We start from the raw sequence: 72,089 nt of genomic DNA on the forward strand, positions 1-72,089 counted from the left end.
CAGCCTGCATGGAGCAGCCAGAGCTGTCAGTCTGCAAGGAGCTGTCAGTCTGCATAGAGCAGCTAGATCCGCCAGTCAGCCATGATCTTCTAAATCTGCCAGTCAACCAGATTCTTCCAGATCTGCCAGTCAACCAGTCTCTTCCAGATCTGCCAGTCAACCAGTCTCTTCCAGATCTTCCAGTCAACCAGTCTCTTCCAGATCTGCCAGTCAACCAGTCTCTTCCAGATCTGCCAGTCAACCAGAATCTTCCAGATCTGCGAGCCAGCCAGGATCTACCGGAGCCTACTACCTGCCTGAGCTTCATCTCAGTACTGGGCTTCCTCTCAGTACTGGGCTTCCTCTCAGTACTGGGCTTTCTCTCAGTACTGGGCTTCCCCTCAGTTCCGGGCTGCCCCTCAGTCCCGAGCTGCCTCAGTCCCGAGCTGCCCCTCAGTCCCGAGCTGCCCCTCAGTCCGAGCTGTCCCTCAGTCCTGAGCTGCCCCTCAGTCACGAGCTGCTCCTCAGTTCAGTGGGGTTCTGGGTGAGGACTATTAGGCCATGGTCGGCGGCGAGGGTGGTTTATCCCAGGACGCGAAGGGGAGGAACTATGACTTTAATGGAGTGGGGTCCACGTCCCGAGCCGGAACCGCCACCATGGACAGACGCCCACCCGGACCCTCCCTATGGTTTTGAGGTGCGTCCGGGAGTCCGCACCTTAGGGGGGGGGCGTTCTGTCACGCCTTGGTCATTGTATTTTGTGTTTTCGTTATATATTTGGTCAGGCCAGGCTGTGACATGGGTTTATATGTTGTAATTTCGTATTGGGGTTTGTAGTATTTGGGATTGCGGCTGTGTAGGGCTTGGCTGCCTGAGGCGGTTCTCAATCAGAGTCAGGTGATTCTCGTTGTCTCTGATTGGGAACCGTATTTAGGTAGCCTGGGTTTCACTGTGTATTTCGTGGGTGATTGTTCCTGTCTCTGTGTAGTTTCACCAGATAGGCTGTAATTAGGTTTCACATTCCGTTTGTTGTTTTCGTATTTGTATAGTTATTTCATGTGTCACTTTTTCATTAAAGTCATGAGTAACCACCACGCTGCATTTCGGTCCGACTCTCTTTTGACAAACGAAGAACGACGTTACAATATGTCCTAGTCTCATAGTCTATTAATGATATGCCTATTGTGATTATTACTGTTATATCAGGGCAATATGTTCTAGTCACATAGTCTATTAATGAAGTGCCTATTGTGATTATTACTATTATATCAGGGCAATATGTTCTAGTCTCATAGTCTATTAATGATATGCCTATTGTGATTATTACTGTTATATCAGGGCAATATGTTCTAGTCACATAGTCTATTAATGATATGCCTATTGTGATTATTACTGTTATATCAGGGCAATATGTTCTAGTCTCATAGTCTATTAATGATATGCCTATTGTGATTATTACTGTTATATCAGGGCAATATGTTCTAGTCTCATAGTCTATTAATGAAGTGCCTATTGTGATTATTACTATTATATCAGGGCAATATGTTCTAGTCTCATAGTCTATTAATGATATGCCTATTGTGATTATTACTGTTATATCAGGGCAATATGTTCTAGTCACATAGTCTATTAATGAAGTGCCTATTGTGATTATTACTGTTATATCAGGGCAATATGTTCTCGTCTCATAGTCTATTAATGATATGCCTATTGTGATTATTACTGTTATATCAGGGCAATATGTTCTAGTCTCATAGTCTATTAATGATATGCCTATTGTGATTATTACTGTTATATCAGGGCAATATGTTCTAGTCTCATAGTCTATTAATGAAATACCTATTGTGATTATTACTGTTATATCAGGGCAATATGTTCTAGTCTCATAGTCTATTAATGATATGCCTATTGTTTATTATGTGTAGGTCTATGTGAGTCACATGTTAAATGCAAGTGTCATGGAGTTACTGTACATAGACCTGCAAGACTATTTGGTCTGTAATGAGAAATGTTAGATGTTGTGTGTGATAGAAACACAGCTAATTAATTTAACTTAGCAAGTCAGTTAAAATTAAGAACTAATTCTTATTTACAATGACGGCCTATACCGGCCAAACCCGGACGACGCTGGGCCAATTGTGTGCCGCCCTATGGGACTCCCAATCACGGCCGAATGTGATACAGCCTGGATTCGAACCAGGGTGTCGGTGTGACGCCTCTAGCACTGAGATGCAGTGCCTTGGACTGCTGCACCACTTGGGAGGGTATATGGCTGGCTATGCTTTTATGATCATTTAAAGCTTATTTGAGTGCCCAAATTGGCCCTGCCTAAGCAACTGGTGGGTAATGTTTTTGTCTGATTGTATGGGTCATTGCTAAACCATTGAGTCAATCATCTAACTAACCACAGCCCAGTCAGGCCCAATAAACAGACTGATGCCAGGATGGGGTCATTCTAGAGGTACCCTCTCCTGCGGGTCGACTCGTGTTCAGCAGTTCAATCAAAAGTGGCAAATATTTCAACTGTAAAAGTGGAGTGGGCCGTATAATAAAATAGTAAATTACCTTTAACAGGTTATACATAATTCGGAGTGTTTAACGCCCCTCGCTCACCTGTTACCAAATGGGCCAAGGCCATTGGTAAATTACTGCTGAGGCCTGCAGGAGTATCCATCCACTCAGTCCTGACGTGCACACTGACTTGCCCATTTTTAATCTGCGGTCTAGGTGGGTAAAAGTGTCTGTCCACCTGACTGTCTGTCAGAGACTGATTAATCTGCTCGAATTTTCCCATTGTTACAGACAACCAACACAAGTTGTAAATCTATCAAGAGAGAGACAGAGGGAGAGAGAGGAGAGGGAGGAAGACAGAGAAAGAGAGAGAGAAAGAAGGAGGGAGAGAGAGAGAGACGTCATCCTACATCACTCCAATCCTTCAGACAGCTCCATCCACCCTCCTCTATCCCTATTACCAGGGATTTCTTCCTGCGACCCAGCTTCGTTTCTTCCTTGCTGGAAAGCCACATTCTCCAGAAATCCTTGAAGGGAAGCTTTCAGCTGCCTTTCAGGCTACTGCCTCACCAGCTAACATCACATCACAACATTACAGCTAAATGTCTTTCGGTGCTAGGTAGAGAACAAAACATGTCTGTGCACTTTGCATGTTGAGTAAGGGCTCTATTTAATCTATATCGCTGAAGCCCTGAAGCCCAAGAAAGAAAATAAGACAAAAAAATTGGAGTCTTGGAATTATCTTGTTTGAATGATTTAGTATCTTGTTTGAACAAATTAAACACGTTTTTTGTTTCCTTTAAAACATTCTTGATCACTATTATTCTAATTACTGTGACCCCACCCAGAGTAGCCTACACTATTTCTATACTGAACAAAAATATAAATATGTAACAATTTCAAAGATTTTACTGAGTTACTGTTCATATAATGAAATCAGTCAATTTAAATAAATAAATGAGGCCCTAATCTATGGATTCTTATACAGATATGCATCTGTTGGTCACAGATACCTTTAAAAAAAGTAGGGGCAGTATCTAGTGTGACCACCATTTTCCTCATGCAGTGCAACACATCTCCTTCACATAGAGTTGATCAGACCTGTGGCCTGTGTCAAGTGTCCCACTCCTCTTCCATGGCTGTGAGAAGTTGCTGGATATTGGCGGGAACTTGAACACGCTGTTGTACACGTTGATTCAGAGCATCCCAAACATGCTCAATGGGTGACATGGAATTTTCAGCTTCCAGGAATTGTGTACAGATCCTTGCGACATGGGGCCGTGCATGATCATGCTAAAACATGAGGTGATGGCGGCGGATGAATGGCACGACATTGGTCCTCAGGATCTCATCACAGTATCTCTGTGCATTCAAATTGCTATTGATAAAATGTATTTGTGTTCATTGTCCATTGCTTATGCCCACCCATACCATAACCACAATGCCACAATGGGGTAATCTGTTCACAACGTTGACATCAGGAAACCGCTCGCCCACACAACATACATGTGGTTTGCGGTTGGGAGGCGGGTTGGGCGTACTGCCAAATTGTCTAAAACAACGTTGGAGGCGGCTTATGGTAGATAAATTAAAATTACAGTCTCTGGCAACAGCTCTGGTGAACATTCCTGAAATCAGCATGCCAATGGCACACTCCTTCAAAACGTGACAAATCAGTGGCATTGTGTTGTGTGACAAAACTGCACATTTTATTGTCCTCAGCACAAGGTGTTCCTGTGTAATGATCATGCTGTTTAACCTGTTGAAGCTATGGGGGCGCTATTTCATTATTGGATGAAAAAACGTGCCCGTTTTAAGCACAATATTTTGTCACAAAAAGATGCTCGAATATGCATATAATTGACAGCTTTGGAAAGAAAAAACTCTGACGTTTCCAAAACTGCAAAGATATTATCTGTGAGTGTCCCAGAACTGATGCTACAGGCGAAACCAAGATGAAACTTCAAACAGGAAATGAGCAGGATTTTTGAGGCTCTGTTTTCCAATGTCTCCTTATATGGCTGTGAATGCGCCAGGAATGAGCCTGCCCTTTCTATAGTTTCACCAAGGTGTCTGCAGCATTGTGACGTATTTGTAGGCATATCATTGGAAGATTGGCCATAAGATACTACATATACCAGGTGTCCGCCCGGTGTCCTTTGTTGAAATTGCTGCGTAATATACAAGCTGCACGCAGTCATCCAGTGATTGAGAGGAGAGAGGAGACTTCCACGAACGATATATCATGAAGAGATATGTGAAAAACACCTTGAGGATTGATTCTAAACAACGTTTACCATGTTTCAGTCGATATTATGGAGTTAATTTGGAAAAAAGTTTGGCGTTTTGATGACTGAATTTTCGCTTTTTTTTTGGTAGCCAAACATGACGCAGAAAACGGAGCGATTTCTCCTGCACAAATAATCTTTCAGGAAAAACTGAACATTTGCTATCTGAGAGTCTCCTCATTGAAAACATCCGAAGTTCTTCAAAGGTAAATGATTTTATTTGAATGTTTTTCTGGTTTTTGTGAAAATGTTGTCTTCTGAGTGCTAACGCTAAATGCTACGCTAGCTATCAATAGCTATCAATACTGTTACACAAATGCTTGTTTTGCTATGGTTGAGAAGCATATTTTTTTCTGAGATGACAGTGTTGTTAACAAAAGGCTAAGCTTGAGAGCTAGCATATTGATTTCATTTCATTTGCGATTTTCATGAATAGTTCACGTTGTGTTATGCTAATGAGCTTGCGGATAGATTTACACTATCCTGGATACAGGTTTTTTCGTAGCTAAATGTGACGCACAAAATGGAGCGATTTCTCCTAAACAAATAATCTTTCAAGAAAAACTGAACATTTGCTATCTAACTGTGAGTCTCCTCATTGAAAACATCCGAAGTTCTTCAAAGATAAATGATTTTATTTGAATGCTTTTCTGGTTTTTGTGAAAATGTTGCCTGCTGAATGCTAACGCTAAATGCTATGCTAACTATCAATGCTGTTACACAAATGCTTGTTTTGCTATGGTTGAGAAGCATATTTTTGAAAATCTGAGATGACAGTGTTGTTAACAAAAGGCTAAGCTGGAGAGCTAGCATATTGATTTCATTTCATTTGCGATTTTCATGAATAGTTAACGTTGCGTTATGGTAATGGGCTTGAGGCTGTAGTCACGATCCCAGATCCGGGATGGCTCGACGCAAGAAGTTAATCAGTTTCTTGATATGCCACACCTGTCAGGTGGGTGGATTATCTTGTCAAATGAGATATTCTCAATAACAGGGATGTAAACAAATTTGTGCACAAAATTTGAGAGAAATAAGCTTTTGGTGTGTATGGAACATTTCTGAGATATTTTATTTCAGCTTCAGAAACATGGGACCAACACTTTAGAAGTTGCCTTTATATTTTTATTCAGTGTCGTTTCTATTCTACTTTAGGATATGTGGTTTCTTCACTGAACAAAAATATAAACGTAACATGCAACATTTTAAAAGATTTTACTGAGTTACAGTTCATATAAGAAAAGCTGTCAATTTAAATTCATTAGACCCTAATTTATGGATTTCCATGACTGGGAATACAGATATGCATTTGTTGGTCACAGATACCTTGTCTGCCATCTGCCCGGTACAGTTGAAACCAGGATTAATCTGTGATGAGCACATTTCTCCAGCAAGCCATTGGCTATCGAATGTGAGCATTTTCCTACTGAAGTCTGTTACAATGCCAAACATTGTGTCATTCATTTCGTTGTGTGACAAAACTGCACATTTTAGAGTGGCCTTTTATTATCCCCAGCAGAAGGTGCATTGGATTATCTTGACAAAGGAGAAATTCTCACTAACAGGGACATAAACAAATTTGTGCATAGAATTTGAGTGAAATAAGATTTTTGTGCATATGGAACATTTCTGGGATCTTTATGTTGTGTTAATATTTCTGTTCAGTATATTTTGAAGGACTTCAAATGTATTAACAGATGTTTTAGGTAGGCAATACATACAGTAGGCTACTGTAAAATGCATTTTCGTTTTTCGTTTTTTCTTGGAATATAAATGCCATAATGTAAAATAAATTTTACTGAGATTAAAAAAACAGAAGTAAATCGTAGATAATGAAGTCCAGTATCATCTTATTTTCATAGATGAAAGGGAATGAATTACGCAGTGAAAGCAGTCTCTGCTAACGCAGGAACGATGCCTTTAAATTCCAATCACGTTGTAGCCTCTGCCGAGTCCCCAACAACCGGATGTTCCGGAAATGGAGACCAGTATGTAGGATCTCGATTCGGGCGTTTATTTTACACCCGCTACGTTAGGTTAATCATGTTTGTAACGCTGAATTTCCGCAATGCGGATTGAATAGAGCCCTGAAGCTGTATCCCATCACACACAGACACGTGTTATGTGAAATATATGAAATTCTTTGTGGTAATCGTAAAGGGTCTAGTCGGGTATTGAGGGATGCCGCCACACACAAACCAAATACCTATGTACTTCTCTACCTGAAGGGGGGCTCCCTTTCATGTGTGTGTGTTGTGTATGTCTGTGCTTCGGTCGTTCCTGCGTGCATGTGTGCGTCCGAGCCTATGTGCAGACACAGACAGACAGACAGACAGACAGACAGACAGACAGACAGACAGACAGACAGACAGACAGACAGACAGACAGACAGACAGACAGACAGACAGACAGACAGACAGACAGACAGACAGACAGACAGACAGACAGACAGACAGACAGACAGACAGACAGACAGACAGACAGACAGACAGACAGACAGACAGACAGACAGACAGACAGACAGACAGACAGACAGACAAGCAGGCAGTGTGTCATTGTAAAAGTAAAAGAGAGTGCCATCCAATGAAAGATTGTTTAAAGTCAGAGCTGTCAAGGCTTTATGCCTGTCATTTATCTTGTTAGTGATACATCAAGTTCACTTCATGGCCCAGTCATAAAAATGTATGAGAATGTAAATGGCCGCCTGACCCATTCATCTTGTTTAAAGTGGCAAATGTAACATGGCTCCTCATGCAGAGTATTAAAGTTACACTTCAGTCTTTGATGAAGGATTCATTGTTGATGGTAAAGTGTGCGTCATACTATGATATATGCTAAACTAGATAGAGTGAAGTGGGGGACTGTATGTGCAAGGTGCTTATCCCTCACAAATCTCGTTGTTGCGGGACAGCTGGGATATTTGTGAGTAAAGAGTTAGCAAATCTCAGGTGTCAAATCATTACCTTTTGTCACACTATTTTGACATTCAAACCCATTTATTTGAGGATACAGTACAAAAGCACACATAGGCTATCGTCAATTACAGACAAACTGTCTTGAATGAAATGGAATCTTTGTTGTGACATTTATACTTTTCTTGTTTAATCTCGTCTATGTTTCCTTTTAAAAATATCAATCTTTTATTTTCCTTTTTGAAAGTCAAGGTCCATGTGAGTGAGTTATATTGTGCCTCTCCTTAGAGGGAAGTCTATTTTACAACCCCTTAGGCCCTCAGAGCAGAAAAATGCAATCTGTGTCACTATAACTCAATATTTCTACTGGACAGAGTGAGGGGTGAGTGAATCCTAGTCCAGGGTTTTCCCTACCTACTTTAGTAGCACACACACACACGGTAGTACAGGACAGTGAGGTTGTTTATGCAGCCTGTCGGTGGGCCTGAGTGATGAAGTCATGATTAATACAGGGGATGTTTGGTAATGTAAATCCATGCTGCCGCACAAATAAACCAGGGGGGGTTTTACCGATGATTAAATGGACATTTCACAGTTGATTGAGCATGCAAAAAGTCATCAATTTCCCTCTAACTCTGTAAACAGCGGGGGCACCCTTTCCACCGTGAAGTATATGCTGGTCGTTGTGGGTTTATATGCACACACAGGCCCTTGAAGACGAATGAGTGCTTCAATTCATATAACCGCTGGGATCTCCTGATTAGGTCATTTATATAGGGGACAGGTTTATAACGGCTAACTTACCATCATGTCCCGCAACAATTATTCCTGAAATCCGGCAGTAAAAGCAGACGGTAAATTCTAGATTTTTCTGTCGCTGTCAACCAGTGCCCATAACCTGAGATCTGATTTTCAATAAATCCTTTTAATCCCTTTTTTGAAACGGAGGGCAATTACATGAGGAGAGACTCCTCCAAATGGATCCACTCTGTGTTACAGCCACACGTTGTTTCCGCCTGCGGACAGCTTCACAGGGCTCCGTGGAGATAAAAGGTCTTCGAAGTAACGTGTTCATAACGTATGAATGAGTAAGTGGACACACAGGTAACTCAGGAAAGGGGTCAAGGACAGCTGTGGTATTGTACAGAAGGGTATCACAAACACACTCACACACAGGCACACTCACACACACATTCCCACAGACACATGCACACACACTCACCTGAGGAATTAATGATAACAGTGGCAATGCAATATTTGATTTGAGACAACATACAGTATGTGAATGAGCCTGAGTTTAAACAGAAAAAGTCAAATGTCAAACCTCTCTGTGATATCTTATTCTCTGACATACTCACATGGTGGAACGAACCTCTATTGCATTACCTTGGTTTGCATACTATTAACCCTGTATTACAGCCGCTGGCTACAGCCACTAATACGACGACACAGGGAAATGTAATCATGGGAGGCATAGTTTAGCTGTCAAAGTTAGTGTTTTTTCTGGTGACCTGTCGGTGACAGAGGAGAGATGGGATTGTCTTCAGATAACAGCAGAGAGGGTTTTACATATTACAAAGTAGAGAAAAAAGCAGCAGTGTTTTGTACCACTTAGATTTGCATTTGATTAAGGTCATACATCAACTGGCTCTGTCACTTTATACAAGCAGAACCATAACTATGCAGACTGTAGGTACATTCTTACCATGTAGGATGTTTAACATTAAGTAAACAATAAAGCAAGCTTTATTGGGATGGTTTCAAGCCAATGGCTTCAACTCCAAAGGTGTTGGTTGAAGTTTCAAGTTTGAGTTTAGTGGTATTTTTCATGTGTATAGGTAATAGATAGAAATGAACACAAAGACATGTAAAATTATATTGCTTGTATTTTAAGTGCTCGCCTCAGCCTCCTGAACATAAAATAAACAATTTCTCAACATACTGGTGAATAGACGGAGAAAGAACATGAATCTCAAATAGCACCCTATTACATTGATAGTCACTACTTTTGACAAGGGCCCATTGACTATATAGGGAATATGGTGCTAATTGGGATGCAGACAAGGTATCTGAAAAAGCAATAAAGGAGATGAGGGTTTGTATGTTTCTGTTAACAGGGTGTTGGGTGGAGCAGCTGAAATGGGATATGAGCGATAGGAGCTCTTTAAAATCATGGCTGAGGGCTGAACCAGTTTGGCTGGTTAGGTGAACCCTGTTTACTGTAGGTAGGCTACAGACTGAGTTTCATACAGGAGACATTATCAAATCCAATCAAATCAAATGCATTTATAAAGCCCTTCTTACATCAGCTGATGTCACAAAGGGCTGTACAGAAACCCAGCCTAATACACCAAACAGCAAGCAATGCAGGTGTAGAAGCACGTGGCTAGGAAAAACTCCCTAGAAATGCCAGAACCTAGGAAGAACCTTAGAGAGGAACCAGGCTATGAGGGGTGGTCAGTCCTCTTCTGGCTGTGCCTGGTGGAGATTATAACATAACATGGCCAAGATGTTCAAATGTTCATAGATGACCAGCAGGGTCAAATAATAATAATCACAGTGGTTGTAGAGGGTGTAACAGGTCAGCACCTCAGGAGTAAATGTCAGTTGGCTTTTCATAGCCGATCATTCAGAGTATCTCTACCGCTCCTGCTGTCTCTAGAGAGTTGTAAACAGGTCTGGGACAGGTAGCACGTCCGGTGAACAGGTCAGGGCTCCATAGCCGCAGGCAGAACTGTTGAAACTGGAGCAGCAGCACGACCAGGTGGACTGGGAACAACATGGAGTCATCAGGCCAGGTAGTCCTGAGGCATGGTCCTAGGGTATGAGGCATGGTCCTCAGATCCTCCGAGAGAGAGAAAGAAAGAAATAAAGAAAGAGAGAGAGAGAATTAGAGAGAGCATACTTAAATTCACACAGGACACCGGATAAGACAGGAGAAATACTCCAGATATAACACACTGACCCTAGTCCCTCGACACAAACTATTACAGCATAAATACTGGAGAATGAGATAGGAGGGGTCCGGAGACACTGTGGCCCCATCCAACGATACCGTAAGACAGGGCAAAACAGGCAAGATATAACCCCACCTATTTTACCAAAGCATAGACCCAACACCACTAGAGGGATATCTCCAACCACCAACTTACAACTCACCAACTTTTCATCCTGAGACAGGACAGCTCAGTGTTGAACCCACTGTCAACAACTGTCTAAAATATCAAGGCTATACCTGTTTTTCCTTTTCCTTCTCTCCACATCTCACATCAGCTCTAAGTATATTACCTATATAGTGTTGAGTATTTCTATTTTACCTATCCAGGCATACAAATCAAATCAAACTTTATTTGGCACATGCGCAGAATACAAGTGTAGACTTTACCATGAAATGCTTACTTTACAAGCCCTTAACCAACAGTGCAGTTCAAGAAGAAGAAAATATTTACCAAGTAGACTAAAATAAAAAGTGATAATAAAAAGTAACACAATAAGAATAACGAGACTATATACAGGGGGCACCGGTACTGAGTCAGTGTGCGGGCGTACAGGCTAGTTGAGGTAATCTGTACATGAATCAAATCTAATTTTATTTGTCACATACACATGGTTAGCAGATGTTAGTGCGAGTGTAGCGAAGTGCGAGTGTAGCGAAATGCTTGTGCAGCGAAATGCTTGTGCTTCTAGTTCCGACAATGCAGTAATAACCAACAAGTAATATAGCTAACAATTCCAAAACTACTACCTTATAGACACAAGTGTAAGGGGATAAAGAATATGTACATAAAGATATATGAATGATGGTACAGAGCGGCATAGGCAAGATACAGTATATGGTATTGAGTGCAGTATATACATACTGTATGAGATGAGTATGTAAACAAAGTGGCATAGTTAAAGTGGCTAGTGATACATGTATTACATAAGGATGCAGTAGATGATATAGAGTACAGTATATACATATGAGATGAATAATGTAGGGTATGTAAACATTATATTAGGTAGCATTGTTTAAAGTGGCTAGTGATATATTTTACATCATTTCCCATCAATTCCCATTATTAAAGTGGCTGGAGTTGAGTCAGTGTGTTGGCAGCAGCCACTCAATGTTAGTGGTGGCTGTTTAACAGTCTGATGGCCTTGAGATAGAAGCTGTTTTTCAGTCTCTCGGTCCCAGCTTTGATGCACCTGTACTGACCTCGCCTTCTGGATGATAGCGGGGTGAACAGGCAGTGGCTCGGGTGGTTGCTGTCCTTGATGATCTTTATGGCCTTCCTGTGACATCGGGTGGTGTAGGTGTCCTGGAGGGCAGGTAGTTTGCCCCCGGTGATGCGTTGTGCAGACCTCACTACCCCCTGGAGAGCCTTACGGTTGTGGGCGGAGCAGTTGCCGTACCAGGCGGTGATACAGCCCAGCAGGATGCTCTCTGCATCTGTAGAAGTTTGTGAGTGCTTTTGGTGACAAGCCAAATTTTCTTCAGCCTCCTGAGGTTGAAGAGGCGCTGCTGCGCCTTCTTCACGATGCTGTCTGTGTGGGTGGACCAATTCAGTTTGTCTGTGATGTGTACGCCGAGGAACTTAAAACTTACTACCCTCTCCACTACTGTTCCATCGATGTGGATAGGGGGGTGTTCCCTCTGCTGTTTCCTGAAGTCCACAATCATCTCCTTAGTTTTGTTGACGTTGAGTGTGAGGTTATTTTCCTGTACCCAGTTGCACAGGGCGGGGTCGAGACGCAGGGTGTCGAGCTTGATGACGAGCTTGGAGGGCACTATGGTGTTAAATGCCGAGCTGTAGTCGATGAACAGCATTCTCACATAGGTATTCCTCTTGTCCAGATGGGTTAGGGCAGTGTGCAGTGTGGTTGAGATTGCATCGTCTGTGGACCTATTTGGGCGGTAAGCAAATTGGACTGGGTCTAGGGTGTCAGGTAGGGTGGAGGTGATATGGTCCTTGACTAGTCTCTCAAAGCACTTCATGATGACGGAAGTGAGTGCTACGGGGCGGTAGTCGTTTAGCTCAGTTACCTTAGCTTTCTTGGGAACAGGAACAATGGTGGCCCTCTTGAAGCATGTGGGAACAACAGACTGGGATAGGGATTGATTGAATATGTCCGTAAACACACCAGCCAGCTGGTCTGCGCATGCTCTGAGGGCGTGGCTGGGGATGCCGTCTGGGCCTGCAGCCTTGCGAGGGTTGACACGTTTAAATGTTTTCCTCACGTCAGCTGCAGTGAAGGAGAGTCCGCATGTTTTAGTTGCGGGCCCTGTCAGTGGCACTGTATTGTCCTCAAAGCGGGCAAAAAAGTTATTTAGTCTGCCTGGGAGCAAGACATCCTGGTCCGTGACGGTGCTGGTTTTCTTTTTGTAATCCGTGATTGACTGTAGACCCTGCCACATACCTCTTGTGTCTGAGCCGTTGACTTGAGATTCTACTTTGTCTCCAGTTTGCAAAGAGTCAAATAAAGTTCGTTCAGAGCCATCGATGTGTCTGCTTGAGGGGGAATATATACGGCTGTGATTATAATCGAAGAGAATTCCCTTGGTAGATAATGTGGTCTACATTTGATTATGAGGAATTCTAAATCAGGTGAACAGAAGGACTTGAGTTCCTGTATGTTGTTTTGGCCACACCACGTCACGTTAACCATAAAGCATACGCCCCGCCCCTCTTCTTACCAGAAAGATGTTTGTTTCTGTCGGCGCGATGCATGGAGAAGCCAGCTGGCTGCACAGTCTCCGATAGCGTCTCTCCAGTGAGCCATGTTTCCATGAAGCAAAGAACGTTACAGCCTCTGGAATGCTACCCTTGCTCGGATTTCATCAACCTTGTTGTCAAGAGACTGGACATTGGCGAGGAGAATGCTAGGTGGTGCACGATGTGCCCGTCTCCGGAGTCTGACCAGAAGACCGCTTCGTTTTCCCCTTTTTCAAAGTCGTTTTTTGGGGTCGCCGGCTGGGATCCATTCCGTTGTCCTGGATGAAAGGCAGAACACAGGATCCGCTTCGCGAAAGTCATATTCTTGGTCGTACTGATGGTGAGTTGACGCTGCTCTTATGTTCAGTAGTTCTTCTTGACTGTATGTAATGAAACTTAAGATGACCTGGGGTACCAATGTAAGAAATAACACGTAAAAAAACAAAATACTTTATAGTTTCCTAGGCGCCGGAAGTGTATTCTACATGACCAAAAGTATGTGGACAGGTGCTTGTTGAACATCTCACTCCATTCCAAAATCATGGGCATTAATATGGAGTTGTTCCCCCCTTTGCTGCTATAACAGCAGAGGACTTGTGAGGTGTCTGTTTCTCATACTAGACACTCTAATGTACTTGTTCTCTTGCCCAGCTGTGCACCGGGGCCTCCGACTCTTCTTTCTAGTCTGGTTCGGGCCAGTTTGCACTGTCCTGTGAAGGGAGTAGTACACAACATTGTATGAGATCTTCAGTTTCTTGACAATTTTTCGCATGGAATAGCCTTCCTTTCTCAGAACAAGAATAGACTGACAAATTTCAGAAGAAAGTCTTTGTTTCTGGCCATTTTGAGCCTGTAATCAAACCTACAAAGTTTTATTTTAATTGTAATAGTTTAATTGCTTCTTTAATCAGGACAACAGTTTTCAGTTGTGCTAACATAATTGCAAAAGGGTTTTCTAATGATCAATTAGCTTTTTAAAATTATAAACTTGGATTAGCTAACAACATGCCATTGAAACACAGGAGTGATGGTTGCTGATAATGGGACTCTGCACGCCTATGTAGATATTCAATTAAAAATCAGTTGTTTCCCAGTACAATAGTCATTCACAACACTAACATTGTCTACACTGTATTTATGATCAATTTGGTGTTATTGTAATGGACAAAAAGTGTGCTTTTCTTTCAAAAGCAAGGACATTTCTAAGTGACCCCAAACTTTTTAACAGTAGTGTACATAAATAATTGGCTGTTAATGGCAGTAATCCATGGAAATATACAAATGCAATAAGCAGAAATTGTTGAAGCTATGCATAAATATAGCAGCAGTTAATAATGAATGGCCAGAAAGGGGGTGAAATAGCATGCAGCATGGTAAGCCAAAACAGGCTAATTTATCGATGGTTACATAGCATAACATGGCAAGAAAACAAACAATAAAGCTAACAAAAGTAGCAAGCATAGCCCTAGAGCAGGCCTAGTTAGCATAAAGCAATGCACAAAAAGTGCAAAAATTATCAAGGTGTCCATTAACACTACAAGTACCAAAGACAACAGATAAACAGCCATTTTGAGTCTATTTGACTGAGCCGTTAGCATTACACAGCCATTAGCAGCCGATATAAACTAAATAAAACAATGGTGAGGGAGTTCTCTTATCCTCTTTTATAAGATAAAAGCTCCACATTTCAATTATGCATACTGGTTGTTGTTTGTGGGAGCTGTTTGTTGTGCTCAACTACTCAGCTATGTATGGGTGAAGGATCCATATTGAAAGGAGGCACTCTCGAACCTGCCCGTAGAAATACCTTGCCATAGAGCTATATAGAGGGCACACCTGCCACGAGTGCTCTCCGTCAACACTTGACCATAGAGATTGGTAGAAATGCCCTCCCCCGCAACCACGTCAGCAAGTAGGAAATGATGTACAAAGATTAAAAACCATCTGGTAGTTCCTTTTGGCTTTACCAGTATAAATAATCAACAATCCTCAGACAACCAATAATACATACCCAGATAGTGGCTTGCTCTACTCAGATAATCATAAATATACTAGGTATTTGAAATTAATTATATGATGTGACTTAAGTATTTACGATTGTCTGAGATGTCCGCAAAAACACTACATTGAATACTATAGTATACCACAGTCATGTCCTTAAAAACACTACAGTAAATACCACAGTATATTACAGTCATGTTCGCAAAATCACTACAGTAAATACGACAGTAATGTATACAAAAACACTACAGTGAATACGACAGTAATGTATACAAAAACACTACAGTGAACACTACATTAAAGTCAGTAAAAAACACACATTGAATGCTATAGTATATAAATATAGTAATACTACAGTATTTAGACCATAGTAAAATATAGTATTTTTTCATGTGGGTTAGCTGTAAATGTATAATAATTTTGATGTTTGAACTAGGACCACAATGGAAATACATTTTACACTTGTTTTGTGTAATTCTCAACAAATTTCTAAATGCATTGTAGAGACGTTGTTTCATTGTGTTTTTAAATAGTCCAATAAAATCAATCAAGGGATACTACAGTGTGGAGTACAGTATTCCACAGTAATATTATTGCAAGCACTACACGATTGCGGGATACTACAGTGTGAAGTATAGGATTCTACAATTTACTACAGTTTACTACAGAAATCTATATGAAGTACTATAGTATTCTATAGTAAACTGAAGTATTTTTTTGTGTGGGCAGACATGGTCCAGCATTTTCTATCAGAACATACTGGTCTAGCCTAGGAGTGTGTGGTGGTTTGTGCCATATAAGGAGCATGTGGTGTGTAGTGGATGTGTGTTATTAACAAGTTCTCTGTTAGTGGTTCCTGGTCCAGCATCCTAGCAAGACCGCTTGCAAATGGCACTCTTATTAAAATTTTAAAAATCCCTCATTGGCTTGAGTTTCCATGAAAGGGGATACAGTTAGCCTGGGTAAATATAGCCTTAGGAACCATCACTAACCATGTGATATGAGAACTATACACTGCTGTGGAGAAAAGCCAGGTTTTCCTCTGAAGAGCCTTTAAAGCTTCCAATGTATGGAAATTGGATCTATTGTAGTTAGGCTCAACCACGGTTGGAGTTCTCATTAGGAACATGTGTAGCTGAATAGACAGTGTTTAGGGGGGAATATCAATTAACACACCAAATATAAGAAGAGAACTGTGAAGAAATATGTGGTAGACAAGACCCCCATGTCTGATAGGCCTTTGTGAAGAACAGGTAGTGGTTGCGAACAGTCATCACGTGGATATCAAAAATACTACACACACACAAAAACATATCTCTACAACTTCATTGAAGCAAAGACAAATGACTGGTGTGGAATAGTCAGAGAACCTTCCACTGTGTGCTTATTAAAACAAGACAGGCATATATTATTATTATATGACAGGCACAGCCTAATGGTGTGAGGAGAGCAGAATGTGTGAACTGGCCTCGCATGTAGAATTAATAAGTAAGGGAAAACGAAACAAGATGAAGTGTCAAAGAGAGAAATCCGGGCCGACTTTCCGAGGCAGAACACAAATTAGATTATGGTCACATTAGATGTGCTTTCATCTGGACTTCATATTTTTATTATTATTCTGCTCATATAAGGGATAGAGGCACACTGCAATGGCTTGATGCTGCAATTATATACCTTACGCCTCTACCACACCTACAGCGTCTTTGCCCTAAATGGTACACAGCATCATATGGATATGTGTGCAGCAAAAGTTCAACATTCACCTTGTGCTACCATTTCTGTCAAGCTGTCTACACATAGTCTACACATAGTCTACACATAGTCTACACATAGTCTACACATAGAGTTTGACACATAGTCTACACATAGTCTACACATAGTCTACACATAGTCTACACATAGAGTTTGACACACACGTTTGATAAATCCAACATTATCAAGGCACAAGGCAAGACCCAGATGCAGACACAGGAGGCAGATGGTTGGAGTCTTACACTGTTTATTAATCCAAAGGGGTAGGCAAGCAAATGGTCGTGGACAGGCAAAAAGGTCTAAACCAGATCATGGTCCAAGAGGTAAGAGTGGCAGACAGGCTATTGGTCAAGGCAGACAGGCTTGTGGTCAAGGCAGACAGCTACACAGTCCAGAAACAGGCAAGGGTCAAAACCAGGAGGGCTAGAAAAAAGGAGAATGCAAAAAGCAGGCGAAATGGAAAACCGCTGGTTGACTTGGAAACATACAAGACGAACTGACAGAGAGACAGGAAACACAGGGATAAATACACTGGGGAAAATAAGCGACACCTGGGGGGGGGGTGGAGACAATCACAAGGACAGGTGAAACAGATCAGGGTGTGACAAACATATGCACCACGCAGAACGCACCACCTCTACAACGCAATGCTGCACGGCAAACGCAGCATTCCATTGGAAATGAATGTACTTCGGGTGTACCAAAATGCAAAGACGCTGTCGCTGTGATCGAAGCATTAGTTTGTGTATTGCTCCTCAATATTGGGATGTTGATGAAGGACGTTACAACATGAGAGACTGATCACTGTTCATGTTTCTATCAGGGCAGCCAAAGACCTCAGGATTTTTTCTTAGATCAAGAGATCCTCAACCCCCCCCACCCCCACCCTTCAAGCTTAAACTGGCCTGTATTCTGCCTTGTAGTCACTGCTATCAATAATATAACTGATAGCACTTCAAAACAACAGGAACGGAATTACTCATTGATGTTGATGACTTTCATAGCCTGCACCACTATACAGCCTTAATAATATTTTAATGGTTACTTACTAACTTGTATATAAAGTTGAATAAATGCTTGAAAATAAGTTCAGAACCCTATCAGCTTCCTATTGGTGAGTGATGTTGCTTCTTTCTTCAATGAAATGATCTAAATGTGAAAGCATAACGTTGACAACACACTGACAGTACAACCCTTTTACCGTGAGTTTCTGTAGCTATCACACAGCTGAGGGGTAGAATTAACCATTACAGCTTTGAAGTTCACAGATTCCAAACCCCATTTTGCATCCTGCCGTCGAACTTCCTCGTCAACTTCACGTTCGCTCTCAGCTGTCACATCTATTCTGCCATGACGGTTAGGAGAACAAGAAAATATTATTTTATTGTCTCCAACAATCTGTCTAAAAACCTGCAAACACTCAATCTGTTGAAGCCTTTGCTTGAACATCTTTGGTAAGAGAACTGGGCTAAGCAAGCAGAAGCAACCCCTACCAAGAAGGTCCGGCTGTGGCCCGCTTCCAGGGAAACTGTAGAGAAGAACTGCCCAAGGAAGAACCGACCAGGGAAACCAAGCACCCTTTTTGTCACCCCAGGTTTGTTTACATAGCAGATTAATAGAACTAATGCAGCAGGTTCGGATAATTAATGTAGCAAGTTAGGAGAACTAACGTAGCAGATTGGGAAAATTAACATTGCAGGTAAGGCTAATTAATGTTGCAGGTTAGGCAAATCAAAATAGCAGTTTAGGAGAACTAGCTCAGCAGGTTAGGGTAATTAACGTAGCAGGTTAGGATAATTAACATAGCAGGTTAGTTGAATTAACATAGCAGGCTAGGATAGTTAATGCAGCAGGTCGGGTGAATTAACATAGTAGGTAAAGAGAATGAGGATAAGGATAGGAAAAGGGTTAGGGTTAGCTACAATACTACAGTCGACCCCTAGAACGAGGACTTGGTTTCCCTGGATGGGGGCCGGAGTCAGACGCCTCTCACTCCTACTGCTTTGAGCCGTCTACAGAGAACAAATACCATATAAACGAATGACATTCAGCCATTGAACTCAAATGTCTCAACTTTGGAATGAGAATGAATTGTGGAAAGCGGAGCTGCATTGATCAGATGAATGGGTGGGACATTTCTTATCATCTCTAGGCATATCAACAGGTGTTCCACACAGTCAACGGTCCTTTGATTAATCGGCAGTACATCATACCTATTCTAAAGGCTGTATTCTATATCTGACGGCGCGCCAGAGATGTTAAATATTAGCCCAGAATAATATTTCACAGCACAACAATACCTTTTGATTGGCAGTATTCATGAAATGAAGTTTAAAAGACTTGGTAATGAATAATATAATAGCAGCGTGTTTACCGACCACAGAGTGGACTCCTGCCTAGTACTGATCCTATTTCTCTTTGAACCGGCATTTAGACTGACAAAAACAAACATTTGGTGACAATACATTCATATTTTATAAAGAGTCTCCCTTGTGAACACTGAAGGTAAATCATGCATCAAATATTATTATTTTTTAAACCCCGCACACGTCACAGACGAAGCTGGTTAGCTTTGGTGCTCTGCACGAATGAAAGTGTACACTTATAACACACGCGCGAACACACATCGAGGATGGATGTGCACGCACTACCTCACACACGTTCTCTCTCAGGCCTCTTCTGTGGCCTATGTACTCTTTCATGGGTTTTCTGTGAAGTATTGTGCAGATTATTAATCAGTCCAGAGGGCCTCGCTCCTATTCATCTCCACCTATAGCCCTGTGGAACATTTTAAAAGCATGCAGTCCCATACAACAACCATTAACATCCCAGAGAGCCATATCACTGTAAATTATTTAGCTGAAAGAGGGCAGTAAATCACCATATGTCATATACTGAACATGGCATTTGCTGTGGTGAAAAATGCATACAGAGATGCCATTCACACTTGGTGCTGAAAGCAAGGAATTTAAAAAGCCTGCGTGGTCCAGCATCCAGTCCCTCCGCTACACTATAGAGTTCAGTTCACTCACGGCTAATTTATCCGGACTGATTATGAATTATCCATTTAGGGAATTTGTACAATCGAGGCGCTCTGTAGGTAATCACTCTCCTGGAATCAGCGACGGCGGGTGGAAATTCCACATAGAAAGCGGGGCTCATCTGACAGAGTCTTCAGTGCATGCTAAACGAGAAATGTGTTCAATTCATCGCTGATGAGGAATAAACCACACAGTTAATGCGTTTTCATGACATTAATGGTTATCTAAGGGAAGGAAGTATCATTCAATTTGCATTAGATAAAAAATGTAAGCATATAAGCACAAAACTAAACATATCGTACTTTGTACATTATCAGTCTTTCTTTGCACAAGCTATTCAAATATTCCATTTGTGACTTGCTTTAGAGTTATTCCTGATTCCTGTCTTCAGCTCCTGTTCAGCGCCAGCGTGTCGACACGCACGTCTATTTGACTGACAGACTCATCAGAACGAAGATTCTCCTAGCCTGAGGGGAAATGTGATACCTGTCAAATACTGGATATCTTTTAATGTTCACATCTCACATTCATGTCCCCGCAAACACCCAAGTCATAATATCAGTTATTATCTCATCGCTCAACATGCGACTGTTCTAATATACCTGAGATCTTACCTGATCTCTTCACTTGTAATCAGAGTTTATGACAGTCTGTGTGTGTGTAATACACTGAACAACAATATAAACGCAACATGCAGCAATTTCAAAGATTTTACTGAGTTCCAGTTCAGAAATCAGTCAATTTAAATACATTCATTAGGCCCTAATCTATGGATTTCACATGACTGGGAATACAGATATGCATCTGTTGGTCACAGTTTTTGTTTTTTAAGTAGGGGTGTCGACCAGAAAATCATTCAGTATCTGGTGTGACCACCATTTCCCTCGTGCAGCGTGACAAGTCTCCTTCACATAGAGTTGATCAGACTCTTGATTGTGGCCTGTGGAACGTTGTCCCACTCTTCTTCAATGGTTTGAGAAGTTACCTGATATTGGCAGGAACTGGAACATGCTGTTGTACACGTCGATCCAGAGCATCCCAAACGTGCTTAATGGGTGAAATGTCTGGTGAGTATGCAGGTCATGGAAGAATTGGGACTTTTTCAGTTCAAGAAATTGTGTACAGATCCTTAAGGTGATAGCGGCAGATGAATGGCATGACAATGGGCCTCAGGACCTCATCACAGTATATCTGTGCATTCAAATTGTCTTCAATAAAATGTGATTGTGTTCATTGTCCGTAGCTTATGTCTTCCCATAACCCCACCGCCACCATGGAGTGGTGCCCAAGAAAGCGAAGGTAACCTGCCTAAATGACTACTGCTCCATAACACTCAAGTCGGTAGCCATGAACTGCTTTGAAAGGCTGGTCTTGGCTCACATCAACACCCTCATCCCGGAAACCCTAGACCCACTCCAATTTACGTACCGCCCCAACAGATGACGCAATCTCAATCGCACTCCACACTGCCCTTTCCCATCTGGACAAAAGGAACCACTCCACACTGCCCTTTCCCATCTGGACAAAAGGAACGTCTATGTGAGAATGCTGTTCATTGACTACAGCTCAGCTCAGCTAAGCTAAGGACCCTGGGACTAAACACCTCCCTCTGAAACTGGATCCTGGACTTCCAGTCAGGCCGCCCCTGGTGGTAAGGGTAGGCAACAACACATCGGCCACGCCGTTCCTCAACACTGTGTGCTTAGTCCCCTCCTGTATTCCCTGTGCACCCACGACTGCATGGCAAAACACAACTCCAACACCATCATTAAGTTTGTGGTAGTTCTAATCACCAACAGCAGTGGTACAGCCTATAGGGAGGAGGTCAGAGACCTGGCAGTGTGGTGCCAGGACAACAACCTCTCCCTTACTGTGAGCAAGACAAAGGAGCTGATCGTGGACTACAGAAAAATGAGGGCCAAACACACCCCCATTAACATCGACGGGGCTGTTGTGGATCAAGTCAAGAGGTTCAAGTACCTTGGTGTCCACATCCCCAACAAACTATCATGGTCCAAATACACCAAGAGGGCAAGACAACACCTTTTCCCCTTCAGGAGACAGAAAGAAGTTAGTATGGGTCCCCAGTTCTACAGCTGCACCATCAAGAGCATCCTGACCGGTTGCATCACCACCTGGTATGACAACTGCTCGGCATCTGACCGTAAGGCACTACATGGGTAGTGTGTACATTACTGGAGCCAAGCTTCCTGCCATCCAGGGCCTATATACTAGGCGGTGTCATAGGAAGGACCAAAGACTCAAGGACCAAAGACTCCAGTCGCCCAAATCATAGACTGTTCTCTCTGCAACCACATGGCAAGCGGTACCGGAGCGCCAAGTCTTGGACCAAAAGGCTCCTTAACAGCTTCTACGCCCTAGCCATAATACTGCTGAACAACTAATCAAATGTCCAACCAGACAATTTACATTGACCCCCCCACTGCTGCTACTAGCTGTATATTATCTATGTATACTGTAGTCACTTTACCCCTACCTACATGTACACATTACCTCAACTAACGTGTACCCCCGCACATTGACTTGGTACTGGTACCCCCTGAGTATAGCCTCGTTATTGTTATTTTGTTGTTACTTTTTTAATAAATATTTAAAAAATCTTTAGTTTATTTGGTCAATATTTTCTTAACTCTATTTCTTGAACTGCATTGTTGGTTAAGGGATTGTAACTAAACGTTTCACGTTAAGGTCTACACCTGTTTGTTGTATGCAACACGTGAAAAACAACAATTGATTTGATTTGAGCACTCTGTTCACAACATTGACATCAGCAAACCCGCTCACACACATGACACCATACACGCTGTCAGCCATCTGTCTGGTACAGGTGAAACTAGGATTCATCCGTGAAGAGCACACTTCTCCAGCGTGCCAGTGGTCATCGAAGGTGAGCATTTGCTCACTGAAATCAGTTACGATCCCGGTGAGGATGACAAACACGCAGATGAGTGTCACTGAGACGGTTTCTGACAGTTTGTGCATAAATGCTTCGGTTGTGCAAAACACAGGAGGTTGGTAGCACCTTAATTGGGAGAACGGGCTCTTGGTAATGGCTGGGGCGGAATCAGTGGAATGGTAGCATATACATCAAACACATGGTTCCATGTGTTTGATGCCATTCCATTCGCTCTATTCCGTTCCAGACATTATTATGAACCGTCTTTGCTTCAGCAGCCTCCACTAGTGCAAACCCACAGTTTCCTCAGCTGTCGGGGTAGCTGATCTCAAAAGATCCAGCAGGTGAAGAAGCCGGAATGTGGAGGTCCTGTGTTGGTGTGGTTACACGTGGTCTGCGGTTGTGAGGCCGGTTGGACGTACTGGCAAATTCTCTAAAACAACGTTGGAAGCGGCTTATGGCAAAGAAATTAACATTAAATTATCTGGCAACAGCTCCGGTGGACATTCCTGCAGTCAGCATGGCAATTGCACACTCTCTCAAAACTTGAGACATCTGTGGCATTGTCTTGTGTGACAAACCTGCACATTTTAGAGTGGCTTTTTATTGTCCTCAGCACAAGGTGCACCTGTGTAATCATCGTGCTGTTTAAGCAACTTCTTAATATTCCACACCTGTCAGGTGGATGGATTATATTGGAAAAGGATAAATGCTCACTAACTGGCATGTAAACAAATGTGTGCACCAAATTTGAGAGAAATAAGCTTTTGTGCATAAGGAACATTTCTGTGATCTTTTATTTCAGCTCATGAAACATGGGACCAACACTTTACATATTGCATTCATATTTTTGTTCAGTGTAGTTTATGAGAATATACTACATTCAATCTAAATACATTCCATCTAAATCGTGTTACACTGTCTCAGCTACAACAATTTACACACTTGGTCATCTTCAAAGTATGTTGTGTGCAATTCTACATGCTGTTTGTCCCAAGGGGGAGTTGTGGAGTCCCCTTCAAAGCCCTGCCAACAGATAGGCCTTCATTATGCCCTAACCACAAACCATTCAAAAAAAATGGGCATAGCAGCTAGGTTTCCATCCAATTGGCGACAGATTTTCATGTAGAAATTCTAATATCCGCATTAAGAAAATGTGAGGATTTTCCCCACCTGTGATGTGTTTCCACCAAACTGCCTTGTTGCAGATTCAAATCAGTGCGAGATGACATAGTGCACACAAAATGTACTTTTTGTTTAAGTTCTCAAGGCATGTGCAGACCTGCTGGCAAGTGGCTTCACAGACATTTTCAATCTATCCTTGTCCCAGTCTGTAATCCCCATAGTTTTCAAACTAACCACTATTTTCCCTGTTCCCAAGAGCTCCAAGGTAACCTGCCTAAATGGCTATCACCCTATAACACTCACTTATGTAATTATGAAGTGTTTTGAAAGTCTGGTCATGACACCCATCAACACCATCATCCCAGACACCCTAGACCCACTCCAATTCGCATACCACCTCAACAGATTCACAGATGACCCAATCTCAGTTGCACTTCACACTGCCCTTTCCCACCTGTACAAGAGGGGAAATAACTATGCGAGAATGCTGTTCATCGACTACAGCTCAGCATTCAACAACATAGTCCCCTCCAAGCTCATTACCAAGCAAGGGACCCTGTGAATGAACCCCTCCCTCTGCAACTGGATCCTGGACTTCCTGACGGGCTGGCCCCAGGAGGTGAGGTAGGCAACAACACCTCCGCCACGCTGACCCTCAACACAGGGGCCTCTCAGGGGTGTGTGCTTAGTCCACTCCTGTATCCATGTTCACCTCCAATAGCGTGGCCACACATGACTCCAACACCATCCTCAAGTTTTCTGACTACATGAGTCAGCATACAGGGAAGAGGTTAGAGACTTGCCAGGACAACAACCTCTCCCTAAATGTCAGTAAGACCAAGGAGCTGATTGTGGACTATAGGAGAAAGAGGGGAGAGCACACTCCCATCCACATTGACAGGGCTGTTGTGGAGCCGGTCGAGAGCTTTAAGTTCATTGGTGTCCACATTCCTATGGACTTAACATGGTCCACACACACACGCACAGTCGTGAAGATGGCACGGCAGCATCTCTTCTCCCTCAGAAATCTGAAAAGATTTGGCATGGGCCCTCGTATCCTCGAAACGTTTTACAGCTACACCATCGAGAGCATCTTTACTGGCTGCATCACCACTTGGTACCATCCCCTCCATATCAGGTCTCTAGCTATCCAAGCCATAGACTGTTCAATATGCTACCGTATGGCAAACTGTACCCGAGCATTGGCTCTCGGACCAACAGGCACCAAGACAACTTCTACCCCCAACCATAAGACTGCTAAATAGTCCATTAATGGTACCCAAACTATCTGCACGGACTCTATCGCACACTGACCCTACGCACGCTCACTAGACTATATATACAAGCCATATACACCCTCACTAGACTATATATAAACACAAACCATTTACACACTCACACACACTATATTGACACTCTCACACATTCACATACACTACATACGCCCACACAAACTCAAAGACCGACACAACACAAACACATTACACATTACACATACCCACACACTTTTACACTCCTCATTTGCTGCTGCTACTCTGTTCTTTATTTTTCTGTTATTATTATCTATCCTGATGCCTAGTCACTTTACCCTGCCTTCATGTACATACACTTGAAGTCGGATGTTTACATACACCATAGTCAAATACATTTAAACTCAGTTTTTCACAATACATGACATTTAATCATATTAAAAATCCCCTGTCTTAGGTCAGTTAGGATCACCACTTTATTTTAAGAATGTGAAATGTCTGAATAATAGTAGAGAGAATTATTTATTTCAGCTTGTATTTCTTTCATCGCATTCCCAGTGGGTCAGAAGTTTACATACACTCATTTAGCATTTGGTAGCGTTGCCTTTAAAGAGATAAACGCACTTTGGTGTGAAAAGTGGAAATCAATCCCAGAACAACAGCAAAGGACCTTGTGAAGATGCTGGAGTAAACAGGTACAACAGTATCTATATCCACGTAAAGCAAGTCCTATATCAACATAACCTGAAAGGCTGCTCAGCAAGGAAGAAGCCACTGCTCTAAAACCTCCATTAAAAAGCCAGACTTTGGTTTGCAACTGCACATGGGGACAAAGATCATACTTTTTGGAGAAATGCCCTCTGGTCTGATGAATCAAAAATAGAACTGTTTCGCCATAATGACCATTGTTATGTTTGGAGGAAAAAGGGGGAGGCTTGCAAGCCGAAGAACACCATCCCAACCGTGAAGCACGGGGGTGGCAGCATCAAGTTGTGGGGGTGCTTTGCTGTAGGAGGGACTGGTGCACTTCACAAAATAGATGGCATCATGAGGTAGGAAATGTATGTGGATATATTGAAGCAAAATCTCAAGACATCAGTCAGGAAGTTACAGCTTGGTCTTCCAAATGGACAATGACCCCAAGCATACTTCCAAAGTTGTGGCAAAATTACTTAAGGACAACAAAGTCAAGGTATTGGAGTGGCCATCACAAAGCCCTGACCTCAATCCTATAGAGAATTTGTGGGCAGAACTGAAAAAGCATTTGTGAGCAAGGTGGCCTACAAACCTGATTCAGTTACACCAGCTCTGTCAGGAGGAATGGGCCAACATTCACACAAATTATTGTGGGAAGCTTGTGGAAGGCTACCCAAAACATTTGACCCAAGTTAAACCATTTAAAGGCAATGCTACCAAATACTAATTGAGTGTATGTAAACTTCTGACCCACTGGGAATGTGATGAAAGAAATAATTATTCTGACATTTCACATTCTTAAAATAAGGTGGTGATCCTAACTGACCTAAGACAAGGAATTTTTCCTAGGATTAAATGTCAGGAATTATGAAAATCTGAGTTTAAATGTATTTGGCTATGGTGTATGTAAACTTCCGACTTCAACTGTAATTGGCTATACCCGCACTGTTTCTCTTAGCTGTTGGCTAGAGCACATGTGCCAACAATTTGTGACAAAACCATCAGTAGAGTTGGAAATGCGATGGAAATGTGTTTAATGCACAGCCTTTATCCACAACAAGTCAAATAGATGGAAACACATCTCTGGTGGGAAAATGCACTTATTGATTTTGTGCAGAAAATTCACATGAACATATTTTGCCAGTTGGATGGAAATCTTGCTACTGACATGATATTCCACCTATACCATGTATTTAGGCCTAAATGGATTTGCAATTTATTGGTGTAGTTACAAAACTAATAACTCATTTGAAAATAAATGAAAACAAATTAAACCATACTATTATGTACCTATTCTAACAGCAAAAAATGTTCTAGTTACCAGAGTAGTTAGAGTGTACCTGCAACTGTATGTCATTACCGCAAGTTACTGTAAAATACTGCCAAGACAATCCACCCAAGATGATGACAGTGATGACATCTCCCACTGTGCCAAACCACTCAGGACTTGTCATTGTAAATGTCTTACTCGGGTCCAGTTTGACTGCATCAAGTGTTTACTGTGTCCACTGCCACGGACAATAACAGCTTACAGGCAGATAGTGGAGAGCATGTGGTGTGCAGCTGTGCAGGGCTAGCAGCACTGCTCTTCTTCTGCTGTGGGAGGTCATGGTACATTGGCATGGGTGAGGCTAGCTGAACCTCCACAGAGCAGATAGTTTCCACAGAGACAGAGAGACAGAGAGACAGAGAGACAGAGAGACAGAGAGAGAGAGACAGAGAGACAGAGAGACAGAGAGAGAGAGAGAGAGAGAGAGAGAGAGGAGAGAGAGAGAGAGAGAATTACTAGTTGAGCCAACAGACATCTCCATCTCACTTGTCAGATCTGGGGAGGCTTCAGGAGGGGACACAGGTGTTGCCCACAGAGCTGTGACAGTAAACTCACATTGTGGCAATAGTGAACGATGACAATGTGAACATCTCCAAAACACCAACCACCCTGCTTTTCGATAGTGAGTGTTGATGTAATAATTTATACATTCACCAGTTATTTCTCTTTCATCTACCTACTGGAGGTAAATGCAATCTCCTCAAGAATGTGTAGCGGTAATACATTTTCTCAATTCTGTCTGGAAAGTATTGCATTTACATTTAGTTCCTGTTTATACATGACAGAAACTCTTTATCACATTACCTGGAAGACAACATATAATTCCCTCCCCTAAACTCTTCCTCATACATTTAACATGCCCCTCCAAATAGGTCATTGGTTTATTGTAATGCAGAAACACCTGCTAGCTCAGCACGATATTACTTCCTATAATGCCGGCAATATATCGTCTCTACACTTTCCTCAGGGCAGAAGACACATAAACACCTACCACCAACAACAACAACAGGATTGGTAGGTAATTTGAGCTTCAATTTCACAGTTAACACTAAAATACATTAAAGTCGTAAAAGTGATGCGTAGCTTGGTATTTCTTGGGGCTTTGTGTGTAGCTGTGTCTGTTTCTGGTCCTATTTGTCTCCCAGTCAGTCCCATTAGTCTGTTTAATACCCTCTGCTCCCTCATACGGTGCTCAGAGTCCGATCAATGTGTGATACAGTACATTGTAGCATCATCACTTAGGCCTACTGCATTTGGATGAGTTGAGAAAGGCCCCTCATATTCCCTGCTCTTATATTCTCTGAGAAGTCTCTATAGGAATCTATTGGAGTATAGGGAGAAGGGAGGTTTGTGTAGCGTTGGTGGTGGTGGTGTGTGTGTGTGTGTGTGTGTGTGTGTGTGTGTGTGTGTGTGTGTGTGTGTGTGTGTGTGTGTGTGTGTGTGTGTGTGTGTGTGTGTGTGTGTGTGTGTGTGTGTGTGTGTGTGTGTGTGTGTGTGTGTGTGTGTGTGTGTGTGTGTTGGGAGGAGGGGGTGTATCATTTCAAAGTCTGACTTGAATGAATCGCTAGAGTAAGGTGTCGGCTGGTTATAGTTGAATAGTTTATATCAACTTGATAAATATGGCTCTTATAAATCACATGGGTGTTATATATTGCTGCTCTGTTTCTCCCCTTTTTCATACTTGGCTCCTGCTACGGATGTCTGGAGAGAATCAAGAAGTAGAATGTTTTAGCAGCAGTCCAGACAATGGCAACTCCCATGTAGTATGTTGTCATGTTGTCAGCCATTTTGTTTATCAATGTCACATAAATAATCTGACTAAACTACATAAAAATGTGAAACATTCTGGAATAAAACGGCATGATGAACAGTAGCCTACTGGAACTACTTGTCACGCCCTGACCTTAGAGATCCTTTTTATGTCTCTATTTTGGTTTGGTCAGGGCGTGAGTTGGGGTGGGCATTCTATGTTTTGTGTTTCTATGATTTTCTATTTCTATGTTTTGGCCGGGTATGGTTCTCAATCAGGGACAGCTGTCTATCGTTGTCTCTGATTGGGAACCATACATAGGTACGCTTTTTCCCATCTGTGTTTGTGGGATGTTAACTTTGTTTGATGGCACATAGCATTAAGCTTCACGGTTTGTTTTGTCAGTGTCATTTAGAATTAAAGAGAAAATGTACGCTCACCATGCTGCACCTTGGTCCAGTTCTTTTTATGGCCGTGACACTACTGATGATTATCTTCAAATAAATTTGGATTGCAAAAAGAAACACTCTATTAAGGAATATATCTGAAGAATACGTGTTATTATGTATTTGTAACAGTCATGATTTGTCTGATCAGGAATGAAAATATTAAATATCTCTCTTACATGATATAAAGCAGGTTCCCCAATAAACTGCCTGGGGGTGATTTTTAATTGGCCCTCCAAGTTTTCAATAATTTTCGTTGTTGGACATAAGACTGTAAAATCTGCAGCAAATCAACTCAAGGTGATTGATTATAATTTAGGAAATCTGTTCAAGTATTCCCACGCATAAAAAGAGAGGCATAGGCCTATCTGGCCCTATTCCAATGTAATCACGGGTTGAAATTAGTCCGTTTTTGTCAAATACTATCTGTTCAGGATTCTTGCGGTCAAAATGCAGTGTTCCGGCCCCCGACCATTTGCTCAAAGAAAAATCGGGCCACGGCTGAATGTAATTGGTATAAAGGATCTGGATCTCATATCAACTTGGCATTAGAAGGGAAGGAATGTGGATTGATGCTATGCTCCAGTCCTATCTAGATGACATCATGGAAGCAAGGCCCAATGACACGTCCTTGGTGCTCATTCATAGAGAAGAACTAAAAAGAAAAAAGACACCAATTATGTGGTGGACTGAAACCTCAACCCGTCAAAATGGGAGGGGTGAAAGGATGGTTTGTTCTCAAATTAACTGGGATAGTGTTCTCTTTGATAGTACAGTGGGTGACTATGCACCAGGACATATGCAGTGGTTCTGCCTATTATCATATTCGCACAGCTTCAAACAATTAGAGTAACCTTGTGATCGTGTTTTGGAATGCCCTCAAGATACTGAGACATTGATTATGTCAAATTAAGGCAATGAGCCCTTTGAAGCTCCTACTCTGACATTTTCTCAGCTATTTACATTCATCAATGACAGAAAACAACCTCATCAGTGCAAAACTCAACTCCACCATGGCCCATTATGGATCCGGGAAGATGGGTGCATTTCCATAAAATATTCTTTATCAGACACAGGGAAATGGGCAAATGATCGGTCAAGTGAAAAAGCTGCATAGCGACTATAGCGCAGATCCCAAAGCAGATGTGAATATTCTCAATTAGGATTTCTTAAGCAGGAGAACGTGTTTCGTCGAGTGAGTTGGGAGTTTCTAGTGGCGTAAATGATCAGTTAAGAGCCAGTAACTGAAAGGTCGCTAGTTCGAATCCCCGAACCAACTAGGTGAAACATATGTGGATGTGCCCTTGAGCAAGGTAATTAACTCTAATTGCTCCTGTAAGTTGCTCTGGATAAGAGTGTCTGCTTAAATGTAAAAATGTAAATGCCATCCCACTTTTCACATGTCACCTGGATGAGAGAGCACTTTACATTTGTAAATCAATAAGGAGAGAAGATCACACTTAAAAGGCTGTGTGCATGCGCGGAGGAGTGATTCACGCATGGATCCTCGGCTCAGTCAGGAACCATATAAGGAGAAGTGAGGGTTTCGAAATGTGCCACTCAGGAATTCGTTTGTGTTATCGGATGTTAGTCATGGTTTGCAGAGATGACAGTAAGGAATTTCAGTTCCGCAAAAAAAAAAGTATATTATGTATGTAACGTTACCTACCAGTACTCATGTATGTAACGTTACCTACCAGTACTCATGTATGTAACGTTACCTACTAGTACTCATGTATGTAACGTTACCTACTAGTACTCATGTATGTAACGTTACCTACCAGTACTCATGTATGTAACGTTACCTACTAGTACTCATGTATGTAACGTTACCTACCAGTACTCATGTATGTAACGTTACCTACTAGTACTCATGTATGTAACGTTACCTACTAGTACTCATGTATGTAACGTTACCTACCAGTACTCATGTATGTAACGTTACCTACCAGTACTCATGTATGTAACGTTACCTACTAGTACTCATGTATGTAACGTTACCTACCAGTACTCATGTATGTAACGTTACCTACTAGTACTCATGTATGTAACGTTACCTACTAGTACTCATTTATGTAACGTTACCTACCAGTACTCATGTATGTAACGTTACCTACCAGTACTCATGTATGTAACGTTACCTACCAGTACTCATTTATGTAACGTTACCTACCAGTACTCATTTATGTAACGTTACCTACCAGTACTCATGTATGTAACGTTACCTACCAGTACTCATGTATGTAACGTTACCTACCAGTACTCATGTATGTAACGTTACCTACCAGTACTCATGTATATAATGTTACCTACCAGTACTCATGTATGTAATGTTACCTACCAGTACTCATGTATGTCACGTTACCTACCAGTACCCATGTATATAATGTTGCCTACCAGTACCCATGTATATAATGTTGCCTACCAGTACCCATGTATATAATGTTGCCTACCAGTACCCATGTATATAATGTTGCCTACCAGTACCCATGTATATAATGTTGCCTACCAGTACCCATGTATATAATGTTGCCTACCAGTACCCATGTATATAATGTTACCTACCAGTACCCATGTATATAATGTTACCTACCAGTACCCATGTATGTAATGTTGCCTACCAGTACCCATGTATGTCACGCTACCTACCAGTACCCATGTATGTAATGTTACGTTTTCGTAAATGTAAATGCTAGCTTACGTTAGCTACCATAACTTTACAATGTATTATTTATTATTGAATATTGGAAATAGTAATAATAATTGAAATATCAAGTCATGGCGGTTCTAGTAGTTATGGAATTCCAATGCTGCTAGTGTTAAAAGACTCCTTTGAAATCCCCACTTCTCCTTATATGGTTCCTTTCAAAGCCCCCCACTTTTCCTGAGAGACACACTGCACTGAGAGATGACATTTCAGTAGGTGGCAGCATAGAGACCCTGAGGGATGACTGGTCTGAGAGATGACGTCACAGCTGGGCCCTATTGGTTTTGAGGGTGAAATGGTTTCCATTATGGTTCTCAGTTGGGAGATCTGCCTTCAAGGATCAGCCTGTCAGAATGGCATGCTTTAGCACTGATGGATATGACGTGTGACCGTTGACGATGTTAATTGATGTTAGATTTAGTATCCACTTGGTGATAATGTCATTTACTTGATGCAGTGGATGTGTTTACGAGCTGATTAAAGCGCCCTCCTGAGCCCTGCTTTGTTTCATGCTGTTCCTTTTATGGCTTTATTACTACAATCACAAAAGTTGTGGATATCTATCGCAATGGCCCACCATCATAAATCCCTGTCAGTAGCTAGGTGTCCATCCAACTGACAACAGGTTTTTATGCAAATATTCAAAAATCCACCTTAAGAAAATATGCACATTTTCCCACCAGTGGTGTGTTTCCACCAAGCAGATTAAAATCAGTGTGTGATGACATGGTGTACACAGAGTTTTTCGTGTAGCCTACCGAATAATAATCTATTTTTAACCCTACTGATAGTTTTGTCACAAACCTTTGCATTAAATAGCAAATGTGCCTACTCTGGTCTTGGTACGTGAGCTCTAGCCAACAGCTCACAGATATAGTGCAAGTAGGCTCTGTGGGTAGGTTAGTCTACATGCTGAGATTATTTTGGATAAAAACCAGAATAAGACCCTCAACATTTATTGGAAAGAAGCATCAAGCTCATATCGTGCACGTTCAGCACCCTGTGAAATTCGTCATAATTGATTTAATCTGTAGCCTAATTAACTGCATGGATTCCAGAGTCAAATAAGCAACAGATCTGTATCGTCCACTAATATAGGACTATTAAAGGCCCAGTTTTTGTGAAAAAAATATTTTTTACATTTTCTTCCATTTTTATAGTTTTTCAAGTGGTGCTGCAGCACCCTTTTCACCCCAACTTCCCATGGCTATGGCTTCCATCACAGCTGTAATTATTCTTTTGTATGAGGTATGACTTTACTTGCAGAAAAGCTGTGGGTGGAAATGTGGTTTGTGAGACGACGGTTTGTTTTAGCGCTACACCTTTATAGTACAGGGGCCTTATGGTGTATTAAGATGGTAAGAGGTAGACGCTAGATGGCATACCAGATGTCATTGTTTTCAATTAAGTTAAAGTGCTGACTGTCAGCTTTAATTTGAGGGTATTTTCCTCCACATCAGGTGAACCGTTTAGAAATTACAGCACTTTTTTTAGGTTAGTCCCCCCATGTTAGGGGACCAAAAGTATTGGGACAAATTCACTTATCTGTATTAAAGCAGTCAAAAGCTAAGCATTTGGTCCCATATTCCTAGCACACAATGATGACATCAAGCTTGCGACTCTACAAACTTGTTGCATGCATTTGTTGTTTGTTTTGGTTGGGTTCAGATGATTTTGTGCCCAATAGAAATTTATGGTAAATAATGTATTGTCTCATTTTGGAGTCACTTTTATTGTAAATAAGAATTAAATTTGTTTCTAAACCCTTCTACATTCATGTGGATGCTACCATAATTATGGATAGTCCTGAATGAATCATGAGTAATGATGAGTGAGAAAGTTAGAGGCATAAATATCATACCCACCCAGATATGCTAACCTCCCCTGTTATTGCAATGGTGAGAGGTTAGCATGTCTTGGGAGTATGATATATATGCGTCTCTAACTTTCTTATTCACGATTCATTTGGGACTATCTGTAATCATATATATAATCATGGTAGCATGCACATTCACGTGGAAGTGTTTAGGAAACATATATGACTTATGTCTAGAAAGGGGATAGAACATTATAGCTGCTTCTCCAGTATGGACACAGCTGTTACCCAAACTATAGGCTGGCATTGGCAGACGACAGCGTGTCTTTAGATTGTGCCTTACACCCACTAATGACAGCTTTAGCAGTGAAGGGTAATTTAGGAGGGAGGGTTGACTACAGGGTGAGGTGTGTTACTCACGTTCAGGGTTCCCCAAGGCCTTGCTCTGCCTGCCAGGTTTCCTGCACTGTTACATTGTGGGCGGGTCAAAGATGGTATGGTATCACTGCTGTCCGAACACTAAAATGTCTCCTCTTTTTTTTAAGACCACGGATCTGAGAAGTCATAAGAGTAGGCGATGCAGATGTTGTTCGCTGAACTGTGCTTGTGGGATGAGGATTTGTGTTAACTCTTAGAGGCTTTAGCTTGGTGGGTTAATAGTATCTCTTGTGGGGTATCATTAAACCACCCAGGTTTAATACTTGGTATGTTACATAAACTAGGGGAAGAATGGAACCCACAGCTATAAACGAGCCATTCAACACATACCTCACGTAATTGTTGTCATGACATACTATCAAAGTTATTTACTCATATGTCCTCCACCACATACCTCTGCTCTGAAACATTACTCAGTGTTGAAGAAGCATGGCCAAACACTATCAATAGGACCCCAATAAGCCAGTTTATGTTTATAACCTGCCAGTTAAGATAGTGTTTTTGGTACGGTGATAGATATGCAGACTTCAAAGATCTACAACAAAGGCTCTCCCACTCCCCTTCTCACCATGCTGTGCTACCAGATGTAGATGGGAACAGTGGTCCTGCTTCGTTAAGGCTGTAAACCCTTGTAAAAGCCTTGTCCTTGACCCCAACCTGTTAATGTTTACTGGGCCTGATTAGGGAATGAACCTCACTTAACCTCTACCTCTGTGACTTGTGTGTTTTTTTGCTGTGTCTGTCACCAACAACCTCCCCCTCACTTACAATAATCAATTCACATTGTTCTGTCTCAAAACTGTAATGAGAATTTAAATAATGATGTAAGTGATTTTGTCAGCACAGAATCATGGATTATTAGAAACTATATTTCCCTTTATGTGTTTTTTACTTTAAAAGAAAATAATACAGCCCAATAATATTCCTCCTCACTGTGCTATAAACTGACTGTTCTCTCCTCCCTATAATCTCATAGTCCTTTCAGACAATTTTGAGCCTTAGTACAATGCTAAGTGAATGTACTACTGGTAAGAAGCACTAATGCTGTAGCAAAGTCATTTTTCTCCTCTGCTTGTTGGCTTTACACACTGTGAGCCAGCGGAAGGGGGTAGTGGTGGTAATTCATGCACACATGTGCCTGCCTGTTCACCCAGTGACAGGCCAGGGGAGGGGGACATGATAAATTGCCTTCCACCGGGGACCTCCATACACAGCCACCATGATGTGGGTAAAAATGGAAATCGCTCCCTTTCACCATCATTACATCAGTATAGGCCATTGTGTGTGGGCCTCCACACACACACACACACACACACACACACACACACACACACACACACACACACACACACACACACACACACACACACACACACACACACACATTCATGCATGCATGTACACAAACACACACATACTCATGCACAAACAAACTCACACATGTACACAAACACACACAGAAAGAAGTTGAGTTTGACAATAGCTGTTGGTGAAACAAGAGGAGAGATCTCTGTAATATGGTATTCAGCTAAATAACCAACGACAGGGTGGATGTGTGTAGCTATCATTCAAAGGCCAAAATCATTTAGAAATTCTTCATTCATTCATATTCAAGAACATTTCCAAAGTATAGCTATGTATTTGCATGAGTTATAGATGCAACGTGGAAACACAAGCGTTTGATGGACAGATGAGCCAATAGATATAGATGTGTGGCAGTGATCAATGCTCTAGGACTGTTGTTCTCTGTTGTAGCCTGTCACTTCAGACACGCCCACTGTGTGTGACTTCTCGCCTTTCACACAGAATTAAGGAAATGGTACATTGCGCCTCACACCAGTTTGTGCCGGTAGAGGAGAATATCTTGGCCTTAGCTTGAAGCTATTCTCAGCTAGCTACACCGACAGCTAAGAACAGAAATACAAGATTTATAGGCCTGTCAACTATATATTCAGACACAACATATGTGTTTGATAAGGGTGGCACAAGACCTTAACATATTTATGAAAATAATTAAACTTCTGCTTTAATTCCACCATTTCCAAGTTTCCCAATTATGCAATTTAAAACATGAATGAATCATGTGGACTTGTAGTGAAACCCATTAGCTATTGGTATTTGAGTAATATAACCTATATCTTGATTGCAACATGTTATTCCTACCTCGGGCATAGGCCCATTTCGTAGGCCCGGTGTGGAAATATTCAGTGAAAAGCAATACCTACATGGCGACTTATGTCTTTAAAAATGTGGTTACTTTTTCTCTGATAAATGCAATAATCAAGGCATGATTACTGTACTAATAGACTGTCTATAACCATGTAATTTAATATTGGGTGACATTAAACTTAGCAAAAGGAAGCCAGGCTACACTTTAATAACATTTCCCATACAGAGCAAAGAAGCAGTAATGCCTATAAGCCAGCTGTTGATTCATTTCAATATCAAAAAATACCACGGAACTGCAAACCTGTGTAAATTCAAAATATGAATTGTCCACAATGCATGTTTTATATTTATTAATTAGTTCGCTTTTTAATTATATTATAGCCCTGAGTACAGTCGGGTGGATATTTAGAAGTTGGTGTGATAACATTCGTTAGTTTAAACTATTGATCATGGCATTTTAAAATGGTCCTGAACTTTTTGAACTCTGGAACACAATCATCTGACACTAGACAAGACTAATAATCCTGTAAATCTTTGAGAATCACTCAATGTTGTCTCTAAAAATCAGTCAATTTCCACCAACTATATTCAAGTGGGGCCAACGTGGAAATTGTTAGGTTAGAGAGACATTCTAAAAATCAGTTATGCGCAACGTTCAATAAGTAGTCCTAGACAACGTTATTCCCTTAGGCCTATGCATTGAAAAGCATTTTAGAGTTTTGCCCTCTGTTTTTAGTAGGCTATGGTATAGTCATAATGAACGGATCTTAAATGACTAGTGAATATTGAGACAATATATTATAAATTCAGAGATAGATATGCAAATAGCCTAACCGCATTTCTAAAGGAGGCGATATCGGTTTGTTGCTGAGGGAAACATTACGCAGGCACTGTCGAGAGACAATTTGTGCATCATCAAATATTGAAGTTCGGGATAAAACTATATATAGCCAACGAGACTCATTTGGGAATCTCCTGCTTAAATCACTACAGAAATAAATGTCAAAGCTCATCTGCAATCAACAATTATGGATGTATCCCGTTTTGGATCGCGCACACAACCATGATGTTCAGCTATAATAATTTATCTAAAATGCATTCGAAGTTGTGTGTTTAGTTTTAAAAGCCTATAGTGTTTCAACGTTCAACCATTTAAAATTAGGCCTATATAGTTTAGAAACAATGAATCATGCTAAAAATAGCATTTAGCCTACCCTATAGAAATAAAGTACTCTAAAAACGTAGCCTACTCGTAAATAACGTTAGTTATTCTGTATAGGCAACCAGTTAATAAGATTAACCTCCCAATCAGCACATTTCATGATGTCCATTAAAAATGTTTATGAAACCAGAAAATGTTTAATGAAATAGCATGTTAAAAATGTAGATAGTTGTTATAATCATAAAAGGAGGCACACGGAAATATGGAACAGAATTGTTTCTTATTTTTCCAGAATACATACAAAAAAAATACCAATTCTCTTTCCATGGTTTACACCTGAAAAATAACAACAATTTAAAATTATGTGGACAATTTGGGAGTTTAAGAAACAAACATGCATGTAAATAATTTTCTCAATGAGACATTAAATAAGAACAATACAATCATAGCAATTTCAAATGAACATCGAAATGAAAACCCTTATTTTAGCCTATTAGTATTCTACCATGTGTGTTTTCACTTTACCTATAGAGTTCAGTTTAAACATAATGCACTTCGAGTCTCTCAAATGTCTTCCATCTGTAGCTATTATCATCCGCCTTCAGCCGACATAAATAAATACCGAGTTCACGGATCCCGCCCTTAGGCTGAGCGTTGATATAAAAGTTTTTATATTTGCATTTTTATAACTATAAACTTTTCAAAAGTCAAGTGTGTTTCACTGGTATCCCAGCGCTGATGCTGTGGTGAGTCTCTGGCCGTACAGGGCATAGGGGGAGTAGTATGGCCCGGTGGCTGCTGGGACAGGGACAGGGGCTCCGGTAGGCAGGGGACTCTTGGAGTACGGATGGTAACGGCTGCTTAGTCCCAACGCGTGATGCGGACTCCTCAGCGTCAGTGTCCCAGGGCTTCCAGGGCCTCCTGACTGTGGCATGTGCATGTGGCATGCCATCGCAGCAGCCGCAGCACTAGCTAACGATGAGGAATTAGGGTAACCAGATATCAACTTCTCCGCCCCGGTGAAGGCTGTGTGCGTCCTCAGGTGGTTCAGCAGCTCCTCGGATGAGGAGAAACGCTTGTCGCAGGGTCCGTTCGCCGACACCCAGTTACAGACGTGAGGAAGGGGGTCGTTGGGGAGCATGAAACCATAGGGGTACAAAGGATGTCCACTGAAAGATTGCGGAGAGGAGTGCATGCCGTGCAAAAGGTGTGTCGGGTACATGTGGTGGTACCCAGATTTCATCGCGTTAGCGGCCGCGGCAGCTGCGTTGTCGTGGCACTGCTGAGAGGCACTGGCAGCGCCCGCTAAGTGGCTGGCACAATGGTAACTTAAGCAGTAAGGGTCTCTACACAGGCTGGCTGACATGATGGAGGGTGGAGAGGCCCCGGCCAGGGGGCTGGATCCGGCCTTACTGCAGCCCATGCTTGCCAGCTGTGCGTTAACCAGGCTCCCGCCGTGAGGGAGGAAGTGTTGCGGATAACCAGCGTAGGCCCCTAAACTCCCGGGGTAGTGCATGCCAGCAGGCGGCAGGGGAAAAACTGTCTGACCCGGTTTGTAAGGAGAGACTGGGGCTACAAGTCCTGACCCGAGTCCGGAAGCAGATGAAACGGAGGTTAGAGAGGAGGATTCCGAAGACATGACTTTGGACCCAGGCGTTGTCTCCTGGTGCTGGTTCACCTCCACGTTAATTCCACCGCAACTCACGCTTATCCTGCTGTGGCTGTTAGTGGTTCCAGATCCGTCCGTTGTGCCATTTTTATTACAATCTGAATCTTTCTTGTCCTCCCTGTCTCCACACTTCCCCTCTGACGGCATGGGCGAGGCAGAAGTGCTAGAGTTGGGGCTGCCTGTCCGTGGCGTGAATGGCTGACAGGTGGCGCTCGGCACTCGGAAACCAGTCTTCTCTCCACTCGAGACGCCCGAGGACGAGTCCTTCTTATCTGACGGTTTGGAATAGGGTTTGAAGCTGGATTTGTCATCCACACCGATGTCACTCATTTTTAATGGACCGGATTTGGACTCCTTGTCACTAGATCCATTTGATGTTATAGAGGATAGTTTGGAGGAAGGAGGGGGGTCCGGTTTACCGATTTGAGAGCATGTCTGCGCCAGCAGTGCCAACGGACTCTTCTTAGCATCTAGCTGTAGAGAAAACAAAACCTATAATTTTACAAATAGAGTACTGAAAAAAATACACAAACATTAAACAATATAGGACTTTTGGTCGAAATGCAACCAGAAACGGAATGTCCGAGTCCTTATCCAAAATAATTGTGCGCAGTGCGCTGCTTTTACGCGAGAATAGCCGAGCTCTACGAGTAGATTTAAGATTACCAGTTTCTAAATTCATAACAATTTCCCTTACCAATCATCTTTATAATAGAATAGCCCACATTTCCACTTCAATATAATAAATAATGAGTTTTCATGTATGCTATTCCATGTCTTACATTCCGAGAACCGTTTCTATGTGTAATGCTTACAAAACAAACATGAAACTTTGAAGCATTTATTCTACTCTTTTTGAAAGCTTACCTCAATAGGGCTAATCGGGGTAGATGGTAACGGTTGAAGATACTCTGGATGCAAAATGTGTCCTGATCGTGCCGTAAGCATTTTCAAAACCTTGATGGGGACTCGGTTAGCTTGCCGTAGATGGTCCGACGGGGGAACGGAGTGAAGAAAAGGCTTGTTGATGATATTCCGAGAGTCGATGCTCTCCCAGACTAGATGAATACGACTATTTCTCAGAGCAGATACCGAGGGCGATGTGATCATGTCCCAATTCTCACGAAATTAGTCGGTAATTCATTTATCAGATTCATCAAGAAAAGCAAATACAACCTCTTTCGAAAATCAAGAGATTGATATTGCGTGTAATAATCCGTATAATGAGAGGAAACGAAGAAGGTGCGGTTGGTAAGCAGGAGGAAGGTAGACGAGAGTGAGTGCGAGGTTATCGCGGATCCGTGGCTGCGTCTTTCACCATGGGCATAGCGCGTTCTGTGTCTCCTGACTTGACCGCGCTCTATACTCCCGAAGTACGAACTGGTAGAAATGTTCACTTCAAAAGCATCTGAATTAGTCCGAGATTAAAGCCTTTGCCGCCTTCCAATCAAATGGGACCCCGAGGTGATTGGAGGGTCAAGGGGATGTGACGTTGCCTCTTTGTAAGCGCCTCTATATTGACAGCTCGGGGGAGGAGATAGTGAGGAGAAATAGTTGGGTTGTTGTGTGCGCTCTCACGGACTCTCACCATCCTTGAGGCAGGGCTTGTTTTGTTTTTTCAATGTCTAAAAAAGTATATAGACCCAAGTCTGGAAATAGTAGTCTTTCTGGCATTTTCAAAACAGTGAACGTATTTGGCTGTAGAGGTAGGCGATGTGGTAATGGTTATTACTGGAAGGCATATAGGCTACATGATATTTAGGAAATGGGAAATGTATTAATGAAACTATAGCCTGCATTAAATAGCCTAATTATTAGTTTGTTCTCTAGACCCTAATGCACTAATAAGCAATGTATTCGGCACCTTTTGAGCTATATTACCAAGATCTTTAATCAATAAATATAACCCTGTATCTTAGTTTACAGACATGTTCCTATATAAATTATATTCCACAACCAGAAGATCAACCACTTCAGCTTGAATTCCCCAATCAGACAAGCGTTGACAGGAACAGACCAATGCAGTGATGGAGGTATGTGAATGTCACATGTTTTCAGTATAATATACACCCCCCTTCTATTTCTATCTTCACGCCTCCGTCAACTGTCAATTCTGCTCCACCGCAATCAATCAGGTATTTGTCAGTGGCTGTCAATCCTGCCTTGATTTATGTCAGCTATTGTAGATGATTACATGCGAGCGTGGCTGCATGGGGAAAAGGACAAATGGAAAGACAGAGAGGCATCTGAGAAAAGAGACACTTCATTTGGACGAAATAAATCATCCTCGTGTTAAATTCAATTTGTATAAGCATCGACAATAGGTAGACAGCGACGCGCTAGACTATGCCACTTCTCCATAGCCTATAGTGTCCATGGGATTTAGGACGGTATTTGCAAATTAATAAGGATTTTGAGCAGAAAATTAAAGGACGAGGCTAACCAGATTTTATAAGGACTTAACGCATGCAAAGCGACCGGAGAACCCGATCTGTCGCAGATTCACTGGACTAAGTAAACCTTTCCCCTTCCTGTCAAATACTTCATACAAGGAAAGTGTCCCAAACGGCTTAAAAGATGACATTAACTTTTAGTGCTCGGATGTTTGATAATTTGTCAGAAATAGTTCAATGTCTACTATTATATTTCAGTAATGTTCATGCCTAAGGACAATAATTGGTAGGCCATAATGGACTTCAATAAGTTTATAGAAATGCAACTTTATGGCTAATATTAGCCTACATTTCAATTCATTTTAATATAATTTGCTTCATTGTTAAAATAAAATAAAAGGCAAATTTGTGCCCCATTCCTTCTGACGAAAAAGTGTTTTTAAATGTCACTCTATAGTAGTGTTGCTTAGCAAGCTATATAGAATACTTAGAACAACAACATTTAGAACAACACAGTGTGGGGCAAAGTTCCCCATAGAAAAGTCACTCTGGACAGGTGCCAATCGTATCCAACACATGTTAACATGTAGCCTAAATTTTACATTTACTGAGTCAAACATAATGGCCTGGGTTTTCAGCAATACAAACAACCACTTTCCCGCAGATGCAAACGTATCTTTGCACGTATCGTAAAAATCTGCCATTTGCCTCTGGCACATGGTTATGTCCCCAATAAAATGACAAAGAAACGGGAACAAAAAACTGGTCCATACATTTTATATGTCAACTCGATTTTATTTAGGCCTACATACAATTAAAATGATTTATTTTATTTAAGAGGGAGAAAAGAGGGGTGACTGAAAAAGAAAAGAGAAATTGTGTGTCAGAGTGCTGAGAAAAGAAGTTTAAAATACCTTGAACTCTTCACCGCTGAGATGGCTAATCAGTATTGAGGCTCGGGGGCAATCGGGTAGCTTTTCAATGCGGGGCCTCCTTTCATCTCAATCGGAATGGAGGCGCTCAATTAAAAGCCTATCAGTTTGTAAGTAAATCAACGCCTATCAAAGTTGTCACTTCAAACAAAACGATTATTATTGCAACCCGCCTCTACCATTAATCTCTCTCTGCGGTAATCCGCTTGACAGGTCATTGGAGAGCAAGAAAACCTGGAGTGGACGGTCACAGGGGGCAGAAAAACAGCTGGAAAAGTAAATACATTTATTTTAGGCCTTCAAAGAATTGAGGGACACTGGTTGACAGGGATAGGACAACTATAGGATATAATATTTGACGTTATATGATAGCCTAATTGGACGTTTTTTGGGATGCGAAAATACAAAATAGAACTAGAGTAAAATATGTAAGCTACATAATTGATAGTTTAACAACATATTAGAATTATAGACAGAATATTACAATAATACATTTTTACTAAAGTGTCACTTTTGACATTGGCCTATAGGCCTATTCACACGAAGCTCAATTTATTGTAGCCTTTTCATATAGGCCTAATGGCTAGCATTATATTATATCAGTTTTGTTATATAAACCATATCCATATCATATCAATGTTTTATATTTTGAGGCTTAGAATATAAAGGCTATATCTAAAATGAATTTACATTGTATTCCAATGTATTTTACATTTAATATGATGCATAGCCTACAATGGCATTATATTTGATTTGATTTATTCTTAACATTTTAGACCATAATATTTTACTGAGTGTAATTTGTGAATGCCTTCCTCATTACCCTATGTGCATAAAACTGTCATTAATATTTAACTGTAGCCTGACAAGTTAAACAATAAAAACATAAATCAATTCAATTACATTGTGACATTTATTTTGGTAGTAATAGACCTACAAAGTGGAAACTAAGTAAGCAAAAAAAGTGTCTGACAAATATATTTTTTCATGACCCTGAAAGGCTGTGGACTTTAAAAGAAAACAAGAATGAGCAAACGGCCCCTTTTTTCTATTCCTCCAAATGTTGAGTCTGTCAGGTAAAACAGGGTGAGAAAGTTTCACAATATGCAAAGATATGTGATTGATAACAGCAGCCAAGCTGTTTTCTGCAAGGGCTGTCAGCCTGTGACACAATATGTGAGTTATTAGGGCAAAGAAGGGCAACCATAAATTCCCAGCGTCAGGCGAAACCCCTCTATTGTCCGTATGACGAATGAGCTTCTACACCAGACACCAAATACTCAGTATTACCCTTAAATGGGAACACATTTTTCGTGGCCACAATTCATGATATTTAAACAGAACGTTTTAAATGTCCCCATATATTTCATAACTGCGACATTTTTATGAATCACTCCCTAGATGTAAATATAATTATTTACAGCAGAACGGGAGTAGGCTAGCTTGGGCTGTGAGTTGGACTTTCAGCTCTGCACTGTAGGAATAAAGCACTTGGGATATGCCTCTTTAGCAGATGTGCGACAGCGAGGGCAACATAACAAATATGATATTAAATTTAGTTTAGAAATAGATTTAACATTTTATAGAGGGAGTCTTTGAATTATACAAGCCTCTATGAATAACATAATTTAATACTTTAAACATGAAAAACTTTAAATACGTTTTCAATTATGCACACGCAGCGAGTGTGTCTCCGACTGTATAGAAGGCTCTTTGCTTTTTTGGTGTACATAATGATTTACACACTTTTCTGTAGTAGGCTAGTCAAGCATATCAGCTATCTCACCACCCATTATTTTATTCTTGCATCCAATGATTTTTCGGAATGAGTTGCCTATAGCCTACCATGGATACCTCCCAAAGCTATTTGTTTTATCATAGCTTCTTCCCTGTCAATGGAAATAGAATAAATAAGGATCATCTTCCAGGAAACAGCATGCACGGTGAAGAACAGACCTACACATTTTTATCAGAGGGAAAAGGTGAAAAAGAGCGCATAGAACCACGTTACCTGACATAAAAGGCTAACAACAACATGTTCCGAAGTGAAACGACAGATCTGTGAAAACACTGAGCAAACGTAATCCTTTGTTAACTAATGTTGCAATGCACATATCGCTCCATACATTTAACAGTTACATTGTTACAATACGCTATAATGGGACATTATAGGCTACAAATGTAGCGCGCGTGTGTTTTCCAGCAGTTGAGCCTCAAGAGCTCGAACTGGGGAGAGCAGATAGAGGATTTTCCGCGTCTGGGAGGTTCTAAAATGACGTCACTAACATACCCTCTGAACCACCAACATTGATAGCTCGGGTCCATCGTCCACTCGATGGGTCCACCTGTGTAGGGGTTTTGTTATTACAAAATGCTATTACACCTCTTTATGAGTTCAAGTAGGTTAGGCCTATATAGAAGCAATTTTGGCCTGCTTAAGTGCTCATACACTACATTTACAAAAATATTTTGACATCCCTTCAAATTAGGGGATTCGGCTATTTCAGCCACACTAGTTGGTGACAGGTATAAAATCGAGTACACCGCCATGCATTCTCCATAGTCAAACATTGGCAGTAGAATGGCCTTACTGAAGAGCTCAGTGACTTTCAACGTGGCACTTTCATAGGAGGCCACCTTTCCAAAAAGTCAGTTAATCGAATTTCTGCTAGGGCTGCCCTGGTCATCGGTAAGTGCTGTTATGTCTCGAAGCAACAACAGCTTAGTCGCGAAGTGGTAGGCCACACAAGATCACAGAACAGGACCGCTGAGTGCTGAAGCGCATAGCGCGTAAAAATCATCTGTCCTCGGTTGCAACACTCACTACCGAGTTCCAAACTGCTTCTGGAAGCAATGTCAGCACAATAACTGTTTGTCGGGAGCTTCATGAAATAGGTATCCATGGCCGCACACAAGCCTAAGATCACCATGCGCAATGCCAAGTGTCGGCTGGAGTGGTGTAAAACTCGCCGCCATTGCAGTCTGGAGCAGTTGAAACATGTTCTCTGGAGTGATGAATCACACTTCACCACCTGGCTGTCCGAAGGACGAGACTGTGTTTGGTGGATGCCAGGAGAATAGACTGCGTTTGGTGGATGCCAGGAGAACGTTACCTGCCCGAATGCATAGCGCCAACTGTAAAGTTTGGTGGAGGAGGAATAATGGTCTGGAGCTGTTTTTCATGGTTTGGGCTAGACCCCTTAGTTCCAGTGAAGGGAAATCTTAATGCTACAGCATACAATAGATTATTCTGTGCTTCCGACTTTGTGGCAACAGTTTGTGGAAGGCCCGTTCCTGTTTCAGCATGACAATTTTTAATACATTTTGTACCTTTATTTAACTAGGCAAGTCAGTTAAGAACAAATTCTTATTTTCAATGACGGCCGAGGAGCAGTGGGTTAACTGCCTTGTTCAGGGGCAGAACGACAGATTTTTACCTTGTCAGCTCGGGGATTCGATCGAGCAACCTTACGGTTACTGACCCAACGCTCTAACCACTAGGCTACCTACCGCCCACAATGCCCCCGTGCACAAAGCGAGGTCCATACAGAAATGGTTTGGCGAGATTGGTGTGGAAGAACTTGACTGGCCTGCACAGAGCCTTGACCTCAACCCCATCGAACGCCTTTGGGATGAATTAGAACGCTGACTGCGAGCCAGGCCTAATCGCCAAACACTAAGGAATTTAAAGCTCTAGTCATTTAGACAGGTTTCTTTTGTGTTATTGGGCACAGGGACTATGAGGGTCTGCTTTAAACATGTAGGTATTACAGACGGGGTCAGGGATAGGTCGAAAATATCAATGAAGACACTTGCCAGCTGGTCAGTGCATGCTCTCTGAGTATGGGTCCTGCACAGGAGGTTGGTGGCACCTCAATTGAGGAGAATGGGCTCGGAGCGGAATGAGTGGAATGGTAATCATGGCATTTGATGCCATTCCATTCGCTCCGTTCAAGCCATTATTATGAGCCGTTCTCCCCTCAGCAGCCACCACTGGCATCCTGGTAATCTGTCTGGCCTTGCAGCCTTGTGAATGTTAACCTGTTTAAAGGTCTTACTCACATCGGCTATGGAGAGCATGATCAAAGCAATGACTCACTCCTGCAGGTTCATGCTCTACAACATCCATAGAGTACAACCCTACCTCACATGGGATGCGTCACAAGTCCTAATCCAGGCACTGTCATCTCCCGTCTGGACTACTGCAACTCGCTGTTGGCCGCAGCTATCGCTCAGCCCAGTCCAAGCTCTTCTCTGGCCTGGCACCCCATTTGTGGAACCAGCTTCCCCCTGAAGCTAGGACAGCTAGTCCATGCATATCTTTCAAAAGCACCCAAAACTTGCACTTGACCACCCCAGCCCCCCCCACACCACAAACATGCTAACTGACTGATACTCCGCACTCTATAAAACACTTCATGAAAGCCCATGAGCTCATGTTGCACAACATTTCTATAGGCTATGCAATTGCATGAGAACAGAGTGATGGCCTCTATTAAAAAGAGGAGGGTCCCATCAGCTTTCTATAGGCTAGGCCTACTATATTTATTTCTCAACTTTCCTAATATTAAGGACATTGCTTCTCTTTACAACAGGAGTATAGCCTACTTGACTGGAATGAAAATGTACCACCATGAACCACCTCCATTCGCTATTTAAGTGCATAGATGACATGTATTTTTTTCCCACTGTCCCTGTTTCGAGACAGGTGCATGATAATGGTCCATTCTAAATAAAATACAAATTCACACATATTATTTAGTATATGTAAAGAAAATATTAAATCAAGAATAGTGTTTTGGGTGACAATATTAGCCTATCACTTGTGAATTATATATTATCACTTGTGAATGATGCCCAGGCAAACAGTGCATTATTTTTTTGAGACCTTTTCAAATCATAGTCGCACACCTCATGTAGCCTAGCCCATATGCCTATATGTTTTGCTGTTTTCTATCACAACTAAAATGTCCACATAACTTCTTAAAGTGAAGCACATTAATCCATTTTACAACGGGTATAGATCCTAAACGGCATATATATTCAGCGTGGGAGTTTCAAGATTGAGGAAGATTATGTTCACCATAAAAATGCACCTTTATAATGAAAGCCATACATGCATAATCACATTTGTGGTCACTTTTGAGAATGGTGTTTTCTTGCTAACGGAACCTCGTGCCTACTGCCGTGTGCACATTGCTGCGCTTATAATGTGAAGAAAGTTTATCAACATTTTAAGCTAAGCGTTATCATCTGTTGCATCAGGCTCGTTGCTTAAAACTGTTTTTTTGATGCTAGTGGTTGTATTAATTTAGGATGTATCGAATCCCACAACCGTCCCAGACTATGTTTGCAGTATTTATTTTTCGTACAGAATAGAGTAAGTCAATGTTTGTACTATGGTGGATAGTAGATTGGCATAGGCTAGTGCTTTTGCTATTCGTTAGGCCTACTCATCTTGTTGGCTGGCGAAAAGTAAATCTGGACAGTTCTTCCAATATCTTCAATATGCGCCTCGGAATTGGATAAGGACGCACGCAGTTGCCTCCCCAATGTGTTTGTCTTCACTTGTAGCCTGTGAGAAAGACCCGATCATGTGACGGCGAGTCATGTGAGTGGTGCTTCGGCACACAGCCGGGAGAAGGGAATTATAATGATTATATTCAGCCCAAGGGCACAATGATCACAGGCCGCAAAAGGCATGGCATTTTTAGGGGGCATTACGGCCATACAAAGGGGATGCAGCCGGGAAATCCGAGGCATTATCAAGTGCAAATTGTGAGTGAGAGACTGATAAAGTGTGTACAGACATGCTCTAAAAATAAAGCAGAGCTCATGCCTTTCATGAGACTTTTTAAAAGTCATCAATAGATGCAGCCTTAGAATATATACAAAAATCAAAACATATAGCCCAACATTTGTATCACAACTGAAGTTGCATAAATGCAAGCATTTCACTAAACCCAAAATAACAGCTGCTAAAGATGTCTTTGTGACCAATACAATTGGATTTGAAATAACTCTCCATTAGGCATATGGGAGGACCTGTTTCTTTGTTAACACTCAACACAGAATAGCCATGTGTGCACACCCTCAAATCTCAGAGAAAATACCCTTCTATTTTATTCACCTTTGTTCAATTGTATTCTTCATACTATTTTCTTCATATCATGTTTTTTTCAGACCTGTTTAAAATAAATAATGGATTTATTGTGATGGTATAGGCTACATTTAATGGATTTATTAGACTTTGTCAAATGTAGCTGTTCAAAAGGTCTGCATCAGTGGCTTGTTGCCTATACGTGGAAGCCAGGTGATGCTAAATGTGTTTATGTTTATTAACGGTCAATTACCATGAGACTGGCAGTTATTTGCTTGTCAATCACCAGCTGACAAAATTTCATGACCACCACAGCTCTAGTCCCACCTAGCTATCTTAAGAAGAATGCACTAACTAACTGTACGTCGTTCTGGATAAGAAGGTCTACTAAATGACTAAAATGTCAAATGTAAATGTAATGATCACACAGTCATCCGGGAACAGCTGGTGCTCTCATGCATGGTTTTAGTGTTGCTTGCCTCTAAGTGAGCATAGAAGGCATTTACAGTTGAAGTCAGAAGTTTGCATACACCTTAGCCAAATACATTTAAACTCAGTTTTTCACAATTCCTGACATTTAATCATTGTAAAAATTCCCTGTGTTAGGTCAGTTACAATCACCACTTGTATTTTAAGAATGTGAAATGTCAGAATAATAGTAGAGAGAATAATTTCTTTCAGCTTTTATTTCTTTCATCACATTCCCTGTGGGTCATACGTTTACATGCACTCAATTCGTATTTGGTAGCATTGCTTTAAAAATGGCTTAACTTGGGTCAAACGTTTCGGCTAGCCTTCCACAAGCTTCCCACAATAAGTTGGGTGAATTTTGGCCCATTCCTCCTGACAGAGCTGGTGTAAATGAGTCAGGTTTGTAGGCTTCCTTGCTCGCACAAACTTTTTCAGTTCGATCCACACATTTTCTATAGGATTTAGGTCAAGACTTGTCATGGCCACTCCAATACCTTGTCTTTGTTGTCCTTAAGCCATTTTGCCACAACTATGGAAGTATGCTTGTCCATTTGGAAGACCCATTTGCGACCAAGCTTTAGCTTCCTGACGTCTTGAGATGTTGCTTCAATATATTCACATAATTTTTCTGCCTCATGATGCCATCTATTTTGTGAAGTGCACCAGTCCCTCCTGCAGCAAAGCACCCCCACAACATGATGCTGCCACCCCGTGCTTCACGGTTGGGATGGTATTCTTCGGCTTGCAAGCCTCCCCCTTTTTCCTCCAAACATAACGATGGCCATTATGGCCAAACAGTTCTATTTTTGTTTCATCAGACCAGAGGACATTTCTCCAAAAAGTATGATCTTTGGCCCCATGTGCAGTTGCAAACCGAAGTCTGGCTTTTTTTGTGTAGGTTTTGGAGCAGTGGCTTCTTCCTTGCTGAGCGGCCTTTCAGGTTATGTCGATATAGGACTTTTTACTGTGGATATAGATACTTTTGTACCTGTTTCCTCCAGCATCTTTACAGGGTCCTTTGCTGTTGTTCTGGGATTGATTTCCACTTTTCGCACCAAAGTACGTTAATCTCTAGGAGACAGAACACATCTCCTTCCTGAGCGGTATGGCGGCTGAGTGGTCCCATGGTGTTCATATTTGCGTACTATTGTTTGTACAGATGAATGTGGTACCTTCAGCTGTTTGGAAATTGCTCCCAAGGATGAACCAGACTACATTTCTTTGCCTGAGGTCTTGGCTGATAGTTTGTTAACAAGAAATTTGTGGAGTGGTTGAAAAATGAGTTTTAATGACTCCAACCTAAGTGTTTGTAAACTTCTGACTTCAACTGTAGCTCTTCTGGTAGGCCTGCATCACTGGGCTGCTCGCGGCTGGGTTTCCCTTTGTAATCCATGTTACTTTGCAACTCCTGCCACATCCGACGACTGTCAGAGCCGGTGTACTAAGATTCGATCTTAGTTCCTTATTGACGTTTTGCCTGTTTTATGGTTCTTCGAAGGGCATTGAAGGATTTCTTATAAGCTCCTTAAAATTGGCAGCACTAGCCTTTAGCTAAGTGTGGATGGCTTCTGGTTGGGATATGTACGTATGGTCACTGTCAGGATGACATTGTTGACGCACTTAATGAAGCTGGTCACTGATTTGGTAAACTCACATTACATGTTGTATGTTATGCAAATAAAGAAAGTTGGTCTATAACAGGGATGGGCAACTGGTGGCCTGCAGACCCCTCTTTTGTAGGCCCGCTGTAACATGTTCGCTAAGAATTGGGAAGCAAGTACAGGGAGTGAATTTAATAAATAACGGAACAAAACAAGAAACACGAGTAGAGACGTTTTTTACACATATTTAACCCCTTATTTTTGTTATCACAAAACTGCCTCCATACTTCCATTCAATTCTATGGATTATTTTTAGCATCTGTGCTCAATAGACTCTAGGAGGTTTTAATATGATTTCTGCGTGAGAGTGACTAACAAAACCCATTAGATAGCTGGCCACTTTGGTAAATTAGTCTAGCGGCCAACTATCTATGTAAAAAATTTGCAGTCAGTGACTGACATATCAACAGAAGTTTTTCCAAATTTCCAAATTGCACCTTTTGTATTCTACTGTTCTAATTAACAGTAGGTTAAGATCTGTGGGTGTCACGTCTACCGCTCCCCCTCTTCCGCGCTCTACATCACCAGTTTATTCATTGTTACGCACACCTGCCACCAGTATTGTGCACACCTGCGCTTCATGAGACTCACCTGGACTCCATCACCTTCCTGATTACCACCCTTATATCTTTCACTTCTTTCGGTTCTTTCCCCAGGCATTATTGACTCTGTTTCTGTGTTTAATGTCTGTACGCTACTTGTGTTTCATGTTCCGTTATTTATTAAATTCACTCCCTGTACTTACTTCTCGATTCATAGCATACACGTTACAAAATAAATCCTCCCTGTGTGTTTTTCTTCGGCAAACTTAACATGTGTAAATATTTGTATGAACTTAAGATTCCTATGAACTGAGACAAAAGTAACAGTCAGTATCTGATGTGGCCACCAGCTACATTAAGTACGGCAGTGCATCTCCTCATGGACTGCACCAGATTTGCCAGTTCTTGCTGTGAGATGTTACCCCACTCTTCCACCAAGGCACCTACAAGGTCCCGGACATTTCTGGTGGGAATGGCCCTAGCCCTCACCCTCCAATCCAACAGGTTCCAGACGTGCACAATGGGATTGAGATCCGGGCTCTTTGCTGGCCATGGCAGAACACTGACATTCCTGTCTTGCATGAAATACAGAATACACGCCTGAAACAATTTCTAAAGACTGTTGGCATCTAGTGGAAGGCATATGAACTGCAATTTGAGTCCTAAGTCAATGGATACTGTAATGGCATTGAATAGAACACTACAACAACAACAAAAAAAATCCTACTTCCTGAATGATTTTTTCTCAGGTGTTCGCCTGCCAAATCAGTTCTGTTATACTCATAGACATTATTTTAACAGTTTTGGAAACTTCAGAGTGTTTTCTATCCAAATCTACGAATTACATGCATATCATATCTTCTTGACCTGAGTAGAAAGCTGTTTAATTTGGGCATGCTTTTCATCCAAAATTCCAAATGCTGCCCCCTACCCTAGAGAAGTTAACAACCGTTCCACAGGTGCATGCTCATGAATTGTTTATGGTTCATTGAACAAGCATGGGATTGTTTTTAAACCCTTTACAATGAAGATCTGTGAAGTTATTTGGATTTTTATGAATTATCTTTGAAAGACACGATCCTGATAAAGGGACATTTCTTTTTTTGCTGAGTTTATATATGCAGTACCAGTCAAAGCTGGGACACACCTACGCATTCCAGGGTTTTTCTTTATTTTTAATATTTTCTACATGTTGAATAATAGTGAAGACATCAAAACAATGAAATAACACATATGGAATCATATAGTAGGGTAAAAGGGTAAACAAATCTAAATATATTTAATATTTGAGATTCTTCAAAATAGCCACCCTTTGACTTGATGACAGCTTTATACACTCTTGGCACACTCTTGGCATTCTCTCAACCAGCTTTACCTGGAATGCTTTTCCAACAGTCTTGAAGGAGTTCCCATATACTGTATGATGAGAACTTTTTGGCTGCTTTTCCTTCACTCGGCGGTCCAACTCGTCCCAAAACATCTCATTTGGGTTGATGTTGGGTGATTGTGGAGGCCAGGTCATCTGATGCAGCACTCCACGACTCTCCTTCTTGGTCAAATAGTCCTTACCCAGCCTGTAGGTGTGTTGGGTCATTGTCTTGTTGAAGAACAAATGATAGTCCCACTAAGCGCAAACCAGATTGGAGGGCGTATTGATGCAGAATGCTGTGGTAGCCATGGTGGTTAAGTGTGCCTTGAATTCTAAATAAATCACAGACAGTGTTACCAGCAAAGCACCATCACACATCCTAATCCATGCATTATGGTGGGAACCACACATGCGTAGATCATCCGTTCATCTACTCGGTGTCTCACAAAGACACGGAGGTTGGAACCAAAAATCTAAAGGACAGATTTCCACCGGTCTAATGTCCATTGCTCATGTTTCTTGGCCCAAGCAAGTGTCTGCTTCTTATTGATGTCCTTTAGTAGTGTTTTCTTTGCAGCAATTCGACGATGAAGGTCTGATTCACGCAGTCTCCTCTGAACAGTTGATGTTGAGATGTGTCTGTTACTTGAAATCTGTGAAGCATTTATTTGGGCTGCAATTTCTGAGGATGGTAACTCCAATGAACTTTACCTCTGCAGCAGAGGTACCTCTGGGTCTTCCTTTCCTGTGGTGGTCCTCATGAGAGCCAGATTCATCCTAGCGCTTGATGTTTTTTTCAACTGCACCTGAAGAAACTTTGAAAGTTCTTGAATTGTTCAGGATTGACTGATCTTCATGTCTTAAAGTAATGATGGACTGTCATTTCTATTTGCTTATTTGAGCTGTTCTTGCCATAATATGGAATTGGTCTTTTACCAAATTGTGCTATCTACTGTATACCAACCCTACCCTACACAACTGATTGGTATTTAGAAAGAAAGAAATTCCACAATTTAACTTTTTACAAGGCACACCTGTTATTTGAAATGCATTCCAGGTGATTACCTCATGAAGCTGGTTGAGAGAATGCCAGGAGTGTGCAAAGCTGTCACCAAGGCAAAGGGTGGCTACTTTGAAGAATCTCAAATGTAAAATATATTTGGATTTGTTTAACACTTTTTTGGTCACTTTATGATTCCATATTTGTTATTTCATAGTTTTGATGTCTTCACTATTGTTCTACAATGTAGAAAATAGTACAAATAAAGAATAACCCTGGAATGAGTAGGTGTATCCAAGCCTTAGACTGGTACTGATATATATATAGGACAGACTTCAAAATCTTATTCCTTAGGATTCCTTAGGAGTCCTAAAATTCAAAATCAAATAGCTAAAGATCAATGGAAAGCAAATTATATGTGGGTGCACCATGAACTTCACTCAACCTGTGCCAGTGGCGGGAATAGTCATTAAGTATGTTATCTTCCCAATATTTAGGTAGGCATACAGAGAAAATGTGTACTAATATGTAGCTTCAGTAATTACATTTACATTTAAGTCATTTAGCAGACGCTCTTATCCAGAGCGACTTACAAATTGGTGCATTCACCTTATGACATCCAGTGGAACAACCACTTTACAATAGTGCATCTAAATATTTTAAGGGGGGAGGGGGTGAGAAGGATTACTTTATCCTATCCTAGGTATTCCTTAAAGAGGTGGGGTTTCAGGTGTCTCCGGAAGGTGGTGATTGACTCCGCTGTCCTGGCGTCGTGAGGGAGTTTGTTCCACCATTGGGGAGCCAGAGCAGCGAACAGTTTTGACTGGGCTGAGCGGGAACTGTACTTCCTCAGTGGTAGGGAGGCGAGCAGGCCAGAGGTGGATGAACGCAGTGCCCTTATTTGGGTGTAGGGCCTGATCAGAGCCTGGAGGTACTGAGGTGCCGTTCCCCTCACAGCTCCGTAGGCAAGCACCATGATCTTGTAGCGGATGCGAGCTTCAACTGGAAGCCAGTGGAGAGAGCGGAGGAGCGGGGTGACGTGAGAGAACTTGGGAAGGTTGAACACTAGACGGGCTGCGGCGTTCTGGATGAGTTGTAGGGGTTTAATGGCACAGGCAGGGAGCCCAGCCAACAGCGAGTTGCAGTAATCCAGACGGGAGATGACAAGTGCCTGGATTAGGACCTGCGCCGCTTCCTGTGTGAGGCAGGGTCGTACTCTGCGGATGTTGTAGAGCATGAACCTACAGGAACGGGCCACCGCCTTGATGTTAGTTGAGAACGACAGGGTGTTGTCCAGGATCACGCCAAGGTTCTTAGCGCTCTGGGAGTAATGCATGGTAGTCTGTCACAATTCTCAACAAAATCTCTCAGCTATTCAGCTTATAATTATAGAACATTTAGATAATATGTGGTTAACAAACCTAGTTTCAGGTAAAGCATAGAGCCTACTTCAAACAGTTTAATTCATTTATCACAACTGCTGCCGAATCAGGCTACCAGCTGATACCAATTGACCCCAGTACAGGGCCGGGGTTATGGACGGGGCTTAAGGGCCTGTCCCGAACTATTGTATCTCCTTGCCTGTCCAAATAAAATACTAAAATATTGATCATTTACCGAGTCCGACGTCGAAAGAAAGCCGCATCAATCTCAGCTAAAGCATCCGAGCGAGCGAAACAGCCCCCTCTGTTTCAGTATGTGTAGACCATGTGTCTGATGCTGTGCCGACCAAGAGTATGGCATGTCATACTATTTCTGGCCAGACAGCCTCAAACACGTATTGTTTTTTACATGGGCTACATAATTTAAAACAAATTGCGGTGGATTGTTTCAAATCGCAGGCGTGTTTGCGTGGCAATAGGTCTAGCTGATTGAGTTGTGGCTGTCAGTGAAAAGCATCTAAAATATGTGTGAAGATAATGTGTCTTGAGTATAATTTAAACGTTTGCATCAACAAGGGGAGGGGTGTGTGGCGAAGATATGGTGGATCTCTCTCCAGATTGCATGCATTATAGTGCCCATTTTTACAGTCTTATTTCTGATTGTCTTAACTCAGCACATACATCACACATATTTTCTTCGCCTCGAACACGTATTTTTTAATCATACATTTGGAATGACAGTTCCTCAGTATTTGATCAATCTTTCCAACACTCCTGGTCTTGATAATCACCAAGTCTCGGTGTGAAATAGCAAAATATCATGATCTGATGATCCCATATATCCAGTGGAAACGTCATAAAAAACAGCTGTCGTTCCCGAGCTCACTGACCGAGGAAACTTTGAGAGCCCTGAATAGGCTAGTTGATAAAATGTTGCAAGTTAGCGACAACTTCTGGCTGGACCCTGTGATGATTTGATACAATTGAATTTCACTAACAATAGCTCAAGTCAAGACAGATAGGAAGATTGACACAACCTGAATTTTCATCAGGATATACTGTTTTCATTTGTCGGCTTTAGGCCGACAAATATATTTTACTTCGTTGATGATGGAAGTTATTGGCTATCTCCGAGTTCTATGCTCTCATTTCTTTAGTCGCTAATGGATCAAATCACAAGTGTATCAACGTGTCAGTATGGCAGAGGCTAATGCTCTTTCCATAGTCTAATTTTAACCTTTAGATTCTTTGGAATTTTACTTTAGATTTCTATGATTAACCACGTGACAATGATTTTGAGAAACGGAAACATGTTTATTGAAATGAAACTGTTCCATGAAAATGTGCATATAAAAATAATCATAACTGGCACGCAGATCAGTAGACATTGTAGGATAAATTGTAAGATTCCCCACACTTGAAACACACGAGCTGTCTATGGTCTTTACTATTACAGCCATTTAAAAAAGGGTTAACGCACAAACGCGTGCACGCATAGGAAATCCCGTGAAAAAACGGGTCAGCCTATTGAATTCAAATGCCCTTCCAAGTGGTTCGTTCTGGCGCAGTGTCTGCCCCAGTAAACACCAAGCAAGCAAAAACAGTTATCAAGTACGTGTAAATCCCATGTCGTTTTGGAGCAAATTTTGTGTTCTACAACACTGATGATTTCCTATAGGATTGTACTGATGTGAATGGATTAGGCGTACAGTGTTTTGATTCTATCAATCACCTCCACCTGTTCCAGATGCGTTCTTCTTCAAAATGTAATCTCTTTAAACCCCTAGGCTACATGCTGTCTGCGGAGTCTGATGAGAACTTTTAATATTTTATTTAGCCATTATTTAACTCTTAAAATCTTCACTAGTGCACGGCCTAGTTTTGAGCTCTCCAGTAGAAGTTGAAAAATTGTATATGTATATATGTATATATGCCATTTAGCAGACGCTTTTATCCAAAGCGACTTACAGTCATGTGTGCATACATTCTACGTATGGGTGGTCCCGGGAATCGAACCCACTACCCTGGCGTTACAAGCGCCATGCTCTACCAACTGAGCTACAGAATTGTGACACAACAGAGTTACCGCAGCCACGTGTCGTGCCGTTTTTCTCAAATGTATCTTATTAAAATCTGAATGTAAACCTTACCTTAACCACACTGCAATACATATGCCTAACTATAACCTTACATTTGTCTTGATGAATGTTTACGATAGGCCAGCCAATTTTGACGCTGTGGTAACTAATGACAACCAAACGCATTCTGCCATAATTTCGGTTGATATTAGTTACCACATCCACAAAGTAATTTTACAAAATTTGTCGTATAAATCTATGAAAACAAAATGTGCTTTTTGGTCTCAATTGAAGGTTACGGTTAGTCATAAGGTTGGCAGTGTGGTTAAGGTTAGCGTTAGAAGAGAAATTGTACAAACAGGCAGGGTTTAGACATAATTATGACTTTGTGACTGTGGTAACTACTGACGGCCCATTTCAGTATTAGCGAGTTTCCGTATTAGGTCTGCTGATTCGGAGGAATCACGCGGAAGTAGTAAATTAGACGCATCAAGTAGTGCAAATCACCAACCAAAACAGTGACATTTTGGAAAACTAATGAAAGTAAAGTTTATTTTATTTTAAACAAGAGGACATGTGCCAGTTCCATTCCGATAGTTAGGTTATTCCGTAGAGGTAGCCTATAGTCGCTGAATTGTCATCATCAGATAGAGTTATGGCATGTAGCGACTTTATGGTGTCAATGAATGGAACTCAAGTAAGTGTGAACTATTTCAAATAAAAAGTTTTCATGTCTCTTGTATGTGATATTTAAAACGAATAGTAAGCCGTAGAGTCGGATAGTTGTCAGTGTTTTGTCGTTCAGAGTGTATGTTGTTTTGTGTGTTCCGTTTTTTTTGGGGTAGGCTATGCTGCATTGCCTCCGTAATGCATAGCCCAAGAATGTAGCCTACTGCGAGCATACCCTTAACGTCCAAGGACCTTATGTTATGTTCAGAGGCAAACTGTCACTGGCAGCCAATACAGCCAAATACTTAATCTAAACGTAAATCGATTCTCAAATACGGTACGGTTCTAGAAACATTATGCCCTCTACTTTTATATCACAACAAAGTAATTTCACAAATGCTAAATATACACGTACACTGTTTTTAACCGGATTTCAACCGACAGTAGGCTACTTTTCAGTTCAACACGTTTTTGGCTGTCGTTCTGTTACAAACAGCTGTTCGGCATGCTATATAGCTAATGATTGGCTGACAGCCGTGGTATATCAGACCTTATACCACTGGTATGACAAAGCATTTATTTTTACTGCTCTAATTACGTTGGTAACCAATTGATGAGAGATAAGACCACCTAAATTCAACAAAAGGCTAACTTTGGGGGTCTCTAAATAATGCTAATTTAACCATATACCTATTTGTTTAAAATGCTATTTGTAGTCTACTGCTATGGTGGTAAATATGGAAATCAATGCTTATTCCAAATGAAAAGAGCACTCTCACCTCAGTGTCATGGTTTAAACCATTTTAATTTCATGTGGCTGCACTTGTCATCCTGGGTCGGTCCTGTAATTTTAGACCCTTTTCAGGTGTCCCAACTTTTTCTACAAAAAGGTCCTATTGTCAGCGAGACACACCAATTAATTCAAGCTTCAAGAGTGTAAACCTAATGACAATCGGCAAATGTCATTACACTTTTTGGTGTTCTGTAACATATCTACCTTTCCATATATCAAATGGGTGTGTGCACAGTGAGTGCCCTGTTTGGATGCTGGAATGAATCAACATGTGCAGGTAGCCTACTTTTTGAAGTGATTAGTTTGACAATCAGAAACATCATGACTGACTGTGTTCATGCCACATTAAAGGTGATACTTTTTTAAACTCCTTTTTCCTGGTATCCAATTTGTAGTTAGTCTTGTTCCATCGCTGCAACTCCCGTACAGACTCAGGAGAGGCGAAGGTTGGGAGCCATGCGTCCTCCGAGACACGACCTCGCCAAGCCGCACTGCTTCTTGACACACTTCTCACTTAATCCCGGAAGCCAGCCGCACCAATGTGTTGGAGGAAACAACGAAAAGCTGGCGACCAAAGTTAGCGTGCAGGTGTCCGGCCCGCCACAAGGAGTCGCTAGAGCGCAATGGGACAAGCACAATCCCAGCCGGCCAAACCATGAAAAAATAGAGAACCCCCTGAATGTCAGAGGCAAGCTGAAGTTCAGAAGCTGAAGTTTACGCCCTTTGATTTTTGTTTGGTCAACTGTAGGGATTCTTCAATTAAGTGTTTGTTGCCATTCAGCAAAAGATTAATAGTTTTCATTCATATTTTTTCCCTTGACAAATACTGCACCAAACATCTTAGTTAATGTAAAATTGCATGACTAAGACCTCCTCTGCAAAAACGTAAAAAATAATGACTAATTTCTCGAATTATTTTAGATTAATTTAGACTATTTTGAGGAAGTGTATACTGGCTACGGTGTGTCAAGATGGGCAAACAATACTATTCTCTCTTTTTCCTTTCTATCAAGCAAATTACTTTTTAAGTGCATTCCGTAGAGGCAGCCTATAGTCGCTGCATACACATTTGGTTCGCTTAGCTGAGTTCGGATAGGCACCAGCCGAACCCGAAGCATGCAGATGGCTTAACCCTATAAAGGTGTGTAGAAATTGTACCTTCTGTTTTTTGAAAATGATTTCTCGCTGATATGGTTATGTTTCAAATGTTTCCAAAACCGTATCACAAAAGAGGTGTTTAGAATGAGCTTTGGTTCAGCATCGTAGCACCCCCTCAGCTAATCAAAATGGACGTGGAGTCATGAGAAGGGCTACAATTTGCTATGCTACTGTCATGTGACACAAATGAAAGAGAACTCCTGCGCAACTGTAGTGGTATGATGCAACTCATTTTAAAAAGTATGAAATCGCATCACAGCAGCTGCACAGACAAAGCTTTATAAACTACTCAGAGTTTTTGTCAATGTGTTGAAGCTGAACATAGTTGTGTACACATGGCAGGTGTGTACAGAGTCACTATCCTGCAACTGTACCTGAAACGTTACAGAGCATGTTTAAATGAAAGTGACAATGTAACTTACCAAGTATCATACCTGGAAAGTCTCTCACATTGACCTAGAAATCAAATGAATGAAAAGACACTCGCTGTCTAATATTATTGGATGCGTGTTTGATAGAGAACGTGTGGTTTTTCGTGTCATATGTTTTACAAGTCCTCAGGTTAGGCTTGGGCGATTATACCATATACCAGGTTATTTAAAATACAGATAGTATGATTATTATTTTTTTCTTTTTTTTTGTGGTGGGTGGACCCCCGCCTTGCAGTGGCTGCGGGGGTGTTTTCTACACCACTGTTTATAACTAACTACAAGTTATGTATATCTATAAGACATCTAAGATGTGTCAAATAAATCCAGCTCATGGCTCCAGCTATGCATTTAGTTTGCTAATTTGCTAGCTAAGTGGCTAGATGTCAAGATCAAGCTTCTTGGTGACAGCAGAGACATGCAATCCCCTCCTGAATTAAGATCCATGTTGCCTAAATTGTTTTGTGCATCAAATAGCGCACCGTGTGTGCATATTCAGTCATACTGTATACCCCGGTATGGTACAGAAGCTGTATGAAAGTCTGGATAACCCTACCCAACCCTACCTCAGGTCACAAACAAGATAAACCACTCACTATATACACTACCTACTGTGCTCAATGAGCTTATACACACATGCACTCCACCATAGGTTATTTAGGCTATTACTCACTTTAACCCAGAAATGGACTGGCCACAGGGCAATTTGTGCAGATGCCAGATGGGCTTGTCCATCTTTAGCCCAGTGTGCCTTTATAAAATGTTTTTTTTTGCACACAATACTCATTATTTGAATAATACTGGGGTCTTCAAGGGGGGGAAATGGGCATGTGTTGTCAAGGAAAAAAATGGGATTGTGTGTTAGAAATGCCCTGGCTGATTTCTGGTTCCAGTCTCTCCATGCTGTAATCTATTCATTTGCATGTTGTGTATTCATTTAAATACGGTGCATCTCTCTGTGGTTGCTCTACAGGTTTCCTATATTGGACATGACTGTGAGGACATCCCAGAGTATCTTGGAGAAAGATATGGACTCTTGACAAGACGGCTAGATCTCAGCTTCAATCAGCTAAGGTAGGAGATGAGCTGAGATGAGTCGTGAATACTATCATGGACACAGTGTTGCCTTGAGTGGTAGTGGTGCCTTAAATGGTGTAGTGGTGCCTTGAGTGGACCTTTGTGGTAGGTCACATCTCTAATTAAAGCTACAATATATAACGTTTTGGGTGACCGACCAAATTCACATAGAAATGTGAGTTCTAGATTTTTCATTCCTGTTGAAAGCAAGTCTAAGAAGTGGTAGATCTGTTCCCAAGCGATTTCTGTATAGTGCATTTTTAAGGAAGATACCACTATGTAATCAAGTCTTTATAAATTATTATATGCATATATATACTGAACAAAAATATACATGCAGCATGCAACAATTTCAAAGATTTTACTGAGTTACAGTTAATAGAAGGAAATCAGTCATTTGAAATAAATAAATTAGGCCCTAATCTATGGATTTCACATGACTGGACAGGGGCTCAGCCAAGGGTGGGCCTGGGAGGGTATAGGCCCACACACTTGGGAGCCAGATCCACCCACTGGGGAGCCATGCCCAGCCAATCAGAATAAATTTTTGTATCCCATAAAGGGGCTTTATTACACCCCCCCATCCCCATCTTAAACACATTTGTGCACAACATTTTAGAGAAATATGCTGTTTGTGCATATGGAAAATGTATGTGATCTTTTATTTCAGCTCATGAAACATGGGACCAACACTTTGCATGTTGTATTTATATTTTTGTTCAATGTATGTCCTGTACTATTTAATGTCATGTTGCCACCATATGTCAATATATCTTATATCCTATATGGGTTAAGATGGAAAGATCCCAATGTGCCCATTGGAGACCATGGAGACCCTCTTTAGACATGACTCACTCTGTTCTTTCTAAAAGGTTCAGTTTTCGTGCCAGGCATTGTGATGTTCAAGTTTTTCTTTTTGAATTTACATTGTGCCTGGCTGGCATCGTCATTAAATCAGAAACTAGCACATTCAACTCATACAAGTCTGTATTTGACATCCATCCATGTCTGATGGTGTGGAAACCGGCCGCTAGGGACAACAGTGAGTGCTTTTACCTTAAAGTAGGTTTCTGTTTTGTTAGGGCGTTATGGACGGGTATTGCGGATGGGGATAAGCATCAGCCTGAACTTAACTAGGATAGGATAAGTAATCCCTCTCACCCCCCCCCCTTTAAGATTTAGATGCACTATTGTAAAGTGACTGTTCCACTGGATGTCATAAGGTGAATGCACCAATTTGTAAGTCGCTCTGGATAAGAGCGTCTGCTAAATGACTTAAATGTAAATGTAACTTTAACCATCAACCCCAAATGTTTAAGGTTAAGGTTGACTTTTAACACATTTGGAACAACTTTTTTTATATACTTTCTTTTCACGTACATCAGATTAGTTACCGTAACTATCTTTGGAATTGGACAATTTTCAGGTAGGAAACCCATTTTTCCCAGTATTCTTGGCCTCGTGTTCTTAAAGCAAAGTTCATACGCTCCATATAGTGTATTTATTTAATATACTATATGTAATGTCTACCCATTGTGTCACAGTGGGAGGGTCTTTTTGTAGCCATTTCCTAGTGACAGCCTTTTTACTGGCTGCCAGTAGGACCTTCAACAGGTACTTTTCTCTAGTGTGTAAGTTATCAGGTATTTCACCCAAAAAAATGAATGTTTTGTTCCATGTCAAAACCCATTATTTTTCCAATGTTAGATCTTATTTCTCCCCAGTAAGATTCAATAGCAGGGCGGGACTAAATATATATGTGAGTGATCCGCCATTGATAGCCCGCATTCTCCCCAAAATGGGTGTTGGGAGCCAGTGTGTTTTGATTTCAGTTTAGGTGTTATGAAGACATGAATAACATTCTTCCAACATAATTCTTACCAAGACCTTGAGTTGATAGAGCTTAAGTCGTAACATGTTCATCCATGTTATCAGTTATTTCAATGTTAAGTTCCTCCTCCCACAAAATGTGAAATTTGACAAACATGAATTGATCTAATTCTAATATGAGAGCTGGTAGAGTTAGCTACCTGTCATAGATGTGAGAGGAGCAACATCTTTGCCATATCTGCGTTAAGTGCAATTTAATATGTTCACATTATGTGCATTATGTGGTTTGGCATGTCATAGGGACATCAAAGACCATGTAAGAGCATCAAGCTGCGTACCAAATGGCACCCTATTTACTAAATAGGAGCACTATATAGGGAATAGGGTGCCATTTGTGAGACACTCAGAGCAGCAGAGAGATGGGTTGGCTGGTACCAAGCTGTGGCCGGATAAAAGGCCTGATCAATAAATGTGACATGTTAATGCAGGGGCCAAATAAAATAAAAGACCCTTCTGACAGGACCTGAAGAATCACCTTGTGGCAGCTGGTATGGGGGGAGGGAGGGTGGTGCTGTCTCAGTCATCTCAGCAGCAGGACTGGCAAAATTGATCTGACAACTAAAAGAGGAGAGAGGATGGTTAGAAGGTGCTTTTGTTTCAAAAACCCTTTCTTGACCTGTCAGGGCCTTGAAAGGCCTCTGAATGGAGGCTCTTTTTGTCACGTCGTCGAAAATTGTCGTCGTCTTAAGGCAGTTATCTGTGCTGGAAATGTGGATTCTTCTTGTTTAATTGATTCACTTTGTGCCCGAGTCCTGTCACATGAATAATTGCTAAGTCCCGTGCCCCTGCCCAGTGTTTCATGAATAAATGTGTGCTTATCGGAGCATTAATATTCCTAATGAACCGCAGCGATTGGAAAACGAGCGTTGCCTTGACTGGAGTTTGATTTGCCTGCCTTTTCATTCGCTGAGGGTGTCAAACTCTGAATGTTTCAGACATGATTGCCCCCCTTGAATGCGAAACAAAGGCAATGTGCTAGAATTTGTAAACTGCATACTCCTTCAATGTATGTAATAGTGTTAGACTGGTTTGTAATAGGGTGTTTCCATGTTGGGTGTTGAGTTGTTATTACACAGTTAACAATTAGTAGGCTAAATGTTTTAGTAAATATGTTGTCATTCAAAAGCTGATGACATTATTTTCCAATCAGCTTAATCTTTAATAATATATTAGTAGGTTTGAGCGGTATACCGGTGTATTTGAAAGTAGCCTTGGATAGTTTTTCAGTACCGTCAATACCTATTTCTTTGAATTTTTTAAAACAAAAATGTGAATATTTGTAGCCTCCTTTTTAAATAAATACCTGCAGTCATCTTGTGCAATACATTAGGAGATTAAGCATATCGTGTACTTCATTTCACCTGCCACATTTTTCATTATGAAGCTTACCAGTATGCACCAGTCACATGATGTTTGTTTACAAGCACCCAATGACAAGAGACTGGCGCCTTGTGAGTCACTCACTGTTGTGCAGCAGGCACCAGGTGATCTAGTTACAGTATGGAATTCACAACTAAATGTTTTCCAGCTAGATATTGTATAATTATTAAGTAAACTGTCTAAAATGTTGTGCATTTGGTTTGCTAATTTAGTAGCTAGTTATCTAGCTAAGTAGTTAGCTTCTTGCTAAATAAAGCTTCTCTTGGTAACAGCAGAGAATCCCCTCGTGGATCAAGATCCTTGCTGTCGAATATTTGTTTTGTATGTGCAACAAACTGAGTAGCATTTGTTATTTGCATAACTTTATGAGCTGGGATGTCAGACTTGCAAGTAGTTCATGTTAGAAACCAGGTCTCCATCCAACCTTTTTATGCGAACGCAAACCTATGGGTTCGAAGCTTCAACCTCGCAGCACACGCACACTTACACACACACACACACACACACCAACTGATTAATGGACTGCAGAATGTTTTCTTTTCTTTTCACTTGCTTTGTTCTTTTCCAAGTTAAGCCTTTCTCTGAGACGCTACCCAGGTAAGGGCTGAAATAGCCTCTATTAATATATGTAGCCTTAGAAATGTTTTTATTTATTTAACTAGGTTAAAACAAATCCCTATTAAATAAGGTTCATGAAATCAATAACTTGATAACGTCAGATAACATTCATATATTAGCCATTTCTGAGACGCGCATGGATAATTCCTTTAATGATACAGCAGTAGCAATAGAAAGGTATAACATCTATAGAAAAGACAGAAATTGTCACGCCTTGGTCATTGTATCTTGTGTTTTTGTTATATGTTTGGGTAGGCCAGGGTGTGACATGGGTTTATATGTTGTATTTCGTATTAGGGTTTGTATTAATTGGGAGTGTGTATTATTAGGGGTGTGTCTAGTTAGGCTTGGCTGCCTGAGGCGATTCCTAATTGGAGTCAGCTGATTCTAGTTGTCTCGGATTGGGAACCGTATTTAGGTAGCCTGAGTGCGCGTTGTATTTCGTGGGTGATTGTACCTGTCTTTGTGTTAGTCACCAGATAGGCTGTAATTAGTTTCACTCGTTTGTTGTTTTGTATTCTCAGTTATTTCATGTACAGCATTTTCTTCATTAAATGTCATGAGTAACCTACACGCTGCATTTCGGTCTGACTCTCTTCAAACAGCAGACGAAGTTCATTACAGAATCACCCACCACGATTCACAGACCGAGCAGCGTGTGAACTGGCAGGATCTGAAGGAGGACGATATGGATTATACTACGTGGGAAGAAATCGATAGGTGGGCGGCCGACCCAGTGCGAGTGCAGGAGCCCGCCTGGGATTCCCTACAGCAATGTGAAGAGGGCTATACACGATGGAATCGGAAAGGAGAGCACGGCTATACAGAGCGAAAACCGTAGGTAACGGGGGAAAGCGCAGAGAGAGAGTGGCAGAGTCAGGAGTCAGACCTGAGCCTACTCTCCCTGTTAATTGTGAGGAGCAGCAATATGAGGACTTCTGGTCTTGGGAGATGATATTAGACGGAAAAGGACCCTGGGCGCAGCCGGGAGAATATCGCCGTCCCAAGGAGGAAATAGAAGTAGCTAAAGCGGAGAGGCGTGAGTATGAGGAGGCAGCACTGCGACGCTGTTGGAAACCGGAAAGTCACCCCAAAAAATTTATTGGGGGGGGCTAAAAGGGAGAATAGTTATGCCAGGTAGGAAACCTGTGCATACTCCCTGTGCTCACCGTTGGGCTAGAGAGACCGGGCAGGCACCGTGTTATGCTATGGAGCGCACAGTGTTTCCAGTGCGGGTGCAGAGCCAGCTGTGACTTATACCAGCCCTTCCTATTGGCCGGGCTAGAGTGGGCATCGAGCCAGGTAAGCTTGGGCAGGCTCGGTGCTCAAGAGCTCCAGTGCGCCTGCACGGTCCGGTCTATCCAGAGCCACCTATACACACCAGTCCTCCGGTAGCAGCTCCCCGCACCAGGCTTCCTGTGCGTGTCCTCGCGCCAGTACCACCAGTTCCAGCACCACGCACCAGGCCTCCAGTGCGCCTCGCCTGTTCAGCGCAGCCAGTGCTTTTCTCCCCTCCTGCGCTGCCGGAGTCTCCCGCTTGTTTAGCGCAACCAGAGCTGTTCTCTTCTCCTGCGCTATCGGAGTCTCCCGCCTGTTTAGCGCAGCCAGAGCCTTTCTCCTCTCCTGCGCTGCCGGAGTCTCCTGTCTGTCCAGCGCCACCAGTGCTCCCAGTCGGCCCAGCGCGTCCAGTGCGCCTCGCCTGTTCAGCGCAGCCAGAGCCTTTCTCCTCTCCTGCGCTGCCGGAGTCTCCTGTCTGCCCAGCGCCGCCAGTCGGCCCAGCGTCACCAGTCTGCCAGGATCCGCCAGAAGTGCCAGTCTGCCAGGATCCGCCAGAAGTGCCAGTCTACCAAGATCTTCTAGATCGGCCAGACAACCTTAATCATCCAGGTCCACCAGCCAGCCAGGATTTACCGGAGCCGACTACCTGCCTGAGCTTCCTCTCAGTACTGAGCTTCCTCTCAGTACTGAGCTTCCTCTCAGTACTGGGCTCCCTCTCTGTACTGGGCTCCCTCTCAGTACCGAGCTTCCTCTCAGTACCGAGCTTCCTCTCAGTACCGAGCTTCCTCTCAGTACCGGGCTTCCCCTCAGTACCGGGCTTCCCCTCAGTACCGGGCTTCCCCTCAGTACCGGGCTTCCCCTCAGTACCGGGCTGCTTCGGTCCCGGGCTGCCCCTCTGTCCCGGGCTGCCCCTCTGTCCCGGGCTGCCCCTCTATCCTGAGTTGCCCCTCTATCCCGAGTTGCCCCTCTATCCCGAGTTGCCCCTCTGTCCCGAGCTGCCCCTCTGTCCCGAGCTGCCCCTCTGTCCCGAGCTGCCCCTCTGTCCCGAGCTGCCCCTCGGTCCCGAGCTGCCCCTCGGTCCCGAGCTGCCCCTCTGTCCCGAGCTGCCCCTCAGTTATGTGGGGATCAGGGTGAGGACTATTAGGCCATGGTCGGCGGAGAAGGTGGATTATCCTAGGACGCGTAGGGGAGGAACTAGGACATTTATGGAGTGGGGTCCACGTCCCGAGCCAGAACCGCCACCATGGACAGACGCCCACCCGGACCCTCCCTATGCTCTTGAGGTGCGTCCCGGAGTCCGCACCTTAGGGGGGGGGGGGGTTCTGTCACGCCTTGGTCATTGTATCTTGTGCTTTTGTTATATGTTTGGGTAGGCCAGGGTGTGACATGGGTTTATATGTTGTATTTCGTATTAGGGTTTGTATTAATTGGGAGTGTGTATTATTAGGGGTGTGTCTAGTTAGGCTTGGCTGCCTGAGGCGATTCCTAATTGGAGTCAGCTGATTCTAGTTGTCTCGGATTGGGAACCGTATTTAGGTAGCCTGAGTGCACGTTGTATTTCGTGGGTGATTGTACCTGTCTTTGTGTTAGTCACCAGATAGGCTGTAATTAGTTTCACTCGTTTGTTGTTTTGTATTCTCAGTTATTTCATGTACAGCATTTTCTTCATTAAATGTCATGAGTAACCTACACGCTGCATTTCGGTCTGACTCTCTTCAAACAGCAGACAAAGTTCATTACAGAAATACTTATGGGGAGTTGTTGCTGTGTCTCATGTCAAGTGTTATTGTAGTGCTTTGGTTGCAGGTTCACCTGCCTCATCTAAATACTATTATTTTGGTCTGTTTCTATAGGCCACCAAGTGCTAACAGTCAGTATCTAAATAATGTGTATGAAATGCTTGATGGTGTATGTGATGTAAACAGAGAGGTCTACTTTCGTTGGGGACCTAAATATTGATTGAGTTTCATCAAGCTGTCCACTCAAGAGGAAGCTTTTCACTTGAACTGGTTTAACTCAGGCAGATGTTGTTGCCATCCTGTACCTGTCCCGAGGTCGATCAGCTGTCTGTCCTGTCTCCCTGAAGCGCTGTCTTACTCATCTTACAATACAGACATAGCAATTTATTGCCCTGGCCATATCTGCAGTCCTCATGCCGCCTTGTAGCATGCCTAAGGCACGTTTACGCAGATGAGCATGGACCCTGGGCATCTTTCATGCTTCTGTTCAGCGGGGTGGTGGCATAGGGATCCTTATCTCTCCCAAGTGGTCATTCTCTCTTTCTCCCCTTACCCATCTGTCTATCGCCTCCTTTGAATTTCATGCTGTCACAGTTACCAGCCCTTTCAAGCTTAACATCCTTATCATTTATCGCCCTCCAGGTCCCCTCGGAGAGTTCATCAATGAGCTTGATGCCTTGATAAGCTCCTTTCCTGAGGACGGCTCACCTCTCACAGTTCTGGGCGACTTTAACCTCCCCACGTCTACCTTTGACTCATTCCTCTCTGCCTCCTTCTTTCCACTCCTCTCCTCTTTTGACCTCACCCTCTCACCTTCCCCCCTACTCACAAGGCAGGCAATACGCTCGACCTCATCTTTACTAGATGCTGTTCTTCCACTAACCTCATTGCAACTCCCCTCCAAGTCTCCGACCACTACCTTGTATCCTTTTCCCTCTCGCTCTCATCCAACACTTCCCACACTGCCCCTACTCGGATGGTATCGCGCCGTCCCAACCTTCGCTCTCTCTCCCCCGCTACTCTCTCCTCTTCCATCCTATCATCTCTTCCCTCTGCTCAAACCTTCTCCAACCTATCTCCTGATTCTGCCTCCTCAACCCTCCTCTCCTCCCTTTCTGCATCCTTTGACTCTCTATGTCCCCTATCTTCCAGGCCGGCTCGGTCCTCCCCTCCCGCTCCGTGGCTTGACGACTCATTGCGAGCTCACAGAACAGGGCTCCGGAAGGCCGAGCGGAAATGGAGGAAAACTCGCCTCCCTGCGGACCTGGCATCCTTTCACTCCCTCCTCTCTACATTTTCCTCCTCTGTCTCTGCTGCTAAAGCCACTTTCTACCACTCTAAATTCCAAGCATCTGCCTCTAACCCTAGGAAGCTCTTTGCCACCTTCTCCTCCCTCCTGAATCCTCCTCCCCCCTCCTCCCTCTCTGCAGATGACTTCGTCAACCATTTTGAAAAGAAGATCGACGACATCCGATCCTCGTTTGCTAAGTCAAACAACACCGCTGGTTCTGCTCACACTGCCCTACCCTGTGCTCTGACCTCTTTCTCCCTCTCTCTCCAGATGAAATCTTGCGTCTTGTGACGGCCGGCCGCCCAACAACCTGCCCGCTCGACCCTATCCCCTCCTCTCTTCTCCAGACCATTTCCGGAGACCTTCTCCCTTACCTCACCTCGCTCATCAACTTATCCCTGACCGCTGGCTACGTCCCTTCCGTCTTCAAGAGAGCGAGAGTTGCACCCCTTCTGAAAAAACCTACACTCGATCCCTCCGATGTCAACAACTACAGACCAGTATCCCTTCTTTCTTTTCTCTCCAAAACTCTTGAACGTGCCGTCCTTGGTCAGCTCTCCCGCTATCTCTCTCAGAATGACCTTCTTGATCCAAATCAGTCAGGTTTCAAGACTAGTCATTCAACTGAGACTGCTCTTCTCTGTATCACGGAGGCGCTCCGCACCGCTAAAGCTAACTCTCTCTCCTCTGCTCTCATCCTTCTAGACCTATCGGCTGCCTTCGATACTGTGAACCATCAGATCCTCCTCTCCACCCTCTCCGAGTTGGGCATCTCCGGCGCGGCCCACGCTTGGATTGCGTCCTACCTGACAGGTCGCTCCTACCAGGTGGCGTGGCGAGAATCTGTCTCCTCACCACGCGCTCTCACCACTGGTGTCCCCCAGGGCTCTGTTCTAGGCCCTCTCCTATTCTCGCTATACACCAAGTCACTTGGCTCTGTCATAACCTCACATGGTCTCTCCTATCATTGCTATGCAGACGACACACAATTAATCTTCTCCTTTCCCCCTTCTGATGACCAGGTGGCGAATCGCATCTCTGCATGTCTGGCAGACATATCAGTGTGGATGACGGATCACCACCTCAAGCTGAACTTCGGCAAGACGGAGCTGCTCTTCCTCCCGGGGAAGGACTGCCCGTTCCATGATCTCGCCATCACGGTTGACAACTCCATTGTGTCCTCCTCCCAGAGCGCTAAGAACCTTGGCGTGATCCTGGACAACACCCTGTCGTTCTCAACTAACATCAAGGCGGTGGCCCGTTCCTGTAGGTTCATGCTCTACAACATCCGCAGAGTACGACCCTGCCTCACACAGGAAGCGGCGCAGGTCCTAATCCAGGCACTTGTCATCTCCCGTCTGGATTACTGCAACTCACTGTTGGCTGGGCTCCCTGCCTGTGCCATTAAACCCCTACAACTCATCCAGAACGCCGCAGCCCGTCTAGTGTTCAACCTTCCCAAGTTCTCTCACGTCACCCCGCTCCTCCGCTCTCTCCACTGGCTTCCAGTTGAAGCTCGCATCCGCTACAAGACCATGGTGCTTGCCTACGGAGCTGTGAGGGGAACGGCACCTCAGTACCTCCAGGCTCTGATCAGGCCCTTACACCCAAATAAGGGCACTGCGTTCATCCACCTCTGGCCTGCTCGCCTCCCTACCACTGAGGAAGTACAGTTCCCGCTCAGCTCAGTCAAAACTGTTCGCTGCTCTGGCTCCCCAATGGTGGAACAAACTCCCTCACGACGCCAGGACAGCGGAGTCAATCACCACCTTCCGGAGACACCTGAAACCCCACCTCTTTAAGGAATACCTAGGATCGGATAAAATAATCCTTCTCACCCCCCCCCCCTTAAAATATTTAGATGCACTATTGTAAAGTGGTTGTTCCACTGGATGTCATAAGGTGAATGCACCAATTTGTAAGTCGCTCTGGATAAGAGCGTCTGCTAAATGACTTAAATGTAAATGTAAATCTTTCCTTTGGTGTTTTTCAGTCAGTAGAAGTCCCTCTTTAGTGTCCTAAGTTTTCATAACTGTGACCTTAATTGCCTAACGTCTGTTTTTTTATTTCACCTTTATTTAACCAGGTAGGCTAGTTGAGAACAAGTTCTCATTTGCAACTGCGACCTGGCAAAGATAAAGCATAGCAGTGTGAACAGACAACACAGAGTTACACATGGAGTAAA

The 72,089-nt window shown here is 42.4% G+C and overlaps 2 protein-coding genes across 2 annotated transcripts in view; one reads left to right on the forward strand and one right to left on the reverse strand.

Annotated features, from left to right (window-relative positions):
- Window positions 1-38,247: 38,247 nt before the first annotated feature.
- On the reverse strand, window positions 38,248-41,157 carry znf503 (zinc finger protein 503). The gene is made up of 2 exons (XM_046354145.1): window positions 40,523-41,157; window positions 38,248-40,129 (listed from the first exon to the last, which is right to left on the reverse strand). The coding sequence occupies exons 1-2, from the start codon at window positions 40,763-40,765 to the stop codon at window positions 38,705-38,707; spliced, it is 1,668 nt and encodes a 555-aa protein (XP_046210101.1). The 5' UTR covers window positions 40,766-41,157; the 3' UTR covers window positions 38,248-38,704.
- Window positions 41,158-58,019: 16,862 nt separating this feature from the next.
- Window positions 58,020-72,089, forward strand: part of LOC124038360 (leucine-rich melanocyte differentiation-associated protein-like) — a 446,453-nt gene continuing 432,383 nt past the window's right edge. Inside the window, exons 1-2 of the mRNA XM_046354146.1 lie at window positions 58,020-58,280; window positions 61,605-61,705. Coding sequence (XP_046210102.1) covers window positions 58,239-58,280; window positions 61,605-61,705 — 143 coding nt within the window. The 5' untranslated portion in view covers window positions 58,020-58,238. The remainder of the gene's footprint in view (window positions 58,281-61,604; window positions 61,706-72,089) is intronic.

Source organism: Oncorhynchus gorbuscha, linkage group LG06 (assembly GCF_021184085.1).
Source record: "Oncorhynchus gorbuscha isolate QuinsamMale2020 ecotype Even-year linkage group LG06, OgorEven_v1.0, whole genome shotgun sequence".
Lineage (NCBI taxonomy): Eukaryota > Metazoa > Chordata > Actinopteri > Salmoniformes > Salmonidae > Oncorhynchus > Oncorhynchus gorbuscha.

Coding starts and splice junctions, on each gene's coding strand:
- znf503 (XM_046354145.1), bottom strand. CDS start 40,765: ATGATCACATCGCCCTCGGTATCTGCTCTGAGAAATAGTCGTATTCAT. Junction 40,130..40,522: donor CCCCGATTAGCCCTATTGAG/GTAAGCTTTCAA, acceptor TTTTCTCTACAG/CTAGATGCTAAGAAGAGTCC.